Source organism: Choloepus didactylus, chromosome 15 (genome assembly GCF_015220235.1).
Source record: "Choloepus didactylus isolate mChoDid1 chromosome 15, mChoDid1.pri, whole genome shotgun sequence".
NCBI classification, from domain to species: Eukaryota; Metazoa; Chordata; class Mammalia; order Pilosa; family Megalonychidae; genus Choloepus; species Choloepus didactylus.
The window spans coordinates 13,482,002-13,549,223 of NC_051321.1; the positions used below are offsets into that span (position 1 = coordinate 13,482,002).

At 38.8% G+C, this 67,222-nt stretch overlaps 1 protein-coding gene and 1 pseudogene across 4 annotated transcripts; both read right to left on the reverse strand.

Moving 5' to 3' along the window:
- Window positions 1–266: 266 nt before the first annotated feature.
- On the reverse strand, window positions 267–44,785 carry LOC119510378 (SEC23 interacting protein). 4 transcript variants are annotated; one of them, XM_037804662.1, is made up of 19 exons: window positions 44,523–44,785; window positions 39,658–40,190; window positions 33,406–33,628; window positions 31,750–31,943; window positions 28,663–28,752; window positions 26,945–27,065; window positions 25,709–25,798; window positions 24,020–24,161; window positions 22,196–22,404; window positions 21,719–21,837; window positions 21,149–21,301; window positions 18,676–18,771; window positions 15,118–15,315; window positions 11,727–11,882; window positions 11,242–11,344; window positions 9,929–10,114; window positions 9,081–9,240; window positions 8,406–8,507; window positions 267–1,793 (listed from the first exon to the last, which is right to left on the reverse strand). In XM_037804662.1, the coding sequence occupies exons 1-18, from the start codon at window positions 44,683–44,685 to the stop codon at window positions 8,426–8,428; spliced, it is 3,018 nt and encodes a 1,005-aa protein (XP_037660590.1). In that variant the 5' UTR covers window positions 44,686–44,785; the 3' UTR covers window positions 267–1,793; window positions 8,406–8,425. The 4 variants fall into 4 exon arrangements, with proteins under 4 accessions (XP_037660590.1, XP_037660588.1, XP_037660589.1 ...); XM_037804660.1 differs by having other exon boundaries at window positions 9,081–9,243; window positions 44,523–44,784; XM_037804661.1 differs by lacking the exon at window positions 267–1,793 and adding an exon at window positions 4,079–8,049 and having other exon boundaries at window positions 9,081–9,243; window positions 44,523–44,784.
- LOC119510656 lies at window positions 20,157–20,800 on the reverse strand (annotated as a pseudogene).
- Window positions 44,786–67,222: the final 22,437 nt, after the last annotated feature.

The window sequence follows — 67,222 nt, forward strand, 5'->3', positions numbered from 1 at the left end:
ATGACCTACTAACTAGTTTGTGTTTTTTGTTGTTGTTGTTTTTGTTTGTTTTGTTTTGTTTTTAAAGAAATTGGATATCTATATATCCACAGGCAGAGTCACCAGATAATTCTAGTTTATGTCTCCCCAACTATTGAAATAAGGTCGCAAGATTCCTGAAACTCAGCTGGTCCATGTTTCTTCTATGGAAATTGGTTCAAGTTTTCCTTCTCCTCTACTCTTTTACTCAGAAGATCTAGGCTGAATGATACAAACAAAACCAGTTGTAAGTTGAAAAATCAAACTGGATTTTATTAAAATATACATAAATAGCCCTCATTTTTCTTTCTTCGGTATGAGAGAGTTAAGTAAAAAGTAATAGTATTAGTGTAGTGAAATGATGGCCAAACAGGAGCCAGTGAAACTACTGCAGCTCAAATCTGCCGCTAACACATCTGGAAAAGGCGTGCAGTACCATGTCCTCAGCTCCGGAATGAGGTGGTTGGAATCCATGTTGTTTGGGGTCAACTGGAGCGCTAAAATTCTACCGTTCTAATTCTATTATTACGACCAAATGCTACAGTTAACTATTAACTATATAGCAGGTATTCACAATGAAAAGTGAATGATCAGTGAACTCACAGAAATACTTTAAAGGAAAACAAGAGAAATATAGAAGTTTACTGTTTAAAAAAATGCATTGATATTACTATTTTATTCACTTTAATTAGGATAATATACACAAAAAAATGTGTATATGTTGCTTTCAAAAAATTCCATGTTCCATGAGAACTATGTAAACAATGTAAAATGTTTCTACTGCATAACAAAAGAAGAAAATCAGCATTCCCAGTCAGTATTAGGAAAATATTTAGATAATTTGAATTTATAATAAAACAAAGTGAAATATTACACAGCAGTAATTTGATGACATAACTCTATAGTCTAGAAGCAATACCTTTCAAACTTTCAAACACTTTGGTATAAATGAATTAATACAAAGCAAAAAAAACAAACCAAAAAACAAAGTCTACTTTGGTTTTCACATTAACTGGAACTTTAATAATGAAGCGATTGCACAGCTACTTTAGATGACAAAATGGAAACCCTCATGTGCCCCACTCTCCTATTGGAGATGAGCAAACTGGGAGAGCTCTACACAGACAGGACATCTGTGGAGTAAGAGAGCATTTCACTTCCTTCCATAACTATACTCTTGGCAACAGCCTGAATGGTTTTATAAAAACATCAGATTCAGCTTAGAATAAAAGTGATCTTGGTTACTTCCTCTTAACAAATACAAATAACCCTGACATTACAGCAGCTCAGCACTACAATTCACACTTAATGTAGAACATAAAATTTTTTTAAATCATATTAATGTAGTTTCTAAGAAGTCCACACTTGAAAAAGAACATACTGCATACATTTAAAAAAAAAAAAAAAAGCTTAATAGCCCACTGACAATAGTTTTTTTAAGATATAGAAAGAACTGATTGCATGCTACAAATACTTCATCATTGATCACAAATTACTTTCAGAATCGTACACCAAAATGACTGGAGAAATTTTTAATGCATCATTTCTATAATTACATTCTCTCATCTACACTGTTCAAATGCGGTGCCAATTTTTGCATTGTCTTTTTGTTCTGTGTGTTTTCTTTTAAATGAATCCCTACATCTGAGAATTATTTATCCTAAGAAATTGTCGAGGAATCGCTCTTCTGTCATCCATCACAGGAGCAAACTGGGAACGTCCTCTGAGGAGTTTCTTGGCAATGTAACTTATACTGGACTTTCTGTGAAGACAAACTTTTTTGAAAGAAAAAAGAATCCTCAGTGAACTTTACAAACTTTCAGTAATAATATAATCACATATTGTTGTTCCTTTCTGAAGTTAGAGAACACACAGTCAGGCGCACAATTTCACAGTGTAAACACTGAGCTGAGCTGCCCAGAGGCCGCTCCCTGTGAGCAGTCCTCAGCCAGGCCTTCCCCAGGGCCACCGGGCTCACAGAGCACCAACTATCACGACAGCCTTCACGACAGAGGGCATGCAGAGCAAAACACAAAAACTTGAAGTTAATTATCCATCAGGTTAATGTGAGGCTTTCTGAAGAACAATATTAAAAGGACTAAAGGAATATAAACATAAAAAAAATTCAGCAAAACACTTACTGATCTATGTTCAAATGAGTCACATACAGGACAGGGGACTGTTAATATTTTTAATTGATTATTTTATGTTATTAGGAACTTAAGTTCTTGCTTAAATTTTACAGACACTGAAACTGTCAGAGGGCCAATATAAGAAGAAATAAAATAATTACAGTGAATAAATCATGTATGAAATAAAAGGGTCTTACTGAGTTTTTCATATTACCCAAAATAAAAATTCTAGGATTACTGTTGTTTGGGTTTTGCTTTGTTTGTCAGGGATGAGAGTGTCAGGGAATTTTAAGAAAATCATTTCAAAATTCACTTGGAAAACTAGCCAGGACTATGGTATACTGAGAACACGCACTGTCAGATATTAAAAAGAGTAAGTTATAATTATTAAAATACCATATTTCATCATATCTAAGACACACCATTATTCTATGTACCATGAAAAGATGCCCAGAGACCCTCACAAAAATTGGGGACACTAAATGGCTACAGCCTCAGTGAGGGATAAAAAAAGATAACCCTCCATGCAGAAGGGTCAGCAAAGAAGCCTGCACACCTCTTCCTTGACAATAGAAAGGGGAAGAAAGTCCCTCAAAATTTGAATTGGCACCCCTGCCAAGTTTGTAGTCTTAATTCACGCTACCAGCACAGTCTATGAAAATCTCAAACAGAGACATTAGCTGAAGCAGACTCAGGCTGGTAGCGCTCCCCAGAGACTGACAGAGGAAAATGCAAATCTTCTCAGAACTCAATATCCATCCTGGCAACAGGTGACTATACAAAGCCAGTGATTTTATGATGCATCCCAAATTTAAAGAAGCTAAAATTTGAAAAATTTATGCCTTGAAATCAATGAAATATGGTACACAAATAAGTCAATAGTAAAGATTTGGCATATGATAAAAAAAAATCAATGACAAAAGGATATTTATTCAACATACAGCACAAGAAAAAATTATTAACTATATAAGAGCTATATCCCTTCTTTATACCATACTCTTCTTAACTATAAAGTCAAATGAAAAAAATAAAACCATATAACTAAAAGAAAATAAATGTAAAATTCTAAATAGTAATTAATCTTAAAAGACCAACCTAAATATTTTTTTAAACTTCTCCCCCCATCACCCACAAATCCAAAGCATAAGCAAAAGGCAAATGTCAAACTGGAGAAAAATATTTAACAAAAGGTTAATATCCTTAAATATCATAATTATAAATCAATAAGAAACAAAAATATCCTAATCCACACCCTCAGAAAAATGCATAAATGTCAGGAACAGGCAAATGACAAAAGAAGAAATACAAATGGCCAGCAAATATCCCCAAAATATTTAATATCACTAGTAATAGAAATGCAAATTAAAAAAATGATACAACAATTTCTTGCTATCAAACTGGCAAAATTTAAAATAACAATACCCAGTGCTGGCAAGGGTGCAGGAAAACAGGCACTTACTGATGGTAGATATGAAAACTGGACCTTTCTAGAATGCAATTTAGCAATAAGTGTTGGTCAAAAACCTTTTAAAATGTACAATATCCTTGGATCCAACATTGATATTTATCCCAGGTGATTAGTCATAGATGTGCAAAAAGTATATACAACTACATGTGAGATTATAACAGTGAAAAATTGGAAAATCACCTAAATATCCAACAATTATGTAATTTAATAAAGTATAGAACTACAAAATGGAATAGAATGCAAATATTATATCTCATGTATCATTTAAAGCACTGTTTATACTAGTAAAATATTAGAATAACCGAAATGTGCACCAGCAGGGGACTGGTTAAACTACACAATCATTAAAAAGGAATATTACATGATTGTCAAAAAAGAATGAGGCAGCTCTTATGTTCTGATATCCATTATTCTCTGCCTACAATGCCCATTCCCCCCCACCCCAGGTACCCACTCGGCTCACTTGCTCAAATGTCACCTCATATGCAAAAGCAACTGCTCCCATCCTAAATATACTCCCTTTTCCACTTACCCTGCTGCTCTATTTTCCCTCCCTGCATTTATCACCGTCTGGCACACTGTTCAATTGTTTATTAACTAGTAACTCTTCCCCAGAGGAAGTAAGTTCCTTGAGGGTAGAGACTTTGGCCCACTGCAGTGAATCCGAGTGCCTGGAAGAGTACCTAGCAGATAGCACGGCACTCAATAAATACTGGATGGATGGATGGATGAAGAAACACTCTCCAAAAGACAAAGGTAAAAACAGCATGTCTATTTTTCTATAACATGTCTTTTAAAAAGAAAAAATTAAATATGTGTACATATTGGCACATGTCTGCGAGAATACACAAAACCTGGAACTTGGATTGCCTCTGGGCAGGGAAACTGGAGGAAGAAGTATAAGAGGGAGATCCTTCAATTCTGTCACTTTAAAAGAACTGAACTATTCAGAAAAAAATAAAAATGAAAACTGTAAATACATGCACACACATACACACAAGTTATAGGCTGATATGGGAAAATTATACAATGTATCCTTAAGTGGAAAAAAACAAGTTACCAAGTAGTAAAATAAAATGAACAATAAATGACTTAGCAAAAAACTTGGAAACATGTAACAACTGTCAATATTTTTGGTTGGTAAGTTTATAGGCGACTTCTGCTTCTTGCTCTGTATTTTCAAAGGTTTCTACATGAGGCAATTATTATTTTATGATTTTTTAACTGCTTTTAAGTAGGCAGAAAGGGCATTTATTTAGCAAAGAATCTGATAATTCAGTGAACGATCACCCACTCCCACCCTGTCGGCTCACTCTTGCTCCTGCGATTCTCCAACCTCATCCTGCCACTTACTCTCTCGCTTTATTCACTCTCCATCACCTCCCTTAATTCCCTTGTATTTATCTTCCTGTCTTATTTGTCTGGCAAAACCCTAACCCTGTTAAGTCCAAATGTATGCTTATTTGGAACCTCTCCCAAGCAGAACATGGCCAGAGAAAACCCATGCAATTGGGCTAACTGTACTCACTTCAAATTTAGGACCAAAATATCAAACGGGCATTCAAGTCTGCAAAACAATCCTACTGCAGTTTGCTAGTAAATTCTCCTTTCCCACACTCTGGGATGAGTATCATTCAGCTTCTCTCTCCTCAAATCTCCTCAAATCTCCACTGGTCACCTTGCCCACAACTGACAACCTTCCTACATACTTCAAAAAGTCGAAGTTACCAAAGAACCCCTGCTCTTCCTACCACCAATTTTACCACCCTATCTGGACATGTCATATTCTTTGCCTTCCTCCTGGAACAAGTGAGGATGCAATCTGCTCCTTTACTAAGGCTAAGCCCTCCATCCTACACTGGTCCCATCCCTAGGGCCTTTTCAAGTATTTCTTCCTATAATTAGTTCCTTTCTCTCTTGCATTATCAATCTCTCTCTCAATAACTGATCATTCTTATTGGCAAAAAAACATATCTTAATATCATAAAATGTTGCCCTCTAACTAGTGCCTTATTCCTGCTACCCTTTACAGAAAAGCTCTTTCCTCCGATGTTTGACCTCTTCTTAACCCACTTTTGCCCCTACCATGACATTAAAACAGCTTTGGCCACCACTGATGACCTACATCTTCCTGAGGCCAATAGCCACATCTTGGTCCTACTCTTACTTGACCTCTCAGCAGCATTTGGCAAGGCTGACCACTCCTCCCTCCTTCTAGAAGCAATCTTCTGTCGGTCCTCATGAGATCACAAGTCCCTGGATTCTCTCCCACTTCACTGGCTCCTCCTTCTCCATAAGACTTCTTCTCTTCTCCACCTACATCCCCTTTCTAGGTGATTTCACCAAGTTTGTGGCTTCAGATGGCAAGTATATGCTGATGATTCTCAATTTATTATCTTTAGCTCTAAGTTTTCTTCAGAGGTTCAGACCAAAATCATCAACTACTAACTTGACTAAGCAGAACTACTGATTCTCTACCCACCCTCCACCTCCAACACATATTTGCTCACTCCTCAAGTCCTCTTAAGAAGACACCACCATCTACCCACTTGGTCATACCAAAGTCCTGAAGTCATCCTACTTTCTTTCCCTCATATCCTACAGAAAATTCATCTGTAAGTCCTGAAACACTACCTCCACAGGAGGGCTGAATTCAATCAGCTCACCATCCCTACAACTACACCCCTCCTCAAAGTCAACACCAGCCTCTTAATTATTCTCTCTGCCTCCTTTCTTGCCCTTCTAAGAATCTACTCTCCACCCAGTACTCAAAGCAATCTTTCTAAAGCATAAACAAAACTTGTCACTCCTCTTCTTAAAAGCCCCAACATTTCCATTACACTTAGAATAAAATGCAAACACCTGGTTAAATCCCTCATAATCAGACCTGTCTACCCCTGACTCATCTCCCTCCATTCTGCTCTCCACATGTTACCCTCCAGCTATACTTTGCCTGCTTTCTGTCCCTCATATATGACATGTCTGTTTCCATCTCATGACCTTTGCAGCTGCTCTTCCTTCTGCTTGGAATGTTCTTCCCCTCACAACCTCATGGATCTCCCTCCCTCTCATCATTCAAATTTCAACTCAAATGTCATCAACTCAGCAAGGTCTTCCCCAGAAGCAACCCCAGTCACTCTCCACCACATTTTCTTATTCCATCTTCTCTGCAGAATTTATCAATATTTGAAATTTACTTATGTATTAGAATACAGGTTTACTGTAGATCCCCTCCCAGTAGAAGGTAAATTTCTTGAGAGTGAGAATGCAATCTTGTTTATCCCAATTGTGAAAACTGGTGCCTGGCACATAGTAAGTGCTGAACATATATTTGTCAACCAACTGAATGACTATTTTATAAATGAAAATCTGAACTGTGGTAGTCTTTGACATAATACTTAGTTTATTTTAATATTATAAAATCAGAAATGAGTGAGTACTGAAAAATGACACTAAGAGTCTGGTTAAAAAATGGCTTTCAGTCCTCTCCTCTACCCTACCAACTAAGACTCACTAATGTGTAATATAAAAAATACTGAAGATGATCTATCTTCCCAGTAACAAAAAAACTGGCTAAATAAAATGGGATATAGCCAGCCGTAAAATACATTACTATGCAGCCATTAAAGAAAATGAAAAAGACCTACGCATAATGATATGGAAAGCTATACAAGCTATATGTGATTGAAAACATCAAATTGTAGAAAAATATATTCAATAAAACCCCTTTAATACTAAAATAGATTTTTACTTGAATATGCAGAGAAAAACTTCCCTAAGGAAACCCTATTAAAAGTGGTTACCTCTTCAAAATGAGAATGGAGGTTGAAGGGACCTTCACTTATTTATTTTTAGAAAATCAGAAAGTACTAGGAATTACTTCGATTTCAGCAATTCAGAGGTCAGCACTTTTATCTATCACTCTCTTAAAAGCATCAAAGTTTCTTACTTTTTAAAAAAAATACATTACCTATATTTTAAAGTGTTGCCCAATCTAGTGAGGAAAACACGTACCAGGTATTTTAGGACAGTTATGAATACAGATTGTGGCAGACATTGCAGGTTGGCTCACCCATCATAGTTTTAATTCCCTTCTCTATTCCTTTCCTTTTTACAAAGACTAAGACTGCTTAAAACTTCACTTTTTCAATCTTTCATGCACGTGTGGGCAGGCGGTCAGATGTGGGATATGTGACACAGCCCTAGTTAATTAGTCATGAGAAAATTTTTTAATATGCTCTTACTTTCTTGATTAAAAAGGAGAGATATAACCAACAATGCCCTTTCCCCACTTATTCACGCCTTGAATGTAAATAACAAGTCTGGAACTATGGGATCATCTTGTAACCATGGCCGCCATAGCCAACATACAGGTGAAAAGATGCAATCAGCCTGGATGTCTTGTGGCATCATTCAACAGATGAACCCTTCCTGTTACACAAAAAAAAAATAAATCTCTATTTGTTTAAGGTACTGTGAGTTGGGCTGTGCTACTTATAGCCAAAGGAATTCCTAACTGATATTTCTGGAAACCTATTTTAAAGAGAAATTCAAAGTCTACGAAAAATTAGAAAGAAGAATGATACAACAAGTCGGAAATGTATAGTGTAAACCAATCCCCTTCCTTAATGTCACTATACTGAATTAAAAAAAAAGAAAAAAGAAAAAAAAACCTCAGAGGAAATAGAAAAAAGGAAAAGAATAAAGAGAATATATCAGTCACCAACTCCATATAAAAGACTTCAGAATGCAAGCAAGCAGAATTTATATGATAAAGATAAACTTACACAGTGACACTGAAGTCCAGTCAATGCTGGGGCTGTTCTGGACTAATATTCATTGTTCGATAAATTTCTTTAAGTAGTAACAGGGCAGTATCTTCAGATTCCCTATCAAAAAGAAAAACACACTTACTTATGAGGCAATTAGTAAAAATTGACCTTTGCATATGAAGATGGAAAATGCAGCTTTTGTTCACTTCAACCCTACCTAAGAAGAGCAAATGAAAATAAAGTAAGCTTGGAGCTGTCCTTAAAAATTGAACACCGATGACTCCAAAATAGTCATGCTGCAATTCTCCTTGGGGTCAGAGGGATATGAAAGAACATCTTTTTAAACTCCCTACCACTGCCATTCTGTGAAAGGCAGTGTACAAAAACTGTGCACAAGTACCTAAAGCCTTTGGTCAAAAGCAGATGACATACCGCCATCTTGTGGAGAACTAAAAACCAAAAGAGAAAAATACTGATTTTGAATATATGGGAGTTCAAATTAGCATTCCATAATAAATGCTAAATCAATAAGTCTTACCAAAAATGCCATATGCTCTAGCAACAAAAGTCCACATGAATGTAATCCAAAAGGACAAGTTCTAGGAAATTAAAGTCTTTTAAAAAGAAAAGGTAGCTATAAAAAACTAAAATGTGAAGAATTACATTCAAATCAAAGTTTAGAATACTTACCAATAGCATAAATGACTCTGAAGAGCAAAAAGATATTCATTAAAACTCTCTATCGGCTTTTCTTGAAGAACGTAGTCAATTCGGCGGCCTCCGTTTAACATTCCAACCTTTCCTAAGTAGTCCTCATCCTTGGAAAAATCTGGACTTTCAACAATCTTTTCTGCTAGAATTTAAACCATTTCAACATCAAAGTCAATCACTTAATCATTATCCTTTGATTTTAGCTGACTTTCTGGGCTCAATGGGAATATTGCTTGACACACGTAGCAACTTGGGGAGCTACCAGGCTCACTCTCCATTCCTTCAAAGAGCCAGGGGAAGAGGAGCTGGTTACCCAAGAGAGAAGAGAAAGAGCCAACGAGCTGACAGAAGTTGTGAAGAAAAGGGGTGAGACAGCATTGCAAAAAGAAGGAAATAGAATTAGAATTTGAAAAAGTCAAAAACATCATGGCACAATGACCTGATATCACATGTAAAGTCTATAATGACACAGTTAAACAACGGTACCAGGAAGATAATTTCTCAGAGTGAGTGCTCTAAAATGCCTGAATATAAATCTAGTTCTCAACTTTGAAATTCCATTCTAGCCTTATGCATTCCAAAAACAATTTGAAATTGCAGAATAAAAACTCTTAACTATCATGTAAAAACCTAGTAAAAAAAGATGACATGCATGTTGAAGTAATGCATTTGACAGTACAATTTATCATAACAGATTTTCCTTTCCAGGAAGAGCCTCTACATTAAAAAAAAACAATCCTAAAAAGGAAAAGCATCATTAAATAATTTCTAAGTATTAGGTTCAAAAATACTTTTGTACTGTCAAATGCCTCAAGTGTCAAATTTACCTTCAACTACTTGCTTTTCTTCTTCTTCTTTGATTTGATGGGCTACCTTCTCCAATTCTTCTTGCAACTGAGTTGAAGAGGTATGAGCACGGGCAAACTCGTTTAATGTCTGCCAAGCACTTTTCAGAGAGCTAATAAACCCCTGCTTCAAATCAGATCCCATACGAGAGAGACTTTCTTTCAGCTCTAAAGAAATTAAGATGACACACCAAATTAATCAATCACTGGGTAAAATTCTGCACCACAAAAATTAACAGTTAACACTCTTTTCAGATAGGCTAAGATCTCTTAAAACTCTCTTAAATTTCGAAATATGGAATTTTTCCACCCAAGAAACCTCAATATCTTAGAACCAATCCAGCAAAACCTATAAATCTCCTCTTTCCAAGAAGGAAGTCAAATAGCCTAAAAATTTAAGTACACTCGTGCTTTTTTAGAAGTTTAAAAAATAGGTCCACAATATTTTTTAAAAATCACTTTTTTCCTAACTTGTAAAAACCTAATTTTGAGAATTTGAGATTCTGACACAACCACAACTTAAAATTCTTAAATTCCTTAAACTCCTTATTTTGAAATGAAGGAGCCCTCACCCTTTGCTTTTTATACTTTTACCTAATAAAATCATATTTGAATTTTTGAATTCAAGGTCTTTGAGTTATCAAACTCCTCATTTTTACTTCACAAGAATTTTTTAAAAAGCATGATGGTAGATGGTAGCAAAAAAAACCCCACTTTTAAATAAGAGGGTAAGGTCATTTTTCCTTCTCCTCTTCTTCCCACTTCCATAGCTTCCACCTAAGCTTTTAAACCTATGGTCAAATAATACAGATCATTAATAGGCATAAGAGAAACCTAAATTCCACTTGGAAGTATTAGCAATACATTGCATTTAATGAATTAATAGGAAAAGTCTGTTGAGTTAGCAGGGAAATAACAGCTTATTTGTCTTGGACAATCAAATTTATTTCTTGATCATTTTGTGGTCATTAGTTCAAATGTTTCTCCTCTTCCCAATTCCAAAAGTTATAACCAAATCTATCAAAATCTAATTATGGCATTTTAACACCTTATTACTCTTTCCCCATTCCTAAAAATCCCAACAATAAGAATATAAAGTCTTCAAGAAGGAACTCATTAACAACTTTCTTTATAGCTCCTCCAAATACTTAGTAAAAATGTTTTGCACATCCTAGGCAATTAAATAACATTAATTTGGTCAGAAAGGACTTAGTGCTACAATTTTCATTTCATAATTCATTAGAGAATATAAAATGACAGGAAGGAAAAAAAATTTCATAATATTTGCTTTTTACCTAAATGAAGTCTTTTTCTGCCCTTGTGATGTGGAATGAGAACTGCTTTTAGGTCCAAATCTGGAGTAATCATGGGTTCTAATCTATATGCCACTGGATCAAGCTGTAAATAGAAGAATTATAAATGTATGAAAAGTTGCTTTATTTTGAGTTATATACCTTAGCTGGGTAAGAAAATGGATAAATGGCAAACCACAGACTTTGATTTTTCATACTTTATTCAAAATACTGGTAATTATGAGAATATTTTCAAGTTTGTGGATGAAATTACTACTCTGCTAGCAAAGCAATACAATTATTTCCATGAACAAAAGATTTCTGATAGAAAAGTTTATTGGAAAGTATCTGAATGAAGTCTTAGAACAGAGAGATGAATCATACAAAATCAAAGTATTAATGCCTAAGAAATAAGAATCTGAGAATCTACTGGAATAAAAATGGCAGGTTCTTCATTTTCTTCAAAATAGTAAATTCAGTTCACTCACTGGATGATAAATATTGAAGAATCCTTTACAGGTAGGAAGCCTGTAGTTCTCATCTATCCTATCCACTCCTCGAATAGTGAGAAACATACCAATTGGAGATCCCAGGGCAAAGAAAATCTCTGGTTCAAAGTCTAATGAGTTGTAAACAACAGAAACCTAGAAAGAACCAAATAACAATAAAAGATGAACATTCAATTGCCACATAATACAAACTCATAAGCTTCAAAAGTCCCTGGAACTACTCTTAATTAATTAAAAGCATCTAAATACAGAAGCTGCCCTCAGGGGCCAGTTTATGATGCTTATAATCATTGTGATGTGATCATTGCTGTCTTAAGAGGACTAAAAAAATTCTTCTTAAAGCGAGATAATTTATGGACTATTACATCCTCTTGTTATGCTTTTATTTATTGTAAGGCATAATTTATACAGTACATACTAAGTATTCTATTCTTCATGGTTATAAATGTGGTTAAAACTGCAGGCTCTAGAATCAAACTGCCTGGATCTGAATCCTGGCTCTACTCCTTACTTATCGTATAACCTGGGTAAGTTTCTTAACTTCTCTTGCCTCAGCCTCAGTTTACACATTTATAAGATAGGGATCATAACAATGCCAAACTCATAGTGTGGCTGAAGAATAAATAACTTAATCCACATGAAGTGCTTAGCTTAGAATATACTAATATATATCAAGCATTCAATGAGCATTTTCCCTATCATAACTTCCATCCTTGTTTTTTAAGCCAAGTTCTTGTGCATTAGAAAAACGATTTGTCCCTAAAGAGCCTCTGTTTTGGGGTAGCTTGCATGCAGTCTCTCAGCTCACAGAGAAGTCCCCAATAAGAAAAAGCACTCAACAAGAAAGTGCTTTGTAAACTATAGCGCCCTATAGTTTACAAAGCACTTTCATTTGTTCTAAGAGACAGGAAATTGTCTTTGTTATTTTAGTATCATGAAAGTAAAGTTCAATGAATGACATAATCTACGTGCTCGACAGAGGCCCACTGAAAGAGGCAGGCAGGGAGGGAGTCATCACGCCCACTTCTCAGAGGAAGACAGCAAAGCTCAGATACATGGTTTGACGGACTAGATCCAGGACTTCTAGTTCCAAAGCCAGTGCTTTCTACCACACTAGGCTGTCCCTTCTAACAAAGTCTAGACTTCATATCGCTAGGCTTGTCCTTATATTTGCAAATTCATTGAGTTCTGCTACTGATGAGGGCCACGAAGGAGGTGCTCTCAAGATTATGCATTTTCTCCCAGCACCAGCAAAAAGAAAAGAAAATATTAAAAGTTACAAACTAGAAAAAATATTTACAACATATATGATAAGTGTTTAACATCCTTATATAATAAAGAATTATTAAATATCAGTAAGGAAAAAAGAAACCCAATAGAAAAACAGCTAAAAGCTGCACTCTACAAAAAAAAAAAAAAAAAAAAAGGCTAAAAAGCATAAGAAAATACCAAAATATGCAAACTTTCCAATACTCAAAAAAAAATAGAATGCGATACCATTTTCCCTATAAGGTTATCAGAAATATAAATGAAGCACTAAAAATAAAGTAAAAACTGCTATTTTCATTATGTAAAAACCCTCATCAAAAATATATTTCTTTAAAGTTATGAAAATGAGAATACATACTTTTAAAGGAAAATGTAATAATACCAGTACTGTGAGGTAGAAGGGAGAGAGGCAATCTTATAACCTGCCAGTGGGAGTGAAAACTGGTACCATCTTGCCAGGGGCAAGTAGCAGACACTATACAAATTTCAGGTGTACATTCTTTGACCCAGATATCCTACCTCTACGTATTTAAATGAAAGAAATAATAAAGAATGTACACAGAAAATTGGTTTAAAGTGGAAAACTGTAAATAGCCCACATGTCCAATAATAAAGAAATGACAGGATAAATCATTGCCTTTCCATACGCTGGAACACGGCAGTAATTAAAAATGATGTCATCAAAGTATAATTATTGATATGGCATATATTCCAAATACACTAAAAACAGCAGGTTAATAAAATATTATTCCCTGTATTTGATGCATGACTTTTCTGTAAACCTACAATTTCTCTAATAAAATATAAGTATATATAATATACAGTATTTTCCCATCCTCATTAAAATATATATGTAAATATATGCTGAAATTGAAGTTGGGAAAGCCTTAGATCAAACAGTTAATGATGTTTAATTCTGGTTGATAAGATTAGGGGATTTTTTTCTCTTTTAATCTTCTTTTGCTAATCAGCTTTTCTTGGCTTTCTAGCAATGAATGATGCATATAGTGGCTATTATTTGAATTCCCAACATCCCTTTGGTAAACATATCCTGTCTGCCCACCTTGGCCCACCCTCCATGGAGGGGTGGCATGTGACCTGGGCTGGGTCAATCAACTTGTGCCTTATTCCCCAGGCCACAATCATGGGCCCAGAATGGACCTGTGAAACAAACCAGGTCATGTAAAATCAGGGTAGATTCTTTTCTTCTGTGGTCATAAAGCTGTAAGGAGATGACCCCAAGCCACCAACACCCTTGGCTCCAGTTTCATGGAGGAGTACAGGGGGCGTCCTGTGGCACAGAGCCTCTGACTCCGTGAATCCATGTCTACACTCTTACCTTTCAGTGCAGTGAGGAAATACCTACACTTTGTTTGCGCAAGTTTGTTCAGGATTTTTTGTTTTTGTTTGTTTGTTTGATTTTAAAAGAGATACATTTTGAAAACATAATCCTTAAGAATTAATTGGGCTTATACGCTTGAACAGGCTATAGTAAACATCTAATTCCATTTTCTGCCTTCTTTAAATCAGTCATGTACTTGCTTGTGGTGATGGACCCTTATGTACACAACTAAAAGTATAGTGAAAGTAACTGTCTGCAAAAATTTGGGAACTTCCAAACCACTGAGGTAAAAGTATATTACAGTATATTATTAAAAGCAGCATTATCAACTGCTTGGTCAATTTTTAAAGGAATATTTTCCCCAAGGGAAAGATTGCGAGTACTAAAAAATATAAATTGAGTGACTGTGGCAAGTTTCTCCTGCAGAAATTTAAATATATTCTGAACATAATTTTCTAAGTGTAGTCACTTCTGTTGTTAGTGGCTCTAAGTGACTAATGCTATAAAATTTTGAGTGGTGGAAAAACTGAAATAAAGATCATTTCTACAGTTAAATATGTTGAATCCCATATTTGGAACATTATAAAAGAAGCATACAACTTTTACTAAGAGAAAATCCATTTTTCTCTACCCCTGCTAAATAAATGTTGAATAAGTATTTAAAGAATTTACAGGAGGAATGCCTCCCAGCCAACCCAACTCATAAAAATACGTGATTCCTACATGAAACGTGCAGCCCTAGTCAGTATGTAAACTTGCCTGTCCTGTGCCAACTTCAAAAGACTCATAATCAACATTCACAGAAGAAACATAAGCACCGACTGGAAGTTTCCTCTTTGACTCGTTAGACTCTGAAGGAAGAGAAGCCATTTCTTTAGTTTTCTGAGCACTTTCCTCTTGCCCTTCTGTTGGAGCAGCCACCATTGCCTTCTTTTCTGATGCTGCTTTTTTCTGTTCCTGTGAAATACCAAAATTCCACAACATATCCTTGAGAAAAAGTTCAGTTATCAGCTGAAAACATGCTATCTCGATATGAAGGAACAATTAATAATTTGACAGGTGTTGACAATGGCATTGTGGTCATGAGGGATGATGAATACTAAATACGTAGGTACGAGATGCCATGATGCTTATAATTTACTTTTAAATTCTTCAGGAAGAAAAGATTAAGAAGAAGCAAATATAGCAAAACAGCTACAAATAAATTTAAGTATTGGCTATCATTACAGTATTTAGTATTACACTATTCTCTTTACTTTCTACATAATTAAAAAACTTAATAAAGTAAAAAAATAAAAGTCAACTTTCTCCTTGATGATCTCAACTTCAGACAGTTTAGAAGCACTCTCTAACTAAAAATAGATGCTTCCTACAAAGATTTGTAACTTAGAAGAAATTTTTTCATTGAACATTTACACCCATTATGTCTACAGGGAGCCCTGACAAGTTTTCATCAAAAGCTTTTTGGGAAGAATGGATAAATATGCCATGGTATGTTCATCCAATAGAATGCTACTCAGAAATAAAAATGAATGAACCACAAATGACACAATTGACTGAATACTAAAAACAATATTTTGAGTAAAAGAAGCCAGATACTGTCAATTCCATTTATATGAACTTCTAGAGCAAACTAAACTATTCTATAGTGATAGAAATCAGAACAGCAGTTATCTGAGGGAGGAGTTGACCAAAAAAGAGGCATGAGAGAACTGAGTGACAGAAATGTTCTATTCTTTAGGCGGCGATTACATAGATTTATACAATTGTCAAAACCTACAGCACTGAAGATTCACAATCTAGGCACTTCCATACATAAATTAACAAAACCTTTGGGGAGCATCTATATAAAAGGTAGATTTCTGTAATAATGAGATCAAATTCATTCACAATTTGTAATCACACCCTGAATCCAACAGCAACCACGTCAGGAGATTATGATTGACTGCTGTGATAAGATTTGGCTGCTCCCCACAAGCACATGTTTCAGTCCCTCCTTCCTTAGGATGTGAATGACCATGCGAAGTCTCTGTTTAAATAGCTCTCATCAGTTTCTAAACAAAACAAACAAAAGCCCAAATCTGCATTATCTATTAATTATTTTCAAACACCAGGAAATCAGGAAAAAGTTCAATTGTTTAATTTAAAGGTTAATGTAGACAATTCTCCTACAGCCAGTTTGTAACTGATTCCATTCCATTTTCACTTTGTGAACTCAAGTTTCACAAGCTGAGCTACCTACCACCAAACAGCATATTTGGTTATCTCTGCCCTTTGGAGGCAGCACAAAATTAAGTCTAAAATCCAAAATGAAGAATATTTTCAGTGCTCTTCAGTTTAAATTTACATTCTTACCCAGAAATATCTCCCATTACTGTCACAGAACTTAACGTTCTAAGTTGATGAGAAGAGAGCTGTCTAAAAGAGATCATAAAGTCTCCTTTTGCCAATAATTGTTTTGTTTCCCCAGCCACAAACAGTAATTTAAAACTAAGTGAACCAACATACACATACTTTTGGCTATCAATATTCCCAACAGTAACATGATTTACAAAGATAAAAAAAAGGAAGGAAAAAAAAAAAGCACAGGCCACAAATATTTGATCTCCTTATAAAATAATTGGCTAATTTTGGTTCCATTATTCCGGTTACAGTAAGTCAATAGGACACATCACATTATGTTACTTATATTGATCTGGCAGCACCTTGTTATCTGTGAAAAACTAAAGTGAACACTGGGAACTTGGCTGAGAAAATTTCATGGTTCATTAAGAGGCAATGACTTTTGAATTTTAAAAATAAGATCACTTTACAGATTTTTACTCCTTTCAAAACATTCTTATAATGCCATAATTTATATATCCAAGTAACTGCAGTCTATAAACTGGGTTCCTTTCAGAAATTTTTCAAAAACTATAGAATACTTTCTGCTTTTTTTCTTTTTTGTTACAGGGTAAAATCAAGACCCAATGTAGGGCCTGAAAACATAGCTAGCTTCTTGTTTTCTCGTTGTATGTGTGTGTGTATATGTGTGTTTAACACAGATGTGAGTTTCACTGATGTATACACGGAGACAAATGTTCTTACGCATGGAGTATCCACCCTGATGTAAAGAAACACTATAACACTTGGATCCTACTCTAGGTTTAACAAACGTGTTCATCAGGGATTAATACCTTGGATGGACTCTGAAGGCTGTTGTGAGCTCAACCGAGATGAAGAGCACTTTGTGAACTGACATTATATGATCCAATAAACAGTAAAACCCCAATCCCTCTCTCCCGGGGCCAGAACTGCCACCCCTCATTGGCTCTGACAGCACAGACAGCCCTCTAACAGGACTGAGGTATCATAATCTGAGGTCACTCCGCACCCTCTATGTATGCCCTTACTCATCTCTAAATTTTAAGGAGTGAGCACAGTACCTGACCCATAAGAGATACTCAGTGAAAAAGGTGAATGACTCAATTCCTTAAACTCAGAAAAAAAAACAGCCATATTACAAAAAAAGCAGTAGCATATTTAAGTTCCAAATAGTAGCACAAATCAAAGAACCAAAGAAGTTCAAATCATGGAAGGATCATCAAAGACCATGTCAACAATAAAAATAACATTAAACAGCCACCCTAAGTATTAATAATTTTTACAATTATAAAATTTCTATAAAATTAATTTAAACAATAAATTAAAATTAAATACAAGTGAGTTTCCCCAGTGGTTTTATTTCTTTTTAAATGCTTTTTTGTTGTTGTTGCTATTCTTGTTTTGTATTGTTTAGAATTTCTGCTTTTTGGTTCTTACTTAATAAGACATGTTTCCTCATCCCTTTAGATTGAGAAGGATTGGTACAAAAGAAACTGAGCTAACATTTTGCTTTATGTGCATTTACTTCATCCTCACTCCCTCCCTATGAGGAAATGAAAGACATCAAGGATCAGAAAAGGGAAGCAAATTGCTCAAGTATACGCAAGTAACAAGTGGTCAAACTGGGAATTAGTTGTGTGAATTCAGAACTGGGAGCGGTTGGTCACTCATCCCATTTTGCCCAAGACTTTCCCAATTTTGTACCAGGAAACAGCAGTTCTAATACTGAAAGTCCTATATCCCAGGACCTCTCAGTACTGGGAAAACCTAACTGGGATTTCAACCCAGTTCTGACAGACTCCAAAGTCTGGGTTTCTATCAACTCCATTACTGTGCTCTAGGTAGAGAGCAAACTAGCTTGCTTGGCCCTTTTAGTGTTAACAAAAACTTCCAAAGTATAAACATGCTAGTCTCAAAATGAGACTTTTTTGTTAAGGCAGAGTTGAACTTTACCTGTTTGTCTGCTTTATGTTTGACAAAGTTAGCTATCTTCTTTCTGGGTCCAAGGGGAATGCCCATTTCCTTCAGGTCATCGACTGTACACATCAGCTTTAAAAGGAAACAAAGAATCATATTCATCATTTGATGGTGTGATAAACGAATTGAAATTGGAATAAGAAAATTATAAAAAGAAACAATATCATCTGAAGCAATTTAAGATCCAGTCACTTATAAAGCTCTTTTTTTTTTTTTTTTTTGCATGTTTAAGTCATACATTGGTTTAGGCTGTAGAATCTTTGGTCTCTTCATCTAAATCATTCTATCCATTTTTAAAAGAAAATACATGCATGTTGTAGAAAGTTTAAAAGCTATAATCAAGCATACAATGAAGTCTCCACTCCTGTCGCAACTACTCAATTCTCTCAGCAGCAGCTGCTGACAATTTGCTCTTCTTCCAGATATCTTATGTACACACAGCATCTCCATGCTTTTATGTATGTGTTTGTGTGTACTAAGCTTTGCTCTTTTCATGTAAGGGATTCTAAAGATCATTTTAGGCTAGAATCTCTTCCTCATTCATTCACCAGCTGCCAGGCACTCCATCATGTGGATGCACCACAACTGACTTAACTAGTGCCCTACCAGTGAATACTGGAGGTGTTTCCAAGGTTTTGCTATTACAAACAATGCTGCGCCAAGTATCCTTGTAGATGAATTCTTGTGTGAATATCTCTCTAAGAAGTATTCCCAGCAATGGTATGTACTTCTTATATTTTAAAAGATACTGCTAAACTGCCCTCCACAGAAGTTGTAACAATTTATACTTCCACCTACAATAAATGTAACAGTGTCTATAATCCCTCATCCAGGCTACAGAGTATATCATCAAACGTGCTGGTAGGTTAAAAAAAAATCTCACTGTACTTTTAATTTGTATTTCTCTTTTTAATAAGAGTTACCACAAGTTAGAAGACAGAAGCCGTTTGTAATTTCCTTTTCTGTGAGCCATCTGGTCTTAGTCTTTGCTTATTTTCCCATCGGGTTGATGTTCTTTTTGTAACTTATTTGTAGAAGCCTTGACTATTAAGGAAATAAGTCCTTTGTCTGTAAATGCATGTTCCAAACATTTTTCCTAATTTATCATTGCCCTTTTGATGTTGTTTATGGGGTCTTCTACTATACATTTTTTTTTTTCACTTTATGGCTTCTGAGTTTTGTGTCATACTTAGAAAAGTCTTCTCTGATTATAAAAAAAAATTTCACCTGTGTTTATAATTTTTTTAACATTTAAATCTTTTACTTACATGGAATATATTTTGATATACAAGTGCCTAAATCAATTGTTTTGTTTTGTTTTAATCAGAATGGCACTTGGTTTGCTCTTAATAGAAGAAACATAGATGCAACTGAAAATTTAAGAGTCAGCCAATAGCCTTATATGGATGCTAAAATTCCAAATGTGTCCTTCTATCCACACACCCTTTACTGCACAATCAGTTGGATCTAGGCTCCTTGGTGTAACCAAAATTAATTCTTGGTTGGTACTGCTATACCACAGGGTATGACTGATAGAAAGGGCCATCCGAGAACAGATTTGTGAAGCTGCAGTTAAGACCCTGCAAGTTTTTGCCTCTTAGTCATCATCTTGTCAAGTAGATGAATTCCATAGTATGATCCTTCCCCATAATTTCACCAATGCACAACACATCAAACTCATAAGAACTAAGAAGTTTTTGTTTTTTAATTAGAAAGATTTTAATAGTTCCCACAGTTACATGTGTAGAACACTGGATGCATTTCTTCATTATATTGTCCCCTGACCATTATTATGTAAACATTCTAGATATAGAGCAGTTTGTGGGTCACTTCTGTGATAATCTTTTATCATCTTGATTTTTATCACCTTCTTCATCTTCTTTAGGTTTGTCAACTTTTGAAGCATCATCTTTTCCATTTTTTTGAGCCTTATTTTTCTTCAAGCTCAAGTTCTTGTTCTAGTCCAAGGACTAGTGTAAATATCGTTTTCTCTAATGTATTATCCAATCTCAACATTTCTAATGGATACCTCAAGAACTTGGTTGCCACACCTTGGACAATCATTGCTATCCTAAAAGTGCTGAACAATACAAGTCTGATAAAAGGTTATGGAGGCATTCCATCACCACAATCAGCATGATAGACACCCTTTAAAGACATAGCAACTGATGCAAGGACTGAAATCTTTCACCAACTATTGCTTAGGTAACTGCACCAGCATGCTGGCCCAGAGGGATGGAAAGTAAAAGAGAAAGAGCAACCACCATAGCCTGGCCAGCCCCATGCCCTCTGCCCTCCCCTGCAAGTAGGAGCACACTGGCTCCATGGGGTCTCTTGGCTCAAGCCCAATAGGGCACCACGAGCCTGGGGCCTAAATCACTGTTAATTTTCAATCTTATACATAGGGAAAACAATTTTAAACAAAAATGAATCAAACTATCATCAATACCAAGGATTCCATATCAATCTTTTCCTTTTCAAAAGTGCTAACATATTCAGACAGGCTAAGTGCTTCAAGAGTTTCTTGCAAAGTTAAGACTTCTTCATTTTCAACATCAAGGTCACAAGATTCATTCAAAGTCAGCTTTGGCTCTTCAGTCATCTTAAAAAAGAAAAACAGGAAGAACATCACAAGGCCCAGAAATATTCCCATAAAGTATCTTTCCTGACTTATAGAAAAGTCTTAATTTTGCTTGCACACAAACCATAATTTTAGCTACTTTGCCATCCAGAGTTTGAATATGCTGAAAAGTATATAAATTTAATAAATCACTCTGGCTCCCAGTTCCTACAATAATTCACTCTTCAAAAAAAAAACTTTCTTTCATATAAATTTATAATCCATAAGGAAGAAAAGTTAAATGAGAAAGTCAAACAACTAGCTATAGGATTCTACTACATTTCTAAATCTCAGTATATTTTAATATATACAAACATTTCAAGAAATCAGTTCAGATTGAGGAAACTGTTCACCTCCAACTCTAAATTTAAATTTTAATGAGGCCACATGCAGACATACCTGCTTTTCTTGAATAGGTGGTTGCTTCACAACTCCATTAGCAACAGCAAGAGTCCCAGGAGACTTTGATAAATTCAAATCTTTTTGATTAGACAGTATGTCAAACAATATTAAAGAACCTAAGAAAAAGAAGCATTTTGCTTAGTAATGTACCAAATGCTTTTGTAACACTAAATTCTCCTACATCATTTTCAAAGTTCATAGGCAGAAGTCACACAAAAGATAGACGTTAAGATTTAATAAAGAGGATTCTTTTTTCATCAAACACCATAATAAGTTTGGTAATTATAATAAAGCTTTCCTAGGTGATATCAAAATGAATAACAAAGGCAGAATCTGAACTCAAAGCATTAACTTCTCCCCATTAGAAAACTTAACATCTATAATTTTAAATCTTATACTAGCAATGTCACCCACACTGAAAGCAGTGATGACTCAAGAAAAATAATGTTTCAAGTGCATATTGGATAGTTTTACCTAAACTATGACCAGCAACAGAGACCCTTCCTTTGAAGTCTGGGTTCCGACTCATAAAGAGTGCATGCAGACGGTTTATCTCCATTCCCACTTTTTCCACAATCGTCTGACAGTAGGTGGGGCTATTGTAAAATAAAACATCCAGCAAGGTTTCATTGGTAAAATGACGGAACCGACCAATACTTGGTAAAGTGATCTTCTTAATATTCCTGTTTAAAAAAAAAAAAAGTATATTCAGTCAGTATCCACCATAAATCTGTTGATTTTTAAAACATTTAGATTTTGATTCCCAAAAATATACTGAGTTAAAAAAAACTCCACAGATTAATTATGAACTGACTCTGTATACAAAGTTATTATAAATAAATAGAATAAAGCAAAAGAGTTATTTATACCTGTAACTTACTACGCATTTGGGGACCCTCTAAAGAGTTCTGTTATATAAAATAAGGCATACACAAAGATTTTAATTTTAGTTTTAAACAGGAAGGACTAATCTTCCATTTTTCTTCCAAATAACTGAAAATTAGGATACCTGATAAAAATCATGGGTAGAAAAGACTATAGTAGAGAATGTAACAAGGAGTAAGAAAGACTCTATAGAGAATGGAAATCTTTCCTGATTTGAGCATAAGTACTATCCATGGTTCTTAAGTGGGAGCATTCAAAACTGTGTAGGAGCATTTTAGTGTCGCAGTGCCTCGCAAGTGCTACTGGCATTCAGGGGGCATATTCAAAGGATGCTGAATGGTCTCCAATGCACACAACACTCTTGCACAACAAAGAACTGTCCTATCAAGAGCATCTAAATCAGAGGTTCTCAGTCAGGGGCATTTTGCCTCCCAGGGGATATCTTGCAACATCTGGAGATATATTTGATTGTCACAATGGCAAAGGGGATATCATTACTGCTATCTACTGTATAGAGGAGGCTGGGGATGGTGCTAAATATCCTATACTCTACAGGACAAAGCCCCCTGACTAAACAATTCTAGATTAGACTAGTACTTTAAAACTGACTTAAATTTCTGAGTTTCTCTTAAATATTTACAATAGGAACAAACTAAAAAAATAAAAGTAAAAAAACATATTCCTTTACATAGGAAGAAAAAATTATAAACTTAACAGCCAGCATTTAATCATGCATCAGAGCAAGTATATAATAAAACAAAGAATCATTTGGCCCAAAATGTCAACAGTGCCAAGGCTGAAAAATCTGATCTAAATGGAACAATATAACAGTCTATGATTTAGTTTTTAAAATTCTTAAATTTTCAATCGTTCTAACCAATCTGTGTATATTTTCTAGAAATAGTTGTCCTTGCATACCCAAGTCATTCAATAAACCTTAATTACAGTATAAGATTTAACCACCAGATCATTTATATGAAACTTAACAACCATATGCCTATCTTATACTACAGATTTTACCAAAAATCAAATAGTACTCTTCATAAACTGTCTTCTGTGTATTATCTCCTTATATAAGACCTTATCTTTTACTGCTTTTTCTCCAGTGTACTATGCACTGTCCTAATAGCTCCCTTCTAAGCCACCATAGATTAGAATAGTACTTCAAAACTGGCTTAACTCTCTTTTATTCTCTTAAAGATTTACAACAGGAACAAGTTTAAAATACATATATACACACACATATACACACACACTCACACAAACTTAGTATTTAATCATGTATCTGAGCAAGTATTCAATAAAATAAGAAACGTATTGTTCAATGTCATAATAAACTATTTCAAATTATGGGTTTAAATTTTGAATCTAAGTTTGACTAATCTAAGACATAAGTTATTAAAATCCACAAACCTGTCAACACCTGTGGCATCCCCACCCAGGGAACTATGCCAATGAACTGGAAGGAATTCCACTCTGCTTACTTTCTGATCATCTAAAGATTTCTTGAAATGTGTCCGCAGCAATTTGAGAGAAACCACCCTAAAATCATCCACTTCAAAAACACAAACAAAAAAAGAAGAACAATTAGGTAAGATAAAGAAATTAAATTGATTAAACTTTCCTAATTAGCAATTACCTCAAGTATGTCGATTTTTTTTATAACCTAAAGATAAATTTTTCAAGGAAAAATAAATGAAAAAATTCATCAAAAAAAGATAACCAACCTTTAGGAGGCTCTTTGTAGCTTTTCATTATTTTATGGGTATGTATTGAAAAACATTAATTTAGCTACTACTACTGGGAGCAGCATGGCACCGTGGGCACAGACTCCACAGTGAAACTACCTGCTTAAGGTTCCTGCTCTGCCGCCTACTGACTGTGACAAGAAGAGGTAACTCGACCCCTCGAGCCTCAGTTCCTCACCTAAAAGTTTATAAAGGGTAATGATATAATACATGCTAGGTACTTGGCACATACCAAGTATACAAGAAATATGAACCATTCTTATAAAACATAAAAATAAAACTTGAAAAATCTTAGTAAAACAGGTAAATTCACAGTTTCATTGAATAACCTCTCACAACTAAACCTCATTGTAAGTAAGTTCAGTGCACAAGCATTCTGAGTTGCTGGATATGCTTAGACAGAGGCTGACAGAAAGGCTAGACTAAACTGTTTCCAAGAATCTTTTTAATTTTTCAGAGTCTATGATTTTGTAAGTTAGACATGTCATCAGAACAAATCAAAAACAAATTAATTTGTTCCAATGATCATTTAAATCTGCCTCCTACAGACTCTCAGAAGCAAGAAGCATAGAGCAACAGATGTGGCCCCCTCTCTCTCTAAGCCCACTCGGGAGGTGAACTCACTGCCCTCCCCTCTACGTAAGACATGACACCCAGGGGAGTAAATCCCGCTGGCAAAGCAGGAAATGACTCCGGGGGATGAATCTGGACCTGGCAGTGTGGAATTGAGAACATCTTCTTGACCAAAAGGGGGATGTGCAGTGAAACGAAATAAAGCTTCAGTGGCTGAGAGATTTCAAATGGAGTCGAGAGGTCACTCTGGTGGGCATTTTTGTGCACTATATACATAATCCTTTTTCGGTTTTAATGTATTGGAATAACTAGAAGGAAATACCCGAAACTATCAAACTGCAACCCAGTGACCTTGATTCTTGAATACGATTGTTTAACTATGTAGTTTGCATAGTGTGACTGTGTGATTGTGAAAACCTTGTGGCTCACACTCCCTTCAGCCAGTGTATGGACAGATGAGTGGAAAAATGGGGACAAAAATAGATGAATTAGGTGGGATGGAGGGGATGGAAAGTTTTAGATGTTCTTTTTTGCTTTTATTTTTATTTTGGAATAAGGAAAATGTTCAAAAATTGATTCTGGTGATGAATGCACAACTTTATGATATTGTGAACAACTGATTATACACTTTAGATGATTGTATGTTATGTGAATATATCCCAATAAAACTGCACTTAAAAAAAAAAGAAGCAGAGAGAGAGAACTATCCTAAAACTGAACATTAAGAGCTCTTCTTTTAGTTCTCAATTCATTCCATTAAATAAAATCTGCTAACACTTACCGCATTCAATAATGCTTCTAAAGCGCAAGTCACACACTGGTCCAATGCCGTGTACCATGAACACCAAATGGTCAATCTGAGGCATTTCTCCTATAAAAATAAAGACACACACACATATAAATAAGTAAATGCTGGGAATTCATTTGGGTTTTCTTAATGGAATTGTAACATTCTAGATAACCCTTTGTCATGTACAAACTTGCCAAAGAAACTCCTGAGCATTCCAATAAGCCTCATTACCATCCAGTAAATTAGAGGGACAAAGTTCCAAGTCCATCTTGGCAAATAACAGTGAACTGGCCCAAGACCTGGAGAAGCAGGTTCTCTTTTCCCAGAGGCTATCAGCATGCAGTGATAAGAAACTCTGTACTTCTAGGTTCCATAATCTCAATTTTTTTAGAACTTAGCAGGGCACCAAACCCTACATGGAGAATCAACTTACCAATATAAAACTTAGAAATCTTTTCCCAAAATCCTTCCCCTTGATTTGTAAGATTCAGACATACTCAAGGAACATCTCCAAGTTAAATCTACTATTTCTTCTTTTCTAGTTATCTCATTCAGATTTCATAAAAAGTACCTATTTATTTTATACATATATAAGACAATGAAACAAATATGAAATATAAATGATTGTCAAAGTATAATGCATACTTTAAATGACATAATATGAGAATCTAAAACACATACACTAAAGTTGGCAAACTATGGCCCCTGGACCAAATCCAGCTTACCGCCTGTTTTTTAAATAAAGTTTTATTGGAGCACAGTTATTTACATATTGTCTGTAGTTGCTTTCACACAATAGCAGAGTTGAGTTGTTCCAACAGAATCCACATGGCCCACAAAGCCTAAAATATTCACCATCTCACTCTTTACAGAAAAAGTTTGCCAACACCTGCACTAGAGTAATACAAACTAGATGAGGTATAAAAAAAACAAATCTAAAAGTATTGCCAGAGATTTAGTTTCAACCAATAAAGTGCTTTTTCAGAATAATACATATTTGAAAATTGATATTTTGAGATTTGTACTTCAACAGAATTCTAAATTTAAAAATAAAAAAGATATCAAAGTAATAAAATTAAAAGGAAAAATATGTGCAAAACAGGCTGATTTCTGTACATTATGACAGATAATTCTAATAATTGTATTTCTTTTTTTCATCATTTGAAAGAATGGTACTAAAATAGAGAAAACTAAAATGCACCTCAGTCCTAAACAAACTATACACACCATCAGGAATTTCATCAAGGTTATCATCAATTCCACGTTTTACAACCCTGGGCCTTGTCTGTCCATCCTGTGTGGTCCCCCATTCATCTGGCACTGAGGAAGGCTGGAACTGAACAATAACCTTCAAAATACAACAGTAGAATTGTGACAAAATTATGACCAAATTCTTTCCCATTGTGGGCTATGTCATTTATCCCAAAACATAATAGACTACTTGATAGTAAGGATAATTCATAAATCAAGTGTTAGTACTATTGCCCGAAAACCAATTTTATAAGGGGTGTGTTAGAGCTGATTAACCATTAATGCAAGCAAACCAACGGCATTATTTTCAATGCTTATGTTAGAATATAATACAATTAAATCAGAAGTAGTATATCTTGATTTAAAAATCTAACTTAAAAATTCAAGTTTATACATAAGAAATTAAGGAAAGTTACCTGCAATAGAGGGGTCTTTGTCTTATAAAAACATGTAAAGCTAAATTCTTTACATAGGAAGAGTGTCAATTTGTAAATTCAATTTCAATGGCAAAAATTGACTTATACACACCACTTTTTAGAAAGAAATCTATTCCGTTAAATCAACTGTATTACATTTATCCCTGTGCCATGCAGGGGAAAAAAACAAAGAATGTATGCTTTAGGGTATTCAAAAATTCGTGTTTATTTAAAAATCAAAAAGTTAAAAGAGTCATTACCTTTAGGAGGAGAAAACACAGGGAGTTCAGGGAGAGGAGGCTTTTATTTTTAGTTTAACAGTTCTTTTTTTTTAATTCATATTAAAGGGGGTGTCAACAGTATGGGGAAGAGGGCTGCATCCGACTGTGGATCTTAAAGAGGCTGCTGCCTCTGGGTTTTTTTACTGTTTAAATTTTGTTGGCATATGAATGTTTTTATTTTATTTTAGAATCAAAAAGGATGATGGGGTGGTTAAGATTATGAGTTATTTTTGCTTCCTCTTCACACTTTTCTGTAAAAAGAAAACTATGTTCTAAGAAACTACCATGTGTCAAGCACTGTGCTAGACACTTCTACATAAATCACTTCATCTAAAATATAACTCTGGGAGATAAATATTATTGCAGGTGATAAACCTGGAGCTCAGAGAGCTTAAGGATGACAAATGAAAGAATGAGAACACCACTAATCAATATTAAAAAAAAAACAACAAGAAAAATTCATGGAGACAATACAGATAAAAAGAAGTAGGACACATTTTTACTTCAAAGTTAAAAACAAACCATCCTCAAGGACAGGGGGTCAAACCCAAATGCAGCCTACCACTTGTTTTTATAAATAAAGTTTCCTGGAACACAGCCACACCTATTAATTTATGTATTGTCTATGTCTGCTTTCACACTACAATGGAAGAACTGGGTAGCTGTCACTACATGGCTTACAAGGCCTTAAATATTTATTCTCTTACCCTTTACATAAAATTTTGCCAACCCCTGATCGAGTGCAAAAATTTATCAAGCAATTTATGGTGCACACTAAGCTTCAGCTAACATGTTGCCAAAAGTGGAAACTGCATGGGAAAAAAATTTAAGTTGTATTGTTTCCATAATCAAAATGAACAGTCAATTATTTTGAAAGCACTTGTTATTAATATATTCCCCACTGCAGATGCTATTAAAAATGAACATTTATCAAACACATCCACCAAGAAAACTTAAAAGGAACCTAATGCTTTAATATCTTAAACAGTGACATTACCTTAGGATTGTGCATAACAATTGTCTCTCCACTGGGAAACTCTAATCTCCGGTGCCACTGATTTGTAGTTACAGCTTTTTTATATTCAGCCTACAATATTGGAAAACAACACATAATCCAACATGGCAAATCTATATCACACCTCAGTGTAAAGTGTGCAGATAATAATAATAACTACAATGATAATAATAACTATGATAATAGAATGATAATAATAACTACAATGGTGATAAAAATAATAGTACCGTGCTGATCACTTTGCATACATTACCTCACTCAATTAATTACTCTCAATCACTCCTAAATAATATCACTCCTATTGTATAGAGGAGAAAGTTTAGAAGGTTTAAGTACACAGTTGGACAACTAGTGAGCAGCAATGGAAGAACTGTGCTTTACTCCCACCTAGGACTTTCTGACTCCAAAGCTTTGACTGTTCAACCATTTCCTAACACTTCCTGAACATAGTACATTCATCACCTAAATCAATCCCTGACACCTTCATTAGCACACACACAAAAATAACAAGAATAATAATTAGAGTGAAAAAGAGCAATTGAAGTAAAAAAGAACACTGGGTACCTTTGTCTGTCTGTTTCCCTCCCCTACTTTTCTACACATCCATCCATAAACTAGACAAAGTGGTGTTTGGTCCTTATGGCTTTCCCAATCCCATTGTCACCCTCATAAGCTACATTTTTATACAACTGTCTTCGAGATTCATGGGTTCTGGGTTGTAGTTTGATAGTTTCAGGTATCCACCACCAGCTACCCCAATTCTTTAGAACCTAAAAAGGGTTGTCTAAAGTGTGCATAAGAGTGCCCACCAGAGTGACCTCTCGGCTCCTTTTGGAATCTCTCTGCCACTGAAGCTTATTTCATTTCCTTTCACATCCCCCTTTTGGTCAAGAAGATGTTCTCCGTCCCACGGTGCCAGGTCTACATTCCTCCCTGGGAGTCATATTCCACGTTGCCAGGGAGATTCACTTCCCTGGGTGTCTGATCCCACGTAGGGGGGAGGGCAGTGATTTCACCTTTCAAGTTGGCTTAGCCAGAGAGAGAGGGCCACATCTGAGCAACAAAGAGGCATTCAGGAGGAGACTCTTAGGCACAATACAGGGGGGCCTAGCCTCTCCTTTGCAGCAACCGTCTTCCCAAGGGTAAAACTTATGGTAGAGGGCTCAAACCCATCAAACCACCAGTCCCCTATGCCTATGGTCATGTTAGCAACCATGGAGGTGGGGTAGGCGAATACCCCTGCATTCTCCACAGGCTCCTCAAGGGGGCACTACATCTTTTTTTTTTTTTTTTTTCCCCTTGTTTGTCTTTTTCTTTTTTTTTTTTTTTTTTTTTTTTTTTTTAACTTTCCCTTCTTTTTTCAAATCACCTGTATGAAAAAAAAAGTTAAAAAGAAAACAAACATACAATAAAAGAGCATTTCAAAGAGACCATAGCAAGGGAGTAAGACCTACTCCACTTTTATTGAGCAGAGGCTGAGAAGGAACACCCACTGTCCAAAAAGAAGACTTTTTAAATTAGTAAGAGTGACTGACAACCATGTCAAATACTTCTAGTTTTCTTTTCGTCCCTTGGATAATCATTTATTAACAATTCCTCTCCATCAGCCTCTGTCCCTTTGACTCTCTTCCTCACTTTGCCTTTTTTTATTTTTAAACATGTTTATTTATAACAGTTAAGAGCAAGATCACAAACAAAAATGTTTAAAGAAAATTTCTACCACCCTAGGAATTATTTTCACTTCTTCACACTCCCTTTCAACTCACAGCTTTATAAATCTTATCTGACAGAACAAGTTTCCACATGTCACTCTCCAAAATGGTCTTGATCCTTTGATTTTCTGTATAAATTTAGGAGTGATTTGCAAATTTTAACAAAAACCCTAATGTGCTTTATTGAGATTACATAAAATTTATAAAATCATTTGAGAAGAGCTGGCATCTCCATAATACTGAGATTCTGCATCTATAAACATAACGTTTAGCTCCACTTATGGAGGTCATCTTTTTTGTTCAATTTTGTTTTGTGATTTTTTTTTCCCATAAAGTTCATGTATATCTTTTGTTGGATTTTTTCCCAATGTAACCTATAATTTTATTGTATTGCAAATTTTATCTTCTTTTTCTATTATGGTTTCTAACTGGCTAGTCCTATTGTATAGGAACATTATTAATTTGTATGTTAATTTTATATCCACAGATTTGTTAAATTCCTGTTTTGGTCCCAGTGGTATTTCTAGATGTTCTTTTGACTTTCTAAGTAGATAATCACATTTCCATCAAATAAAAACATTTTCACTGTTTCCAACTTTTCTGTTGTTTTATGCTCTGATTAGGACAGCATCACTTGTACAATAATGAGCCACATGCATCACCTGTTCTCTTTTTGTCTTTGGCTTTCTCACTTCCTAAGCTCCTCCTTACAGGAGTAAAGGTCTTCCTAGGTTAACAACAGTCATGGTTCTGCTGAGATACTCAGTACCGAAACAGAAATCCCACTCCCAAAATCTGTGCAGTTTAAAAAATAACATATTTTTAAGATACAGTATATACTTTCAGATAGTGCTTAGACTTAAAAGTATATACTTTAGCTTCAAAATAAAAAACTAAACATTCAAGCTTGGAACATTATAGCTTCAGGAGGGTCCTACAAAAGGTTTTAAGATGGCCAATAACTCTCATGATATTTGTTCTTATTTATTTTCACAAATCAAAGGTTAATTTGATTACTTTCACTGAATATTAATTTGGAAAATGGCCACATGCTCAGCTTCTGTTGTCAACAACAAATCCCAGTAGCCTAAGCTCTTTTGAAGTCTTAGTACAAGCACCTTATTGAGATTTGTACCCCTGCAAAATATATTTTACCTTTATGCACTGAGGCCTCGGGACAATAAAGTAGTTAGGTTCCCTGCCATCATTAGCATCTCATGAACAACAGCACCACTTAAAAAGCAAACTTCTTTGTGAAGAGAATTAAGACAGGCCCTCTTGTAAATAAAGTCGGTTTAACAGTATGTGAGTTACATGAGGCTCCAAAGAAAAGCGTAAGGGAATAAAGCACACATACCTCTAGTTTTTCACTGAAATCCTCTGTATAGGGAATAAATCTGCTATCAGTATCGCCCTTGTAAAACCAAGTGCAGCGTCTCACTTCGGCTGGCTCTTCTTCCCAGTACACAGCTTTCCTCACTCGGTCATAAAGGTAAACATCATAACGCCCTCCATCCGTCCCCAGAACCACACTCTCAGGGTCTGGTTGGACTAAAACACAAAGCCCACAATTTATCCAGATAATTAAGAAGCATATGTATATTAATGAAAAATGAATATGGTGACTAGTTGATCTTTAAAGACAAAGGACTAAGCTCATTTTTGTTTAAAAATAGAAATTTAAAATCAATCTGTACTGCTAAAAACCATAACTCTTCTGAAGTGGAAAAAAATAAAGCAAAATTTTAAAATGAGATCATATCTTACTGATGTGAAATCATAAGAGTAAGCAAATTCATAGAGTCAGAAACTAGAATACAGGTTACCAGGAGCCAGGGTGGGGGTAGGGAATGGGAGTTAATGCTTAATTGGTAGAGTTTCTGTTTGGGGTGACGGAACAGTTTTGGTAATGGATAGTGGTAATGTTAGCATGACATTGTAATCATTCAAATGTAATATTTGAATGTGGTTAAAAGTGGCAATTTTACATTATATATGTTACTAGAAGAAAAAGTAAAAAAAAAAAAACCATAAGATGGTGCAACCCTAATATAAATTATGGACTATAGTTAATAACATAATTATAATAATATTGTTTTATCAATTTTAACAAAGGTGTATTTTTTTAGGTATTTAGGTTTTAGATACATTTTTCCCATATACCATCCTATTATTAACACTTTGTATTAGTGTTGTACATTTGTCATAATTCATGAAAGAACATTCTTATACTTGTACTATTAACCCCAGACCATCATCCATAGCAGGGCCCACTGTTAAACTGTCCCATGCTTTATCTTCTAACTTTAATTCTAGTAACATACATGACCTAAAACTTCCCCTTTGAACCACATCCACATACACAATTCAGCACTGTTAATTACACCTACAATAATATACTAACATCACCACCATCCATCTTTTTTAATCAAAGGAGTAATAAATATCTATGTACAGCAATGCTCTGCAAACTATGTTTCTAAGGGACATTAATAGGTGATTTTTTTTTAAGTATTGTGATCAAATAATATCAAGCTAAACAAAGAAAAATTATTTTTATACTGCAGGACTTAGAGCTTTAACATTCTCCAGTACACTGTCAATCTCCAAGAAGTGGCTGTAGTGGGCAGCATTTCCAAAACTCATCTGCCTAGGGAACACTTTTTTCACACAACATCTCCAGGAACAAGAGTTCCACTGAAAATGCTTTTATACACACCTCATAACAACAAATGAATAAGAAAAAGAGAAAAACTCAAAACTGGAATATATGAATTACCCTGACTTAAAAAACATCCATAAGCAAAGAAGGAAATTACTAAAATATGTCTTCAAATAGCTTGCTCGGATAAATCAGGACTTATATTAGTATCAGCAGCTAAAGGTACAGAGTCTAGTAGGGGCTACGAGGATTAAAGAATCTGACAATCACAAAAACTAGGCCATGGATAAACACTCGTCATTTCTTCTCTTCCTAAAATTACATACAAGATGATGCGTGATCAGAACTTACCTGAATTATAGATTTCTTCAAGATTCATAGAGTCAAACACACTGAAAGGCATCCATAGTTGTTTCTGTTCTACCTCCTTACAGTAAAACCAGTGGGGCTGAATCAGTTCGTACTGATTTTGAAGTAAAAAAGGAGATGGTGCTTGTACAGATGGACCTGGAGGCCTAGCAAGTGCCTGTTGCTGTGCTGATGGGGGCAACGCTGACTGCATTGAAGAAGGAATCTGGAGGAGACAAAAAAGACCATCAGGCCATCATCCAAAGGAACAATTTTATATATGCTTCGGACTAGAAGTGACATTAGTAATAATTATCCTACATATATTACTGAACATCTATTTAGCTTAATAACTAGGCCCAAAAAAATGAGATTTTTTAAAAAAATCTAACAGAACCCACAATCAACTGCAAAGGGTAATGGATTTTTTTACGTTGAAGTAAACCACCAACTTCATAGAAATCAATCTAGCATTATTTCCTATGGTCTATTTAACCTTTAATATGTGCATATACCTTGACCTACCCATTGCATCTCAAATAATTTATCCTAAAGACACGATTATAAAAATGAGCAAAAACTTACCTACGAAGATGAACATTCTATTGTTTATAATAGGAAGACTTTGGAAATAATCTAAATGTCTAACAGCAACCATATTCAAATGCTGAAATTCTTTAGAGCCATTAAACATAATGCTTTAGAAAGAAACCATAGCATCTAAAAAAGGTTCAGAAGAAAAGATTATAAAACAACATGCTTCAGTGGCTGAGATTTCAAATGGAGTTGAGAGTTCACTCTGAAGGGCATTCTTATGCACTATATAGATATCCACTGTTTCAATTGTACTGGAGTAGCTAGAAGGAAATACCTGAAACTGTCGAACTGCAACCCAGTAGTCTGGATTCTTGAAGACAACTGCATCACTATGCAGCTTACATGGTATGACTGTGTGACTGTGAAAACCTGGTGGCTCACACTCCCTTTATCCAGTGTATGGACAGAAGAATAGAAAACTGGGTGGGATGGGAGGGGTGGAATGTTTCAGGTGTTCTTTTTTACCTTTTTTTTTTTTTTTGGAGTAAGGAAAATGTTCAAAAATTGATTCTGGTGATGAATGCACAACTATATGATGGTACTGTGAATAACTGAACATTGTGGACGACTGTAGGGTATGTGAATAAGTCTTAATAAAATTGTATTTAAAAACAAACAAACAAACAAAAAAACAAACATGCACTATGGGATGTTAGCCTAGAGAAAAGATAAGACATGTAACAATGAAAACAGTGACTTTTATTCATGGGTGATTTTTATTCATTGGGCTATTCTGCATTTTTCAAATTTTCTACAATGAAAATACTTTAAAAATCAGAATACAATTATTTTCAAATTTTTTAATAATTATTTTGAAGTGTCATCAAAGTTAAATTTACTGAAGTTGATAACTGTACTGTGGTTATATAGAAGAATATCCCTATTCATAAGAAATATACACTAAGTTACCCAGGAGTAAAGAGTACAATGTATTTAACCGGCCTTCAAATGTTTCCCTATACATATATAATATGTCTATATGGGGGGGGCACAAGTGGAGTGAGAGTACACACATGCACAAATGATAAAATAAATGGACTAAAATGTTAATGGAGTACAATGATGAAACAAATAGAGTAAAACGTAAATCCGTGTAAAGGCTATTGGGTGTTCTTTGTGCTATTTTTATTTTTTCAACTTTATGTTTGAAATTAGTTTTTTTAATTAATTAAAAATTTAATCAGTAAACTAGTATGTTAACTATACTACATGCTATGAATATGGTTACTTTAGTGTTCTGAAATCCAACATTAACAAGAATTTGTGTACTGGTATTATTTAAATTAAATGTTAAAACAGAGACCATCCTCCATCTCCAAAAGAGAAGCAGTGTTATGCTCTGATCACAATACTATTATCTCTGCTGTATTGGATTGGGTTCTCAATTCTTCCTTTTAGCCTTTTGGCTTTTTTGATTCCATTGGTTTCACTCTTGAAATCAGATGAATAATCAGTTGGAAAAAAAAGTACAAGGGAATTTCATAAAATTTCCCAACATTATTCTATCATCCTCCTGAGATGGATTTTAACTGTCTAGAACCAAATTCCATAAATGTAAATAAGAGAAATTACTGGAGTAATCAATTTTAGTACTTGTAATTGAGTTGTTTTGATTAAATAGTATAATTAAAAGATGAAATTCTGAGAACCCAAGATGGCGGCTAGGTAAGACAGGACAAAAAAACACCTCTGTGAAAAATACCAGATAAAAGCCAGAAAGTGACCCAGAACGCCAGTTCCAGCAATGTACCAGCTGGACAAGGTCTGCTAAATCCACAGGGACTGTGCATTTCGTGAAACCGGAAGTGTGCATTCTGAAACGAGTGAGTGAGCCAGCTGAAAGACCCGCGGCCGTGCTGCACTGTATGGAAACCATTGGTTGGCGTTTGGAGACAGACTAGTTCTTATTAAAAAAAAAAAAAAAACAAACCTGGGACCGACTGCAGATACAACAGTGAGAACCACGCAGTGAAGCACAGCAGGAGTGGGCTGTACCAACGCCTCAGTGTCTGGCGTGGTGGATAGCCCTTCCCACACCCACTTCTGATTGTCTCGGGGCAAGGGGGGCAGAGGGGAGACAAAAGGAGAAAGAAACTGCGCCCTTTGCAACCATCTCCCCAGCGGGCTTGGGACGCTCCTGCCCGGGGCTGGACCCATAGCCCAGAGCCGCGCCAAGGGTCCTAGTGTGACGGGGAGTTATTCCCACAGCACTGTGCACACGCCACAATATCAGCTGTGGACAGTGGCTTCTAGGGCACCCACAGCTAATTGTCCCGGAGCTGGGAAGATGGAGCTGTGCGAAGAGTGGGAAATTAACACACCCCATTCAATCATCTTTACAGCAGGCTGGGAACGCCCCTGCACGGCCCGGCAGCCCAGGGATTCCCTGGAGGGCCGGCACGTACTCGTGACGTGGCGCAGCCTTCTCTAGGCAGGGGTCCTGGAAGAGTATGGCTGAGAAAGGGGACCTGCTTGGAAATCCCAAGGGACTTGTGGATCAGCAGCAGAGACAATCTGTGGTGGGACTGAGGTGAAGGCTTGGACTCTTGCAACCGCCTTAAATCTCCAGAACACCTAGAAAGTTTGATTATTAAAGCTGCCCTGCCTCCCTAACCGCTCAGACACAGGCCCCACATTCAGGGCGGACAGCACCAACAACACACCCAAACTTGGTGCACCAATTGAACCCCACAAGAATCAGGCCCCTACACACCACAAAGACAAAGTTGGGGAGAACTGACTTGAGGGGAACGGGTGACAAGCGGACGCCATCTGTTCTTTAGTTAGAGAAAGTGTACACCACCAAGCTGTAGATCTGACAAGTTAGAGACTGGTATTTTATAGACCCTGAAAGAACCCTATCAAGTAAAGCAAATGCCAAGAGGCCAAAAACAACAGAAAATCTTAAAGCATATCATAAAACCAGACGATACGGAGAACCCAAACCCAAACACCCAAATCAAAAGATCAGAAGAGACACAGTAGTTGGTGCAATTAATCCAAGAACTAAAATCAAACGAGAGCATGGTACAGGATATAAAGGACATGAGGAAGAGCATGGTACAGGATATAAAGGACATAAAGAAGACCCTAGAAGAGCATAAAGAAGAAATTGCAAGAGTAAATAAAAAAATAGAAGATCTTATGGAAATAAAAGAAACTGTTGGCCAAATTAAAAAGACACTGGATACTCATAATATAAGATTAGAGGAAGCTGAAGAATAACTCAGCATCCTCGAGGACCACAGAATGGAAAATGAAAGAACAAAAGAAAAAATGGGGAAAAAAAATCGAAAAAATCGAAATGGATCTCAGGGACATGATAGATAAAATCAAATGTCCAACTTTAAGACTCATTGGTGTCCCAGAAGGGGAAGAAAAGGGTAAAGGTCTAGAAAGAGTATTCAAAGAAATTGTTGGGGAAAACTTCCCAAACCTTCTACACAATATAAATACACAAAGCATAAATGCCCAGCAAACTCCAAATAGAATAAATCCAAATAAACCCACTCCAAGACATATTCTGATCAGACTGTCAAGTACTGAAGAGAAGGAGCAAGTTCTGAAAGCAGCAAGAGAAAAGCAATTCACCACATACAAAGGAAACAACATAAGACTAAGTAGTGACTACTCAGCGGCCACCATGGAAGCGAAAAGGCAGTGGCATGATATATTTAAAACTCTGAGAGAGGAAAATTTCCAACCAAGAATACTTTACCCAGCAAAACTCTCCTTCAAATTTGAAGGAGACCTTAAATTTTTCACAAACAAATGCTGAGAGATTTTGCTAATAAAAGACTTTCCCTACTTCAGATGCTAAAGGCAGCCCTACCAACAGAGAAACAAAGAAAGGAGAGAGATAGAGAAATTTAACAGACATATGTAGAACATTACATTCCAAATCACCAGTACACACATTCTTCTCTAGTGATCACAGATCTTTCTCCAGAATAGACCATAGGCTGGGACATAAAACAAGCCTCAATAAATTAAAAAAAAAAAAAAAAATTGAAATTATTCAAAGCACATTCTCTGACCACAATGGAATACAAATAGAAGTTAGTAACCATCAGAGACTTATAAAATTCACAAACACCTGGAGGATAAAAATGAGGGGGAGATGAAAACATTCCCAGATAATCAAAAGCTGAGGGACTTCATCACCAGTAGATCAGTCCTATAAGAAATGCTAAAGGGAACTGAGCAGGCTGAAAGGAAGGGACACTAAACAATTGACTGAAACCACATGAAGAAATAAAGATTTCCAGTAAAGATCACGTGGTAAATATAAATACCAATACTACTGTATTTTTGATTTGTAACTCCACTATTTACTTCCTACAGGATCTAAAATACATAAACCGTAATGATAAATCAGTGGTTTTGGACTCAATGTAAAATATGTAATTTTTGACAAGAACTACATAAAGGTGGGGGAATGGAGGAGTAAAGGAACATAGTTTATGTGTCCTATTGAAGTTAAGTTGATATCAAAGAAAAACAAGATTGTTATAGACTTAAGAGGTTAAATTTAAGCCCCACAGTAAACACAAAGAAAGTATCAGAGAATATGACCATAGAGATGAAAAGTGGAGCATGGGTTACGAGAAGTGCGGGAAGGGGCACAAGGGAGTTAAGAAATGAGTGTAGGGTTTCTGTTTGGGGTGCAGGGAAATTTCTAGTAATGGATGGTGGGAAGGTGATAGCATTGCAACATTCTAAATGTGATTAATCCCATTAATGGAATGCTAGAGAGGGGTTGGAATGGGAAGATTTATGCTATAGATATGTTTCCACAAGTGAAAAAAAAATAAAAGTCTAAATAATGACAATTAAATGCCAAGGATGATCCTGGATGGTATCTGAGGATGGAGGAGAGGAGGCTCCAAGGGACACAGTTGGGACATAAGAAAAAAAAGGAAATATAGAATGCAAGCTTTGTATCAATGTTGAATTTCTTGAACTTCTTAGCTGCACTTAAAGGGAATGCATAAAAGAATGTTCTTGTTCATGCGAAATGTATATGTGAATTATACTGTTTGTTCAAGGATGTGTGTGGCCTGCTCTCATATGTTCAGAAGACAGAGCAATAGATGATGGATGATAGATAGGGAGGGAAGGAGGGAGGGAGGGAGGGAAAGAAAGAAATGGTGGTGTGACAGGATGTTAAAGTTGGTGGATCAGGGTATCGGGGGAGGGGGGGTCAGGGTATGCTGGAGTTCTGTGTATGGGGTTTGTATTGTTTTTCCAACTGTTTCTGTATGTTTGAATTTATTTCAAAATAAAATAAAAAAAAAATTAGATGAAATTCTGGCAGTCTGTTAAGATAATAATTAATTCCACTCTCACATGTCCAGGGATGACATTTATTATTGGTATCTTACACTATAATCTAGAAATATTGGCATGTAACTTACTCATTAAAATCAATTACTACTTCATTAAATAGATAATAAAAATAAAATTTAAAATATGGACTGTCCAATGAGCTACCTTTAAAAGAATATTTACCTCAAAGCATGTAGTTCACAAAAAAATCCTCTGAAAATAATATCATATTGATTAAAAAATGTACAGCATTTTTAAAAACACAGGCTACGGTTGAGAAGAGATAAAAATTACAGTGAATAATTAGGATGTAAAAACATGTCTCCATACCAGTGGCAGAGATCCAGGAGGCACCTGGTACATCTGAACAGGGGGTCCAGAGGGCGGAGGAGGGGTGGGGAGGCCTGGTGTCTGGCACTGCTGCAGCTGTGGTGGTGCAATATAAGGATTAGTCCTGCTGATTCCAGGGGCGTGGCGATACGGATTATATCCTTGCTGGGGTGCTCCTTGGGGTGGGCTTGCAAAATTTGAAGGAGGGAGATTAGTCGGCTGAGAAGGCAGATAAGTATTTATTCCCATCTGTGAAGGAGGGGGAGTGCCATAGGAAGATTCTGAAATGGATGGTGAAAATGCATTCAACACATCTTGGGATCCAGTTGTAAAAGGGAGAGCAGTCGGGGGGTTGGAGAAGGCTGACTGTCCAACTGGTGCTGCTGCAGTTGTTAACGGTGACTGTCCAATGTTCCCGAAAGGATCACTACTGCTTGACACCTGAGAGAAGTAACTAAAGGTCTGTGGGGTTGAGATATGAGCAGAAGTCTGACCAAGGAAGCTGTCTTCCTCCCCGACATCTGTGGAATCCTCTGAAAAAGAAGAGGAGTACAAATGGGTCAACGTGAATTCCCTAGATTATTCTGTGGAGATGATTCTAGAAGGCAGATCTAAAAATCTTACCTCCTATTTTGTTTTTCAAATGTATATTTCTGCATTACAGAAAAAATAAATGATCATTGAAAAGGAAAACTAGAAAATGTGGATAAGAAAAAAAAGGAGAAAAAATATATAATTAATTCAAAAGCCACAGACAACTACTGTTAACATTTTGGTGCATATCTTTCCATTCTCTTTTAATAAATATTTATATACAGGAGAGATTTTTTAAAAGAAACAAAATCTGTAACAACTATATTTACATGTTATCTTGCATACTGAACTTTTTTCCTGGCAAGAAATAATGCAAATATTATTCCACCACCTAAATACACGCAAATTTATTTCTTCAGTAATATCAAGAAACTAAAGTGCACATATTAACTCTGTTGACAAGAAGGGTGTGTCAGGAACCTTACCTACAAAGCACTTATTGTACAAATGAACACGTGGCATTTGTATTCCCAAGGCAAAGTGGGTCAACCATTAATTGCCAACACCAAACAACACAGTATCACAACAGACAACTAGTCATCAAAGAATGCCGAACTGCTAGAAAAGTCATTTTCTAACTACGGAAGTTCTTCTCACTTCCTTTGCCCAACTTGATTCTCACTGTGGGTATTATCAATGTCAAACTATTTACTTCTGTTCTGAGATCAAGTTGTAAAATAAAAACATTTTTCCCTCTAAATGATCTCAAGAGCCCACTCTACCCTTGAGCCCTTAGTTTAAGCCCTTAGTTTGTTGCAATTGTTGTCTTCCTTCTAATCTTTTCCTTCTCCTGCCTCATTTTGTCTTATCTCCTACTGCTGGAGGCTTGAAGCACATCAAACTTGGAGATTCACTCCCAGCATACAAGCACTCTATGCTTGACCTTGGAGAACTGCCAAAGAGGTGGCCTCTGGTTTCCAATCCTGGTTCCTTTTGACTTCCGCTGAAGGAGGCCATGGGCCCTCAGAGATTCTGGCTTAAGCTTCCAGGTTGCTCCCATTATATTCTACCCACATCAATTTAACTAAGACACTCCACTGTTCAAAGTATTCCTCTCAATTGTTTCTTGTAACAAAAGTATCACTTTCTGCAGAAGGAAGGCCCTTGGGTTTCTTGTATCATTCTATTTTTCTGATACACTTCCAATTAATATGCTTTCTTTTCAGTCACATGAACCTCACTTGAACTCATCTGTCTTTTTTGTTTACCTCCCAATCATTAAAGCCTGTGGCATCTTTCATCCTCTAAGAGAACTGGATATCCACCCGGTCTGAGAAACATTTTTCTGACTAGCATCAATTACAAATGAAATACCAATCTCAACATACCATTAAGCCTCAACTCAGGCACACTTTTGAATTATATACTGACACATACCACCTCCAGACTTCAACTGTGAAGAGCACGTGGAAAAGTGGACACTTGGGACACTCCCAACTCTATCCCCAACCCAGACTATTCTCATGTGTTCCAGAGCCTGTCTTTCATCTACTTCCTCAGAACTTCTGGCAGACTCAGCCACACATACCTCAAACTTAGGAAGCCTAAAAGTGAAACCATCCTTTTAACTGCCCCCATTAGCAACTCTTACCTTATCTCCTTACCTCAACAGATGTTTGCCAACATCTACCCAGATGCTCAAACCAGAAACCTCAAGTCTCTCAGATTCCTCCCTCTCTCTCATACCCCTCACTTAATCATTCAGATACACATTCAAGAAATGCTGGCATGGCACTAGGTATTAGGGATAAAACTAAATGAGGCAGAGGGGCCTCTGTGCACAGAGCTGACAATCCGGTCTCCAGTGAGCCACAAAGACTCAACAATTTTATATTCCAACAACCTCTCAAACCTGTCCCCTACTCTTCACACCCAGGGTGGTTGATAAGCTAGCAAGCCATCTATTCCTGCCTGATTCTCACAATGGCCTCCAGGCTGACTGCTCTGGCTGTAGGCAGCTTACTCCAGTCAGCCTTATTCCTGGGCAATCCAAAGTCTTTCTGTAACACACCTCCACTATCACTACTTTGTTTAAAATCCTTTAAAGGCTCTTGCACATCCCACAGCTGAACTAAATACCCCTCAGTATGATATATGAGGCTCTTCATGATCTGGTCCCCCACCTACCGTTTGAGCCACTCCCCTGGACACACTCTAGTCACACTTAACTACCTGGAGATGGAGACAGAGATGGAGATCATCCCAGGGCACTCACCACCAACTCTCACTAACTGTGCATGTTTTCTCTCACCTCCTGACTTTTACATATGCCTGCCTCTCCAGACTCCCTAATTTCTATGTATCCTTCTACACTCAGCTCAAGCACCACCTCCTTTGTGAGGTCCTGAAAGCCTAAGGGACATCGTCCCTCTGGTGAGCCAGCCTGAGACCAGTAACTTTCAAAGTAGGGTATCAATTCCTTTTTCTACCCATTATATACCTGTATCACAACTGTTTACACAGCTAGATATATATGTATACGTGTATACTGTGCAGACATTGAGAGCAGAGCTGTTGCTCTTTTTTGTCTCTCTGACATCTTGCACAGGGCCCAGCAAATAGAAGCTGCTCAATCCATGCTGATGAATGAATAAAACTGTCTCCTATGTGTCTCTTTCACTGATATGATTAACTGTTGTTTCCAATGATACAGTTTTGATTAATTGTTGCTTCCAATGATACAGGTTCTTCTTTTGTCTCTGGAAATTCTCTGAATGGGTTTTTAACTATGAAATCTCTTTTAGAGGTAGAAAAATACTTGTTCTGGAATTGTGGCTCTAAAGAGTGTTAATTTACTCACAAAAAAATAAACTGTCTCCAAGAAACAAGAGTTTTAACACTAGTTATAGTTATCCAAGTACTTGAAAATGAAAATGTTCAGCATTGATGATGACAAACACAAACCAAATAACAGGGAGAGAACACGCGAGAGAGTGAGCATATGCAAGAGAGTACACACAAAGATGGCCATGAACTACGGCAACACTGTGAAACAGGGTGACAGGAAAACCCCAGGTATGGCCTTATTTATTCTTGTATCCTCCCCCAGCCATGCTGGTCCTTCACCAAAGATGGCAATGCCTGACCTTTCAGTCACATTATCAAAGTGTGACATACATATTCCCGACCATAGTCCTCTCATTCATTCAACAATATCTATTGAATAACTGGCCATTGCATGCCAATCACTCTTCTAGGCCCTGGGGATAGAAGAGTGAATACAACTAAATCCCTGCCTTTGTGGTGCTTATATTCTAGTGGAGTAAGATAAATAAATAAATATATTTATCAGGTGGTGATAAGCACTTAGAAGAAACATAACACATGGCAAGGGAAATCTTCATGTATAGCTATCCCCAGTATGCCTTTGTTCACGTCTCCATGAAACTTTCCCTAGTCCTCCAAGTGAGAAGAAATTCACTGGTATATTCAGCATTTACTGAGAATCTACATGGTAGGCACCAAACAAGATACTGCAAATCAAAAGGTAATTAAGTCAAAGCTGCAAACTTCAAGAAGCCCACAGTCCAAATGAGATAGACTCATTTATTTAATAAACACTTACATAACACTAGGTGCCAGGCACTATTCTCAGTGCTTTACAAAAATTAATTCATTTCTCATTACAACACTATGAGGGTGTACATGTAAAATAACATGCCTGAGTAATGCAAATGTCTAGGACTGGAACCCAGGCAGATTAGACTCCTAAACACTATGCTATGGTTATGCCACATAATCATTAAAAAGAAATCTCCCTTGACAATAATTAAGATATGTACAGAGAGCTAGGAAAGCTCATAGGAGTGGGGGCCAAATAGAACAAGAACAAGTTTCCTGGAGGAAGTGATGCATTGTTTTGATGATGTTAATTCATTCCGTAGCTCTACTTTGTAGGTATTACGTGCCTGTATCCCCTCTGGACTGCGAACTCCTGGGAGAGGGGCACTATCTGATTTATCTGCTTTCCCTGCTACCACCTAGAAGCATAGTGCCTGACATACTGTAGGTGTTCACAAAGATTTGCAGAATCCCAGGGCACGAGTATCCGGCACTTTGGGCAACTCGGAACAGAGGTTCATTTGACCTGGCCCCCGCCTCCAAGATCCCAAAGCCCACAATCCACTCAAATCTGGCCTCTGATGCTCCTGGCAAACTACCTAGGGGAATGCGTCGGTCAGAAGGAAGACCTCGCGTCTGGCTCTCGTCACCCTACGCCCCCCGCCCGCCTCCCCGCACACACTCGTCCCATGGGAATCCCCCTTTACTACCTCCTGGCAAGAGCAGGGAGGCCGGGGCAGCGGCGGCTTGGGTGACTGGGATGAAGGGCACGCTGAAGCTGAACTCCGTAGCCGATGAGGAGAAGAGTAAGTTAGTGCCCGACGAAGAGGTGGAAGCGCTACCACCGCCGCCGTTAGGTTTCCTCTCGGCCATGGCTGCGGCCCACCGTCCGTTACACGTCTCCGGCTAGCCGGTGCGGCACCACCGGCCGGAAACTGTTCACACTCGGGGCCAGCGCATTTCCGCACTTGCGCTGTTTAGCTGCCCTCCCCCTTCCCCTAGGTGGCGCCGCCAGAAATGAACATGGCGGTCCCGGCTTCATCCCCGAGGCCTGGCATGTGACGACTTCAGCCGCTGGCCAGAGATTGTAGGTAGCCGAGGGCCCAGACTGCGGCGGGAGCTGGGAGAGTGAGCACTGCCGGTACCAAACCAGTCCGCGAGTCGAAAGTCATGGATTGAGAGGGACTCTTTGGGCTTCCTAAAAGTACCGACGGAAGCGTTTGACGGGCAAAGATTTTGGAGGAACAGCGGAAGCCCGCGGGAGCGGGTGGCAGAGTGCTGCCAGCGTTCTGACGGCGGAGAGGGAGGGAGGGACGGAGAGGTCGTGTGGGCAATTTGTAACCAAGGCCAGGCCAAACCCGCCCATTCTTGCACGCACATCTAATCTGCCCAGGTGCCTTTTTAGGCTGAACTGAACTCCTTGCATTGGCCCATAAATTAAAATGGTAAAACTTGATAACTTTTAAATCATAGGGAGAAAAGTTTCTAAAAGAGGCACTTAGAGTACTGGAATTTAGGGATGTGATTTTTTTTTTTTTTTTTTTTTTTAATCTTTAACGTGTTTTACTCAAGCCTGTTGGCATTTCCCACCAGTCAATGTTTCCAGGCTTTACAGTGGGTCAGGGCTGGGGTGGCAGTGCTGAAAGCAGTGGGCAAGGGGCAGGGACACAAGTATTCTTTTGAGAGGGCCAGAGAAAGTGGCAAGGAGAGAGTTCCCTCTCCCCCAACTTGGGCCTGAAGATGCCTCTCAAGAGGCTGCCAAGTGCCAGTGAGTGCCTGAGCATCCAGAGGGACTACAAGGCCATCAACTTGCAGGTAAAGCTCAAGATGCTGTGGCAATTTGCAGCTAGGGAGAAGCTCAGGTGGATCACAAAGGCACTGGGACTGTCCATCTCCACTGTGGCCACAATCCAGGACACAAGGAGAAGATACTGGAAGCCTCCCAGGTGGCCACACCACAGGCATCCTCAGCCTCATGATGGAGAACATGGAGCTGCTGCTGAGCCTATGGATTGAGGATCAGAACCAGCAGAGTGTGCCCATCACTGTCTTGCTCATCCAAGAGAAGGCCCACCTGTTCAAGGACTTCAAGCAGGAGCAGGGTGAGGGCACGGAATCCGAGACTTTTGGGGCCAGCTGTGGGTGGTTTGCCCACCTCAAGCATGCCACAGCCTACAGGGCATCGGGGGCCAGGGGTGAGGCTATAGGCGCAGATGGAGAGGCTGTGCACAAGTACTCTCTGCTGCTGCGGAGGGTGATCCAAGAGGGTGGCTACATGCCCCGGCAGGTGTTCAATGTGGATGAGACTGGGCTTTTCTAGAAGCAACTGCCTAACAGGACACTCACTTCTACAGAGAAACAGTTGGTCCCAGCATTCAGAGCCATTGAGGACCTCATGACCCTGCTGCCCAGGTGATAACGCAGCTGGTGACTTCAAGCTGAAGTCCCTGCTGGTGTACCCCTGGGAGAACCCACGTGCCTTCAAGGGCTTCTCCAAGGCACCCTGCACATGCATACAAAGGCCTAAGTAACCATGAGCCTCCCAGGAGTGGTTGATGCACTCTGCCATGCTGTGGAGAGGTACCACGCCCAGCATGGACTCCTACAAAAAGCTTTGTTCATCCGAACAGTGCCCCAGCCCCCCAGGGAAACTGGATGACCTCTCAGATCACATGACCTGGAGTACTTGCCCAAGAACACCAGAGCCCTCATCCAGCCCATCAACCAGATGTCGTCACCACCTTCAAAGCCTGCTGCCTATGGAGGATCTTCCACCTGCTGCCGGCAAGGGCTGGCAGCACTGATGAGCAGTCAGCCTTCCTGGACTTCTGGCTGGACAACACCATTCTCTCTATTGTCTGCAGCATCTCTGGGGAGAAGCTCCTGCCAGCGACACTAAACTAAGGGTGGAGGAAGCTGTGACCCAAGTATGTCCAGGGGCAGGGGTGATACCCTGCCTGTGGAGACCCTCTTGCAGATCCCATGGGATATGGTGACACTGGCACATGGTGTGGGATTCCTGGAGGTGGCAGAGGTGGACATTCTGGAGCTGCTGCAGTGCCACGGGACAGACCTCTCCAATGAGAAGCTGATAGGGCTGGAACAGGAGCAGGCAACCAGGGGAATAAGGCAAGGACAGTGTGCCTGCCTCCTCCAGCTCATGGCCAGCACCTGGCTAAAGCCCTTGCACTCCCTGACACCAGCCTGTAGATCATCTGTAACAATGACTCCAACCTGGAGCACAGCCTCAAAGTCTGCCGGGGTGTCAACATGATCAGCTGCTACTGGGAGCTCTTTAAGGAGAAGAGGAGAGGCCCCCATGTAGCAGGCCAAGGGACCCTGGGAGTTCAGAGATGGTAGGACGGGTCTGCGGTCCTCCTGCCTTCTTACTTCACCTGGATATTACCTTTGTTCTAAATGTTTCCATTTCCTCATGTATCCGTTTTTTATTTACCTGCACTAACTTCTTATCTCAAGTGAACTCTCTCAAATACATGGTTTTTAAAAGGCTTGATGAATTCTCAAGTGTGATTTCATTTTGCTTGGGGCTCCTTGAAGCAGAGCACCCCACTTTCCTGTTAGAACCCCATTGGAAAGAGCCTTCCCCTGCACCACATTCCTGGCACCTGCCTTGCAGAGATGGGGCTTGCTCTCCTGTCAGCAGAGGCATGTGGTGTTTCCACTCCCAGGCTCCCACTTAGTTTCTGGTACCCTCACCATTCCATTCGGCTTCAGCCCAGCAAAGAGTGATGGTTGAACTCAGCTGAGCCCCTAAAGAGCCTCGGAGGTCTGAAGAGTGGGTCAGGGAGGAAGGGTGGCTCCAGACACCTCCCAGCCCTTTCTTCAGGGTCCCTGGACACTTCTTGCCTCTGTCTCTGCCTCCATGAATGATGTTTGTCTCTCTGGTTGGGGAAATGGAGGAAGGACTTTGCCCATGGAGGGTGAGCTCCTGCAGTGGCACACTCCTGGCTCTGCTTACCAAGCCTCCCAGCACCTGGCATGGTGTGTCCCCTGACGAGACCCAAGTACTAATTCTCCCTCATCTTGTCTCCTCCCCACCTTCTGCTCTCTCCACGGGTCTCCATTTGATTCCCACCATGCCCCTTTGAATCTCTTCTTCCCATGAACAGGGGCTCATTCTAGGTGGAGGTGGCATTTGGAGACAAGCCCCTGCATCCCACACAGGAGGTCTGGGGGCCACCAGATGCCCCTCATAAGAAGGCCTGCAGGGACAGCATGTGGAAAAGCCACAGAGATGTAGCTTATTTGGGCAAAGAGGCTAGTTATGGGGCATGCATTGGTCTCACTGCAGAATATGCATGTCCTCAAGTGAGTGGCCACTGTCTCCAGCCATGGGGGCCTGTCAGGGATAGCCTTTATCTAAGCCTGTGTTCCTTCCACAGAGCTGGGTGGGGTCATTTCAAACCAGCCATGTGAGGCTTACAGCAGGGGCTCAATTGGGAGCTAACCTTGGCCTGAAAGTTTTGCTGGGGAGCCCAGATTCTTACAGACCTCCATGTGTGTTCCACACACAGCTACATACACTGACTGAGGTATACCCAGACACAATTTCAGATGACACATCTCCCCACTGGGCGTCTTCTGCCTGAGCAGGAAGCCCTGCTGTCTCCTCTGCCTCAACACTCAGGCCCTTTTGGAGACCTGCAGACCTGGCTCTCCTCCTGGGGGTGGCTGCTGTGGGTGTATATACAGACCCCATGGTTGCCAGTCATTTCCTCATGTTTAGGTGTCTGCACCAATGTCGAATCAGAGTTGAACAAGAAACTGACTTTAAACAACACCTTTGGGGTTATCAATCAGATGGAGAGAAGAGTCATGTTGATGTCAGCTGGCAATGCCTAACCGTGGTGCATCAATGGCCCACCTCCATTTAGGAGTCCAAGACTGCTTGTTGGCATAAGCCTGGCTGCCCTGGCAGGGAGGTCTAGGTGGATGTTTTCAGCAAATCAAAACCTTCTCTGCGCATGAGTTACAGTTTCCAGGTATTACAACCTCCCACCACCATCCCAGCTCCCAGTTGCATCTGGAGAGGACCTCAGGAGTAATGCCAATGGACAGTTTTATCAGTTTTAACCTACTGCTCTCTAAAAAAGGAGAAGACAATTCTTTCGGTTTTACATGTGACCCGAACAGAGAGATAGTCAAGCAAGTGAAAAATGCCAAACTAGAAAATAGGAAGTCCTCCCTCTGGCTCCACTGCCTGAAGCAATTTGACATTGTCTGCATCAGCAATGAGGAACTGCTGCTCTTCCCTGTCAGAAGGCAAGACCAGCTTTCACTTTTACATAAAAAAATGGGGATGTTTATGGCATGCTGTATGAAGCCTGTGCCGCATTGGATATATCATGTCCCTGCAAACACCATGTTCTTTAATGCAATCTTGTGGGCGCCGAATGTATTAGTGTTGATTAGGTTGGAACCTTTTGATTGTTTCCGTGGAGATGTGACTCAATCAACTGTGGGCCTTTGACTGGATAATTTCCATGGAGATGTTACTCCACCCATTCAGGGTGAGTCCTAATTGAATCATTGGAAAGTCCTATAAAAGTGTTCACAGACCGAAGGAGGTGCTGTAGCCAAGAGAGACACTTTGAAGAATTCACAGGAGCTAAGAGTGGAGCTAGTACACAACCTGGGATCAGCAGATACCAGCCACGTGCCTTCCTACCTAACAAAGGTTTTCCAATGCCATTGTCATTCCTTCGGTGAAGGTATATGTGCCTGTTTGAATATATTATGTCCCCCCCAAATGCCATTATCTTTGACGTAATCTTGTGGGGCAGACATATGGGGATTAAGTTGGAACCTTTGCCTTAGGTTGTTTCCATGGAAATGCGCCCCACCCAACTGTGGGTGATAACTCTGATTGGATAATTTCTATGGAGGTGTGGCCCTGCCCATTCAGCATGGGCCTTGATTAGTTTACCAGAGCACTGTATAAGCTCAGACAGAAGGAGCGGTCTTGCTACAGCCAACAGGGACACTTTGAAGAATACACAGAAGCTGATAGAGTAGCTGCAGATGAGAGACAATTTGAAAAGAGCCATTGAAAGCAGACTCTTGCTCCGGAGAAGCTAAGAGAGGACAAACACCCCAAGAACAACTGAGAGTAACAGCCTAGAGAGAAACATCCTGGGAGAAAGCCATTTTGAAACCAGAACTTTGGAGCAGATGCCGGCCATGTGCCTTCCCAGCTAACAGAGGTTTTCTGGACACCATTGGCCATCCTCCAGTGAAGGTACCCAATTGTTGATGCATTACCTTGGACACTTTATGACCTTAAGACTGTAACTTTGTAACCAAATAAACCCCCTTTATAAAAGCCATTTATGGTGTTTTGCATCCCTGCGGCATTAGCAAACTAGAATAGTATACTTGGGTTGATGCCTTCATTTGGACATTTTCATGGCCTTCAGACTATAACTTTGTAACCAAGTAAACTCCCTTTATAAAAGCCAATCCATTTCTGGTATTTTGCGTAATAGCAGCATTAGCAAACCAGAACAGCTTTTGGTACCAGGAGTGGGATGCTGCTGAGCTTGCAAATACTAAACGTGTTGAAACGGCTTTTAAAATGGATAAGGGGAAGATTCTAGAAGAATTGTGAAAAATTTGATAGAAAAGGCCTAAATTGCTTTGAAGAGACTGAAAATATGGACTCTGAAGATACTTCAGATGAGGCCTTGAGCAGAAATGATGAATGTGTCGTTGCCAACAGGAAGAAAGGCAATCCTTGTTTTAAAGTGGCAGAGAATTTGGCAAAATTGTGTCCTGGTGTCAGATGGAAGGGATACATAGCTGAGGAGGTATCCAGACTACATGTTCAGGTTATAGCCTGGCTTCTCCTTGCAGCTTATAGTAAAATGCTAGCAGAGAGAGATGAACTTTGAACTCTTGGGTACAAAGAAACCAGAAATTGATGGTTTGGAAAATTCTGGGCTTCCAAAAAGTGAGACCCCAGAAGCTATAGCCCCATGTGAGTAGTTAACCAAACATGGAATCCGACTGCCATTTCAGTACAAGCTAGGATTGGAGATGGAGTTATCCAGAAAGGATTTGTGGAAAGTCCTATTGTCTGACAGTTTTAACACCTGTAAACTGCATGGCAAGCCTACAGAATTTTTGTGAGATCTGTATAAATGGAGCCACTGCCAGTTTGGACTGGAGGGGACAAAGAAGGAACAAATGGAAGGAAAAATTTCTTTGAAGACAGAGCCATGGAGGTTGAGGTCTAGAGTCAAAAGGTCTGGAGCAGAGAGAGCAGAGTGGCCCATGCATGTGGAAAGGTGAGTTTGCCCTGGTGGCAGAGGGCAGGTCTTCTGCCTCAATGCTCAGGAAGAGTAATGCCACCCCAGGCCTCAGAGAGGGTGGAGCACATTCCCCAGGGATTGGGGAGAGCCTGGCCGCCACCCCACTGTTCTGAAGGGGTTAAGCATGTGCCCTGAAATGGAAGAGAATCCAGGTGCTGCCCCAATGTTTGAGGAGGGTGGGGCCCAGAAAGTGGTCTCCCCAATGTGTGGATATGTTGGAGCACTCACTCCAGCATTTTGAGAGAAAACGGCTACTGCATAAACCTTTGGAAAGTATGGGACTGCCACTCTCTCAAGCCCCAAGGATAAAACATCATTATATAAATTACTCTCAGACTTTGAAATCTAATAGAGTATGCCCTGTGGGTTTTAGGAACTGTTTTGGTCCCTTGAACCCTGTTTTCCTTACTGTTTCTCCTTATGGCAGTTGGAATGTTTATCCTATGACTATCCCTCCTTTGTATATTGGCACTTTGTATACTGTGAGGGCCAATGTATTAGTGTTGATTAGGTTGGAACCTTTGATTGTTTCCATGGAGATGCTATTAATAACACCTTTGATTAGGATGTGACCTGTTGATGGGATTGTTTCCATGGAGGGGTGGCCCCATCCATTCAGCTTGAGTCTTGATTTAATCACTGGAGCCCTACAAAAGCTCAGAAACAGAAGGACTTCAGAGAAGCTGCAGCTGAGACAGACATTTTGAAGACGGCCATTGAAAGCTGATACTGACATTTTGGAGAAGGTCATTTTGAAATGCAACCTGGGAGCAAGTGGACACCAGCCACATGCCTTCCCAGCTAACAGAAGTTTTCCAGATGCCAATGGCCTTTCTCCAGTAAAGGTACCCTATTGTTGATGCCTTACCTTGGACACTTAATGGCCTTAAGACTATAACTTTGTAACCAAACAAACCTATAAAAGCCAATCCATTTCTGGTGTTTTGCAAAACGGCAGCATTAGCAAACTGAAACAAACCCCACACCAGTATCATGCATAGAGGGAAGCATAGGATGCTGGTAGAACTTAAGAAGTACAAAAATGCGATGCAGGAAACCATACTCTTGTATCTGAAGCTCTGCAAGCCCTGCCAGCAGAAGTAAAACCCCATGAAGAAAGGTGTTGTGGATAATCCTGTGGTGTTTGTGAAGACCAGGAGCCGACATGCACTCTCTGATGAACAGTTCAAGTTAAGCCTGGTCTACTAGAACCATTCAACCGAATTTGTCCATTTGAGGCCTCTAACCAGCAGACATGCTGGGGATGTGGCCAGATGTTTGCTGGACATCTTTTGTATCATTGGTACCCCTTGCATTCTCAAGGAATGGGAGAGGCTTTGCAAATGAAGTGATTGGTGCCCTGAAAGGCATATGAAGTGGCTTACCAATTGTGACTGGGAAGCACCATCTCAGCCAAAGCCTGGGCAGTGTGGAGTGGGCTCACCAAGATGTTCAGAATATAATGGTGGATGCAGGCCAAGAGGACCAGCGCATGGCCCCAGGGATTGCACTTTGCCCCGGTGATGAAGAATATATAATGAGGGCATGTGGCACTTGCCAGATGAGACAGTGTTTGACCGTGACATCAAAGTGGGCCTGTCTACATCCTTGCTGCCCAGCAAGGTGGTCAGCCAGCTGGAGATGGAGGAGGACCTGGAGGAGCTGCTGCAGAGCATAAGGATGAATGAGTCTGAGAACAAATGCAGTGGTGCTACTGCATCATTGCTGGAGATGCCAGGAACCAGAGTGGCACTGTGTGGTGTATGCGGTATAGGCTGTCAGGAAGCCCCTGTGCATGAATCCTGCACCACAAATGTGTACCTGACATGTGGGCAAATTCGGGCCTCAAGGATGATGATACAGGCATCAGGAGAGCCTTGCTGCTTCTTTCAGGATGCTGGCCGGGGACACTTCACTGCCTTCATCCAAGAAAATGAAGTTGGACTCAACCAAAGCTTTCCTTCCCTGGTGCTAGTATTGGAGACACCCTCTGAATATCCATCCTGGCTTCAGAGAGGGGAAAGGCTGACATCAGAAATGTCCTGTGTGTGATCCTTTCCATCAGAGAGGGGCAGTTTTATTGAGCAGACCAGTCTGGGAACGATTTGCCAGTTTTTCATGAGGAATCAGTTCACAGTGTCCTCAGAAGCTTCCACTTCCAACTAGGATGTCTCACCTGAGGGACAGTCCCTGAGTGAACTTATGAGTGTCCTGTCTCTTGCCGAGGCACACAGGTGGTGCACACTCAAAGCCAAGTGTGGGACCAACAGTTGTCCCTGCAGGATCTCCCAGCTTCTCTGTTCTTCCAAATGTCATTTAGGCTTGTTCTGTGTAATAAATGACAAGGTGCTGATTGGGTTTCATCATTTCCTCTCCCAAGAATCAGTTACTCCCAATGTGAAGTGGTGTGGAGGCCTGGAACCGAGGAGCCTCATCTGGCCCTCCCTGACTCACCGTACTGACACCTACAGAGGCTATCTCTGTAGTCAAAGAGTTGGGCAACTTCAGTGTAAACACGTTCAATAAAGAACCACTTTTATCTGATAGTGTAGCAATTTGTTAGGTTCTAGGACTCATTCTAGCGAAGTGGCAAAGGGAACATCCATGGGTTAGAAGACATAGAAGAGGTGAGTGGTCAGTGTCTGGGAGGGAAGATATGGGTGGTGGAAATGGGCACACAGTGAAGATGGAGCTGGCACAGGGAGGAAGAGCCTAATTCCCTACTAAATATATATTCTGAGAAGCCTAGCCCCGATATGTGGCATCTAGCTGTACCAGACAGAAACTCGCACAACCAGTTGCCCAATGAGCAAAGCAGGTGGCTAATGGGAAGAGTGAGCAGATATAGGGCTTCAAGGGTCCCTGGACTTGGGCCTAGCTATAAGTTCCTCCTTGAGTCCCTAGGGCCCCTCTCCTGCTGGGCACCCAGCCTGAAGAGATCTCTGTGGAACTTCTGATCCTACTGGAAGAGTTGGTATTGTCAAACTTATTTTTTTGACAATCTGATAAGTATGTAAATTAATGTTGTGATTTTAATTGGCATTTTCCTAATTATTTTCCATGTGATTATTGGTCATTTGGATTTCCTCTTAACCCAAGTACATCTTCAAACTCTCTTATTCATCTTCCTATTGATTTGCATGTCTTTTTCTCATCCATTTGTAGGAATGCTTTACATATTCTGAACACCAGTTCTTTGTGGGGATGTGTTCGTTCTTTACATTCTGTGGCTTTTCTTTTTCGTTCTCTTGGTGGTGTCCCTTATTTCATGTCCACTGACAACCAAGAACACCTCCATTCAACCTCTTGTTGTCCAGAGCCTTGGCAGGATCCTCACTGCAGTGTCAGCATCTCTCCGAACCCTCTGGACGTGACTTTTTAAGAGGCTTTCTGTATCAAACTACAATAATACGACTAGTTCGATCTGAAATGCATTGTGGATAGCATGGGTACAATTGTTATTTTCATATATTTAGACATTTTGAAAGAAAACATAAGTGGTCTTTCAGCTTCTTGGGAGGGTGGAGATGGAAAGATGAGAAGAGAATCCCAAAGGAACCTGTAAATAATGAAATTTTTTCCTCCAGCTGCTCACAAGTATAGAGAGCCTAAGTTTATTAATTCCATAACTATGGGTGGCCAAGGCAGTGGACTGAACATGAGGGGTACAGTGATGTATAAGAGAAATATTGGATGCTTCCCTCTTGGAGCTACAGTCTAGTGGGGAAGACATACAACTAAACACATAATAACAATAAAAGCGTGATGAGTGTTACAATACAAAATTTCCCAAAGTATGTTACATGGAATATGTCATCAGGGGAGAGAGGAGTAACCCTTCCATGGGGAGAAGTAACATATTTTGAACAATCAGACCATCAACAAAGGACCTACCTATTCTGGGGTGACATGAAAAGCTTCATTGAAAAGAAAAATTAAAATAGAGACCTGAAAGATAATGAGAAGTTAACTGGAAAAACTTGTTGGGGGGGGTTTGGAGGAAGAGTAAGACACCATTTCAGATAAAGGTACAATATGTGGGGAACTCCTTGAGATGACACGTTTGGGTGTTAAGAGAAATGAGGTGCAGTACGGCTGGAGCCCATAGCTATTGGGAGAAAGTTGGGAGATGCAAGTGAAGAGTAGACAGAGGCCTGATGGTGAAGGCTCTTACAGGTTAAAAGCAACATGGAGTCAATGAAGAGTTTAAAGGAGGTTAGAGAAAGAATAAGATTTGCTCTGTAGAAACGTCATTCTGACTTCAGTTTAGTAAAATAGATAAGAAAAGAGCAAGCCGAAAAAAGGAAAAAGCAGGCTTGGAAGAAAGGAATGGTTGGTAGGCTGTGGCAGAGGATGAGATGAACAATGATGGTGGCTCAAACTAGAGTCATTGCAGTAGGAATGAAAAGAAGTAGGAGTAATTTCTGAGGGAGATGTCAGATTGAACACATGCCTCTTCATTTGCTTCCTCCTGAAACTCTGTTGAAAACACAAGTGGGGTTTTTATTTTTAAGCACAAACTCAAGGATGAGGAAAATGGGAGAGGAGTCAACAGCAACAAGATTTTAGGGAAGCCGCAAAAAAGTTGGACAAGTAGTAGATGACTTAGCAAACCAGCAGTGGGGACAGTCCAAAGGCAACTTGGTTTACATCACAGAATCACCAAAAGAGTTATGACTTGATGCATCAGACACCCCTGGAAGTGGCAGTACAGACTGAAAGAGAGGACCTTATAGTTAGAAAGATGAGTTGAAAGTCTGTTTAAGAAGTACTTATGTCCCTCTCCCCCACTCTGAACATTCCACTTCTAGGAAAAAGACCATAGGTTTTTCTCACCCTCTGGAAAAGGTGAAACAGAAGGAAAACTAAGCAAATATGTACATATTGAATAATGAAAGAATCTCTTCCCCAAACTCCACTCATCTTCAAGAACATAGCAGCCTGGTCTTCAACCTCTAGGTGGAAGATTGAAATAGTCTTCTCTGGGGAATGGGAATGAAAGATCTAGAGATATTGAAATCAGAGTTTCCAGTAAGAATGGCTCAACCAGATCACCCAATAATTAAGCTTACAATCAGCAAGTCCCATTTATATGTTCTGAGCCCCAATCACCTTTTTAATCCCTACACTTTAAATAAGAGGAACTGAGCAAGAATTACCACATAACTGAGACTTTAAAAATGAAAGATTGAGACCAAAATTAGAAAAACAAATAAAAGAAACAGGAAATGGCAACTTAGAATAAACAGAATCCACGAAGGATTCCTTTTTAATGGAGGAAAAAACTACCAGTAATATCTTCGGAGGGATAAAGGGATTTGCAACCAAGAAACACAATCAGGGGCTATTAAAATGAAGAAAAAATATTCAAGGAACAAAAAAGAAAGATAAAGTTAAAACATGAGGAAAAGGAAAGCAAAAGACAAACAGATGAAAGCTAGGAGAGAAAAAATAAGAGAATTAGAGTATCAGGCAAGGAAATCTAATATCTGAGTAATAATTCTCCTAAGAATAAAGAACAGAGAAAATGCAGGGGAGGAAATCATCATAGAAAAAGGGACTTCTTAATTCCCAGAAACAAAGGACATGAGTTTCTAGATGGACAGGGTTGAGTATCCAACACAGAAAATCGACCCATACCAGAGCACTGGAGGCAATAGAAGATCCTTAAAGCTTCCGTGTCACAGAATGAGAGGGCTTTTGCAGCTTAAGGACTAAAGAAAGCACCAGACACATTCTGAGACATGAGCTTTTTTTTTTTTTTCTTTTTGGCTCTTATAAAGGGGGTTTATTTGGTTACAAATTTACAGTCCTAAGGCCATAAAAGTGTCCAAACTAAGGCATCAACAAGAGGGTACATTCACTGAAAAAAGGCCAATAGCATCCAGAACACCTCTGTCAGCTGGGAAGGCATGTGGTTGGTGTCTGCTCATTGCATTTCAAAATTCCTTTCTCCAAAATATCTCTGACCTTCTCTCTTTTAGCTTCTCTCAGCTTTCTGCTTGGTTCTCCTGAGGCATTCTCTCTAAGCATCCAGGAGTCCTCTCTTAGATTCTCTGGGGCAAACTCTGGGCTTTGTCTCTTAGCTTAGCATCTCCAAGCATCCTTCATTCTGCCTCTCCAAGTGTCCCCAAATGTCCACGTCTGTGTCAGCTCTTAGCTTCTCCAGAGGGCAAACCCTGGACCACACATCCTAGCATCTCTCTCCAAAATGTCTCTCTCAGCTTCTCCTCTTAAAGGACTCCAGTGATCTAATCAAGACCCACCCTGAATGGGCAGGGCCACACCTCCATGGCAATAATCTAATCAAAAGCCTCACTCACAGTTGGGTGAGTCACATCTCCATGGAAACACTCAATCAAAAAGTTCCACCCAACAAAATTGGGTTAAAAGACCAAAGACATGAGCTTTTATTTGGAGGCTTACCTACAGGGTGGAAAGTCAGTCACATTGCCCTGAATTAAGGAGCTGCTCTGAATGGCAGTGGGTTCAGAGCTCAATGTGAAGATACTCTGCACTTTGTGGGGGCTGAACAATCTGGTTATAAGGGCTTGACATTCCAATGGGTATGAGAGCATAAGGCAGGAGCAGGGGTCTTGCAATGTAGGGAGGGACTGATTGTAATCAATAGGGAGGAAGGGAGGATTATAGATTATCTTGTAGATAACAGTATCTCAGGGAGCTTTAGGGAGGAAGTAGTTATAGATTACATTTAGCACTGGAGACCTGATTTTACAAGGAGAGTAGGTCAAATCTTAACTGTCCTAGGTCAAGCAAGCTGCTATGTGTAGTCTTCAAGGCACTTGGGGAAGGCCCTGGGCCCGGGTCTTGCACAATCCACCCCCAAGCAGCAATTTGCATTGACCATAGGCCAGACATCGCATCCATAATTCACAACAACAATACAGTGAACAGCAGAGTACAAATGGACAGTAATCCTATTAACAAGTGGTGCCATGGTCAAGTTAAAGAATTAAACCATTTGGACAAAAGATCATCAGATAAATGTTCAATTTTGTATATGATCTTGCATGGATTAAGAGCTTGTGTTACAATTCTGGGAATTGTCAGGTAGTATAAACACAACTCTGAATATTAATAAGAGCACAAGTACACCTGGGGCTAAAATAGCTAAAGGATAAAACTACCAGGCAGTCTGCTTTATTCTATATCTAATTTTTACAATTTCCTAATTTTGACCACAGAAATAAATTTCCCTTTCCACAAACTTTCTACAACTTTCTGTATCCATTCAGGTTTTGTCTTACATTTTCTCTTTTTCTTCATTCTGAAGAAACCAGTCATTTAGGACAAGACTACTTTCTTTATCCTTGTAATACAAAACATTCTTTATACTTAAGTTACCAAAATAATTTTGGCAACTGTTTTCAAGCAAACATTCTACAGCATACTATTATTACTAAAATTAAAACTTGTTAGAATAATGCTAAATACTTAAAACACTTTAGTTAATGCATTATTGAAGCAGTAATATACAATTTTTAACAATAATTAATGACACATTTAAGTATTATACTGGATGGCTGGGTGGTTTTAAATACTATATATTTAAAACCAGTAGCAGGGAGCCCTTTGGGGTCAGATCTACGGTCAGTTTGGGGCATAATGAATGTTTACAAAGTTATTCATACAGTTCCCTGGGGGGTGGGAGGGTCCCAGATTGGTAGTACAAATAACTTTTGGAATTTTATGAAATTCTAATAACCATGGGTTTAGGATTTTCAACCAGACAATACCCAAGAACTTGATAGAATGCCCAGGCCCTTGTAATTTCCTTTGATTTGTTGCCCATCCTCAACTTTCAGGGTGGGTCACCATTGTGCTACCAGCAATTTCTAGTTCTGGAAAAGAATTACTGGTAAACATAGGGGGTGTCCTTTTCTTTAAATCTTGTGCTACTAGTCCATGGCAGATGATGGGACTGTGAAGATATCCTTGTGGAAGCACAGCAAATGTCCATTGTTGTTTTTCTCACATGAAGGTGGATGCAGGCTGGCTGGAAGGATCTAAAATACTAAAATAAGCTTTAGCAAGGTTTAACACAAAGTGAAATTGTCTTAATTGAGTACTCATGTCCTGCAACAAGGTAGCTGTATTCAGCACAGCTGCACACAAAGGAGGAGTTACTAAATAAAGTTCAATATAATTAATAGTCATTTGCCAGGTACCATTAGTTTTTTTCTTTGGTCAGACATGGCTATTAAATGGCCCTGATACTGCTACATTGCCACCATACATCTGGAGGAAGGCACTTTTTGCTGGACCAGAGGACATGCATGCTTATTTTCCTCAGTTTTAATTTCCCAGTCAGACAGGGGCTCATCACCTTTTGATGAGGAATCAACAGGGTCCCACACTTCAGGGTCCCAGTCAGGGGAAGCTAGGATATGCCTAACTTGCCCTTTGGGCAGCTTATGCCCTCTTACTCTAGTGTACTGGCATGCCAGTATTTCTAAACTTTTATCCAGAGTGTCTTTCAATTCTGCTTGGGTCAATTGCATATTCCTTTCTAACTTCAATTCTTCTTCTAAGTGGCAGACTGCCGTATTGGCTGTTAAGGCCTTTTCTGTAGCTGCATGCACAGCCTCCAAGAATGGTCAGGCTATGCTGCAGCAGCCTGGTGGCATTCCTTTTTCTCATGAAATCCTACTAGTCCTGCGGCCTGTTGCAGGAGGGTTATTAGTCCAGCTGGGAATTACACACATCTCCATAATCCCTCGGCGGACCCCATTCATCTAGTTGGGTAGGCACCCCTCCACACATAGAGGTCACAGGCCACCCCAGTATCCCGCCCGGGGACTTCCCCTTTCCCTTCCCCAAGTTCATGTCATCAGCGCCTGGGATTTCTTTAGTCTCCATGCTGTCATGCCAATTGTCATGGCCCAAGAGGGCTTTTGCAGCCGAAAGACTAAAGAAAGCACCAGACATGTTCTGAGATGTGAGCTTTTATTTTGGGACTTACCTACGGAGTGGGAAGTCAGTCACATTGCCCTAAATTCAGGGGCTGCTCTGAATGGCAGCAGGTTCAGGGCTCAACATGAAGATACTCCGCCCTTTGGGGGGGCTAAATAAGCTGGTTATGAGGGCTCAGCATTCCAATGGGTATGAGAGCATAAGGCAGGAGGGGGGAGGGGTCTTGCAATGTAGGGAGGGATTGATTGTATTCAACAGGGAGGAGGGGAGGATTATATATTACCTTGTAGATGACAGTATCTTAGGGAGTTTCAGGGAGGAGGTAGTTATGGATTATATTTAGCACTGGAGGTCTGATTTTACAAGGAGAGTAGTTCAAACCTTAACTGTCCTGGGTCAAACAAACTGCTGGGTGCAGACTTCAAGGCACTTGGGGAAAGCCCTGGGCCCAGGGCTCCCACATTCTGGAAGAATAAAATCAGGTCAAACACAAAGGAATTCAGCTCCCAAAATATTTAGCCCGGAAAAAAATGCTTTCTAAACAACAAAAAAAGCAAAAACAAACAAACAAACAAAAAAACAATTAGAGAAGCCCTCCACCAAAATAAAGAGATAAACTAAGAAAGAAAAAGGTATGGTACAGGAAACGAAATCCCACACAGGTCTGTGTGGGTAATGCAAGCTGTTTTAATAAAGTGACCCAAAAATGCAAGGTCTCAAACAAAATAGAATTTCATTTCTCACTAACATAATAGTAAATGTTGGTGGCTGATTTTCCCATCTGCAACAAAGGGCTTCCAAGTCTGCTTAGTTGTTGCTGTCCATGCCAAACAGGAAGGGACAGAGCATTTTAGGGACAAACATTTCTTCTTAAAACATGAGGCAAAAGTTGCACACAGCACTTCTGTTCACATCCAATTAGTGACAACTTAAACAAAACCACTCCCAGGTACAAAGAGAGCTGGGAAAGGCTGTTCCCATCTGGATAGCCACATTGTAACCAAGAAATTAAGAATCAATAAATGATTATGATTACTGAATCATTATATAGATGTTCTTTTTTCTGTATTGTAGAATAGGCAGAAGTCAATACCTGAAATTACTGAATCTGAACTAGTCTCAGCTTTGTTTATACTTTTGTAATGGCTTTCTTCCTAGTCTCACCCTTGTTCATACTTACTATTGTAGTGGTTACTATATCCTGTTCTCAGCTCTGTTTACAGTTACTATTGTAATGGTTATTCTAGCCTAGCCTCACCCTTGCGTATACTTACTATTGTAAGGATAACGACTCCATCCCCTCCCGCCCCCTTGTTTGAATCTATAAAAACCATGAGTTCCTTAGACTCCCGGAGACAGATTTTTGGGCCAATAGGCCATCTGATTTCCTGCTTCACAGGAAGCATTAAACTCCTTCTCTCTCTGAAACCCCAGTGTCATGGATTGGCTGTTATGCGCATTGGGCAGAGAACCCACCACTTTTGTTGGGTATCAGCATCCTAACTACAATTCTATAACAATGGAAGAAGGAAAGATTTTGGTGGCCAGGTGACAATAGCCACCATAATCAGCCTTTCTAGCCACCAAATACCTATTTGTTCTCAAATATGGAACATACCCACTCCCTTCCCAAGAGGGACAATCAGCTGCTTCCAGCTGAAAATTCCAAGATGCAGCTCAGCCCTTTCCATTGTGTCTGGATGTGGCTCTTCATGTTCTGGTAAGCTAAGGCTGCAAGACACCCAATAGACAATAGTGAAGCGGGATCCAGATATCTGCATTTGAGACTTCCATTAGGAAAAAGGATGCATGGAAAATACAAGCAATCACTGGTCCACAGAAATGATTGAATCTTGCTAAGTGCAAATGGCAAGTATCCTCTTCCTTGGCAGTGGACAACCTTTCTGGTTAGTCCAGCTGCCTCTGGTTCAGTCCTTGAGAATAGCTCCCTGGCCTATGGTCCTCCATGGCCCTGACTTTGCCCTCTAGGAGGTTTTTCCTTGTCTATGATCTTTCATGGCCACATTGGAACTGGCACTGAGAAGCATGTCCTCTTTAGGAGGTGTACAGCTTTAGCAGCCCATTTCCTGTGTTTTTTAGTTTAGGACCTGAGACTTGCTATAATGCTTGAAAAGTTGCTGGCTTTTCCAGAGCAGGCCCCTGGTATTTTATTTCCAGTCAATTGCAGGTCTGACCCAAGCTATTTTTCTCTCAGCCTAATGTGGGTTAACTTGAAGTCATCTGAAACAATAGGCTTGGGTTGGACAGCTACATCCTTTTTTTTTTTTTTTTTTTTTTGAGGTGGAGGTTATTATGAAAAATTTCAAACATACATAAAAGCAGGCAGAATAACACAATGGAGGGAGTTGTTTTTAAGTAGCTACAAATTGTATTGAAACAGAGGGAGTAGAGTGCTAAAAGGAAAATATTTCAATGCTAAATTCATGCCTTCATTGATGAAGTAATAGCTTATTTAAGTAGTTGTATGATTCTGTTCTAAGTGTTGTATGAGACTTTCTCATCAGTAGTGATTAGCATTCTCCATGGCAAGAAATGCGTTTTACACTGTGACCCATAATTTTTGCATAACCATGACTGAAGTTTCATGAAGCAAAACTTACTATTTGTAATGAACTCTGACTTTTCATTCTTTATTTATTCAGTACATATTTATAAGGTTAATAAAAGAAGTGGAGAAATATTTGTTCAGAGGACAAGTATATAGAAAAGGAACAAATAGACCATTTGCCTTAAATTCTCCATTCCTTCTTTCTGAAGATCTCACTAAAATTCTCCAGGGGACATAGTTTCTCTTCTGCCAGAGGACAATAGGTAGCCCATAAACCTCAAATGTTCAAGTAGATAATTATAAAAGAATTTTTGAGAATTTTCATTGCCATTTTGTGAATAGGAAAACCTAGGCAGATGTAATTTAGATTATATGACCTGTCCTTGGTCAAAATGCATAATCCCAAACTGGCTGCTGGGCTTCTGTCCCAGGTTGATGCCTTGTCCACTCAGTACTCTGCTCTACCTCTCCTGGTAGAATTTCTGCAGCAAAGTGTTTATGGCCTTCCACAATCCAGATGGCTCAGAGACCCAAAACCTAGACAATTACATGTACCCTCTACTTAGGCCCTGGGCAGATTTATATGAACTTCTATTCATCTCTGGATTAAAAAAAAGAAGAGGAGGAAATATAATGAAAAAGAAAGAAGGACAATATTTGAATATGTCTAGCTTTGGTAAGTCTTATTAAATTAGAATTATTCTTCATCTACTACTATGTTTCTTTTTCTTCTCTTTTTAAGAAATAAACAAAAAATAGCTAATCAAAATAGCAATGACTAAGTGGTTTGGAAGAAGGTGCCTGTGCTGATTTGGATATATTATTCCCCCCTGAAAAGCCTTATTTTTAATGCAATCTTGTGGGGGCAGAGTTATTAATCTTTTTGATTAAATGTTTTAATCAAAATCATTAATCTCTTGATTGAATGTTTCCATGGAGATTTGACCCCACCCATTCAGGGTAGGTCTTGATTAGTTTACTGGAGTCCTTTAAAGGGATCACAAACAGGGAGCAGAGAGACGAAAATGCCCTGGGATATGCTAAGCCAGGAGACCCTGATGCTTGCCGATGCTTGGAAACACTTGGAGAAGCAGACAGGACGTTTGGAGGTGCTAAGCATGATGGTTAGGTTTATGTGTCAACTTGGCCAGGTGATGGGGCCCAAGTGTCTGGACAAGCAAGCACTGGCCTAACTGTTACTGCAAGGATGTTTGTGTTGGTTAATAAACCAGAAGACTGGTTTATTAAATCGTCAGTCAGTTGGCTGCAGCTGTGACTGATTATATCAATGAAGGGCGTGTCTTCCACAATGAGAGAATTCAATCAGCTGGATTTAATCCAATCAGTTGAAGACTTTTAAGCGAGACAGTTAGAAGACCTTCACTTCTTCTTTGGCTAGCCAGTGAAGCGTTTCCTGAGGAGCTCTTCGAATGCCTTCGTTGGAGTTGCCAGTTCACTGCCAGAGGAGTTCTTGAACACCTTCATTGGAGTTGCCAGTTTGCTGCCTGCCCTATGGAATTGGACTCGTGCATCCCCACAGTTGCATGAGACACTTTTATAAAATCTTATATTTAGATCTCTCTTGTTGATTCTGTTTCCCTAGAGAACCCTAACTAATGCACTAAGCTAAGAGAGACAAGCTCAGAGACATTTTGGAGAAAGACATTTTGAAACACAATCTGGGGGAAAGGACCAGCAAACACCAGCCACATGCCTTCCCAGCTGATAGAGGTGTCCTGGATACCATCGGCCTTTCTTCAGTGATGGTATCATCTTGTTGATGCCTTAATTTTACACTTCTATGGCCTTAGGACTGCAAATTTGTAGCCAAATAAACCCCCTTTATAAAAGCCAATCCATTTCTGGTATTTTGCATGATGGCAGCGTTAGCAAACAGAAACAGAGCCCAAGTCTGAGGTCGCTTTATTTCTAACTGAAGAAGGCAAAATAAAACCCATCCCAAATCCAAACCCTGTAATTCAACTCAACTTGTCACTACCCTATGATTAGGGCATTTTAAAAAATAACAGGAAGCTGAGGTCTGCAATAAGATAAAGATTGTTAGCATAGATCAAAAGGAATTATACATATGTCAGATTAAGTGACCAGATGTGGGGAAGTGGTAGGTCCCATATCCAGTTCCTTTACAAATGAGCACATTTGCTGAATGCAGTTACTCTACTAGGCTAGCCACTCATTGAAATTAATGGAAGGCAATCTATAATGATTAGAGCATTTGATATGGATCCAAGACCACATTTCTCCTGATTTGTAATATTAGTGCAATTTTTTATAACTGTCTGCCTTGCCCTGCCTAGGCTAATAAATTGTCTTTCAGACTTGCATCTGGCATCGCTGAGGCTTCAGCATTATGCTTTAAGTACTCTGTACCCCACATCCATGAACTTAACAATTAGGTACAGACAATTTCCCCAAACCTATCAGAAGGAAAAATATTTTCAATCCCCACTAATTCTAGCTAAGGCATTTGGGGGTATATTAGGGTCTGGTAACATAATGTTAGTATCAGTGAAGCCCAGAAAAGAACACTAAGTTGGTGTTGAGGTGAAATAATATAGGGGAGGGAAGAAGAGGAGGAGGAATAATATTTATTTTCTAAGATGGAAAAATCATGCAATGGTTATTTTTCTGGAAGGGTGAATTACAATAGAAGACCACAGTTAATCCCACACATTTCTTTGGAATGGCACTCTGACATTATCTTTTATAAATGAAGAAGATCTTGGAAAATCCAGGCCAGAATATAAATCAGAGAGGTTAAAGTTCTATGTGTCTTAACAATGGGGCTTGCTTACTCTATGTATTCACCAAAATCTAAAATTCTAGAGTTAAAAAGACTCTTTCCTTAACCTTCACTGGGCTTCACTACTCCCAATTTGGTAATAGTCAAATCACCTCTTAGCTAAAATGATTCCATACTCTAATCCAATGGTCAAGAGTAGGGAGAGGCAACATTCACCTTGTGCACAAAATTCAAGGGGTGCCCCCAAACTCAGTAATCAAGAGAAACAGTAATTCAACTTCTCTCACCCTAGTTTCATCTCTGTTGAATTGTCTTTATTTAAAATGTTGATATGTTGTTCATCATGGATTGTTTGTACTGACTTTGGTTTTTAAAAATTTTACATTAAGATACTATTTACCTTGGTTATTGAGTTGCGCTTTTTTGGGGAGTGCTCTATTAAATTTTGTGCCTGGAGGCAAGTGTGCCACTCACCTCACAGTAGTGCTGGACATGTAAAGCCATTCCAATATTTATTTAACTTCAGATTCAGAAAAGTATTCCTTATATCTACCCCAGAGTTTCTCAGCTTTGGCACTATTAACATTTTGGGCTGTACAATTCTTTTCTTTTTTTAAAGTTTTATTCACACATAACATACAATCCATCCAAAGTGTGCAATCAGTGGTTCTTGGTATAATTACAGAGTTGTGCATTCATCACCACAATCAATTTGAGAACATGCTCATTGTTTCAAAAAGAAAAATCTCACACCCCTCTACCCCCCTATTATTGACACTTAGCATTGGTAAGTACCTTTGTTACAAATGATGAAAGAATATTACAATATTTCTGTTAACTATAGTTCATAGTCTGCATTAATTGTATTTTTCCCATATACCACCCTATTATTAACACCTTGTAATTGTGACCTACATTTATTCTGGTTGTAAGAACGTTCTTATATTTGTACAATTAACCACAGTCATCATCCACACCAGGGTTTACTATGTTAGACAGTCCCAATGTTTTATTCTCTAGCTTTCCTTCTAGTGACAAACAGGATCCTAAACTTCTCCTTTTAACCATAATCACACCCCTAATTTACCACTGTTAATTATACTCACAATGTGCTGCCATCACCTCTATGCATTTCCAAACATTTCCAATCAACCTCATTAGAAATTCTTTACAAATTAAGCATCAGCTCCCCATTCTCTACCCTTATTCTATCTCCTGGTAAACTACACTCTATATTTTAACTCCAAGAGTTTGCTCATTATAATTAGCTCATAGTTGTGGGACCTTAAAGTATTTGTCCTTTTGTTTCTGGCTGGTTTCACTCAACATAATGTCCTCGAGGTTCATCCATATTGTTGTATGCATGACTTCATTCCTTCCTACACCTACATCCTTAATTTGACTGTTACCACATGGCTGGAGTTGTCTTTTACCCTAAAATATTAATGAAACTTTGAAAAAGGCTTTGAACTAGAAATCTCATCTTCTATGGTTTCAATACTGAATTGAGTGGTTCAATGCGGACCAATCTGATAGCCACTAGCCACATGTGGCTATTGAACACTAGAAATGTGACTAGACTGAATTAAGATGTGTTGTGAGTATAAAATATAGTGGATTTAGAAAAAAAAAAGTAAGATCTTCCACAATAATTTTTATATTGATTATTTGTTTAAATGCTGTTTTGGATATGTTAGGTTAAAAATATAACTTAAATTAATGTTACTGTTTCTTTTGACTTTTAAAAATGCAACTACCAAAATTTTTTTAAATTACATATGTGGTTTGTATTGTATTTCCGAAAGACTGGAT

What these genes read in the sequence shown, in the direction of transcription:
- LOC119510378 (XM_037804660.1), bottom strand. Translation starts at nt 44,685, where the DNA reads ATGGCCGAGAGGAAACCTAACGGCGGCGGTGGTAGCGCTTCCACCTCT. An exon ending in TGAAGAAATCTATAATTCAG is followed by an intron (nt 31,944 to 33,405) that starts GTAAGTTCTGAT and finishes TTTGTGTTTTAG; the next exon opens with TCCAACCAGACCCTGAGAGT. An exon ending in TAGAAGCATTATTGAATGCG is followed by an intron (nt 24,162 to 25,708) that starts GTAAGTGTTAGC and finishes GTGTTTTTGAAG; the next exon opens with TGGATGATTTTAGGGTGGTT.